Source organism: Oryzias latipes, chromosome 16 (assembly GCF_002234675.1).
Source record: "Oryzias latipes chromosome 16, ASM223467v1".
Taxonomy (NCBI): Eukaryota; Metazoa; Chordata; class Actinopteri; order Beloniformes; family Adrianichthyidae; genus Oryzias; species Oryzias latipes.
This window is the reverse complement of record NC_019874.2, coordinates 7,217,044-7,271,950: the sequence shown is the minus strand read 5'-3', so window position 1 is coordinate 7,271,950 and position 54,907 is coordinate 7,217,044. Positions and strand designations below refer to the sequence as shown.

Here is a 54,907-nt window from a genome sequence, read left to right as displayed (position 1 = left end):
TGTCTGAGCTCCGCTCTACAGAGAGGCTCCATTTCTTAGCAGTTTCTTGCTAAGTGGTGAGTTCAGACAGAGTTCACTCCACTTCAGGATGTTCTGACGTTGTTGCCGACGGCCTGCATCAATAATGCAGAAACCAGAGCGTGTTTGCATTGCAGCTTTTAGCCAACGGTTTGCTGTAGAACATGGGAGAAAAAACAAAGACACACTCACACTTGGGTTAACACAGAGACACAAACATATGCAGACACAAACACAGAGATTCATGTAACCACTTCATTGAATTGCCACACAAGAGTAGGAGAGGCCTGCTAAGGAAGCAGCTGCACTAGAAACGCATGCCGTGGTCATGATGGAAAAGTGTTTGTGAACTGAAGAATCCCAATCGCACACAAGCATCTTTCATTTGGATGAAGTGACAGGAGGGAGACGCTCACAGTGGCATCCTAAACGAGAGAATGCAGAGCTTCAGTGAATTATTGAACAGATGCTTAAGTGAATGAATCTGATGAAGGTACACCAAAACATTGACTAAACAGTTTGATAAAACCGTTTAAGTACACATAAATATAGCTCATTTCAGTTTAACTAAGGTTGAGTCCTGTTTTATTTCATAGGCAGTGTACAGTCAGCAAAAACTTTGAGAATGACACAAGTATTAGTTTTCACTAAGTTTGCTGCTAAACTGCTTTTAGATCTTTGTTTCAGTTGTTTCTGGGATGTACTGAAATATAATTACAAGCACTTCATACGTTTCAAAGGCTTTTATCGAAAATTACATGACATTTTTGCAAAGAGTCTGTCTTTGCAGTGTCGGCCCTTCTTTTTCAGGACCTCTGCAATTTGACTGGGGTATTCTGTCAATCAACTTCTGGACCAGTCCTGACTGATAGCAAACTATTCTTTCAGAATCACTTCTTGGAGTTTGTCAGAATTAGTGGGTTTTTGTTTGTCCACCCGCCTCTTGAAGATTGACCACAAGTTCTCAATGGGATGAAGATCTGGGGAGTTTCAAGGCCATGGACCCAAAATGTCAACGTTTTGGTCTCAGAGCCATTTAGTTATCACTTTTGCCTGATGGCACGGTGCTCCCTCCTGCTGGAAACTGCATTGTAGGGAAAGGAAACTGACCTTCTCTCCCCTTCTCTGAGGTCTGCCAGAACCATCAGTGATTTTAAGTCACTTTTAAAAAATCCTCTTTTTAGCCAGGCTTTTAACTCAAGTGAGCAGATTTAGTGAGTCAGCTTGTTAATTTTATTCTTTTACTGTTTAATTGCTCTTATTGGTTTATTACTTTTATTGTTTCTTTATTGTATCATATTCTTTCTCATTTTATGTTAAGCACTTTGTTTGCTTCTGCTTAAAAAGTGCTATACAAATAGATTGATTGTCACAAAAGTGTTGTTCGCTTGTTGGAAGAAGTTGTTGTTGGAGGGTGTTTTGGTACCATTCTTTGTTCATGACTGTGTTTTGGGGCAAACTTGTGAGTGACCCCACTCCCTTAGATGAGAAGCATCCCCACACACTGAGGAGGCTTTACTGTTGGCATGACACAGGACTGACGGTAGCGCTCACCTGTCCTTCTCAGGACAAGCCTTCTTCCAGACGCCCCAAACGAAGGCTTCATCAGAGGACATGACCGTGCCCCAGTCCACAGCGGTCCATTCACCAAACGTCTTGCAGAGGATGAATCTGTCCATGATGTGTTTTTTTCAACAGAAGTGGTTTCTTTGCTGCTCTTCATGACATCAGGCCATCTTCCAAAAGTCTTGGCCTCACTGCGTTTGCAGATGCGCTCACACCTGCCTGCTGCCACTCCTGAGCAAGCCCTGCATTGGTGCCACTCCGATTCCACAGCTGAATCTTGTTTAGCAGACGCTCCTGGCGCTTGCTGGACTTTCTTGGAAGTCCTGAATTAAGAAGTGAACCTCTTTCCTTGAAGTTCTTGATCCTATAAACAGTTGATTTGGGTGCAACCTTAGTAGCCCCAATATCCTTGCCTGTGAAGCCATTTTTATGCAACGCAATGATGGCTGCACGTGTTTCTTGGTAAACAATGGAAGAGCATGTGCAGGCGCTAGCATCAAGACCAAAGAGCTTTATGGAAGGTAGCCGGTGTTAAAGAGGATGCAGAAGACAGATGACAGATGGAGGAAGCTGATTCGCTGTGGCAGAGGTCAAAGCCCAAAGGAAGAGAAGATTTTGACAACATGGATGTTAATGTACAAAAAAAAAAATACTGGGATTTTCTACAAGTTTAGACTTTTCATGGTCTTGTAGAAAATTGACAAGATCCATCAGTCAAATGTACTTAAATGATCTTTGAACAAATCTTTGAGTGTTAAATCCACTGAAAACAAAAACGATTTCTAACAAACAACTGGAACTTTATTGGTTTAAGTCAAAATTTGAACACATCTCCCTTTAAATTAAATCTCCAGTAAATGTGGGTTAAAAACATTATTTATAAAGTGTACATAAACAGTTTATATAGTAGTGTGAATTATAATTCCACAGCAGCAGAGCTTCCATATTTACAACCAGACCTACACAGTGTTCAGGCTGAGCTGGGATGGATCCTGCTTCCTCCTCTCAGTGCAGCTTTACAAAACGCTGCAGGAGGGTTTCAAACTCCTGCACATCGTCGACTGCTTGTCCTCAAAGTGGGAAACTGCTACATGAAGCTCCGCTCCTGGAGCAGTGACCAGTCCATTTTACCATGGCAACCAAAGCGGAAAGCTGCGTAACAGTCATTCAGGATCCTGATGCTGCTGCCAGATGCTGGATGACTGCATGAAACCCAACGGGCGGTTAAGCAGAGCATCGGAGGTCGGGGGGGGGTTAACAGATGGTGCCAGCAAAAGCTTCTGTGCAGGAGGACTCGTCTTGATGGGGAGTCATCTCCATGGAAACGGGGACACCACAGAGGATTAAAGAACCTTGCAGACCAGGAACCAGTTTAGGTAACTTTTTTTTTTTTTTTTAAAAACAAGCAGATTTTTCTAAATCAAGAAAAACAACGGCATTCCAGTGTGATTCCACAGCTGAAGCTGAACTAATGCTGCTGTGTGACCTGAAGTCCATTAGCACTGAGACTGAAGCAAACTAGGAACAAGTCAGACTGAACTCCTCCGGCTTCCATAGGACGTCTGAAGGCACCTTGCCTCTCCAGAGGCGCGTGAGGAAAAACCTCGGTCCAGGTCCGGGTTCTGCAGCAGAAGCATCAACAGCAGCACCTGAACCAGCTGGGCGTGGCGACAGAGGATGACAGATGCAGGCTGGAGAAGTCAAGGGAGCGCCTGACCAGCCAGCTGAATAACCAGACTTCCACTGGTTTGAGACTGGATGAGAAGCACCGCTGTGTGGCGGCCGCTGGCGCGGGGCTTGAACTGGACGGGAAGTTTCAGGTAATGCTGATCTCTGGTTATGGAGGAAGAAGAACCACATCGTTCCATGAAAACACAAACACTAAATGACCTAAATGTCAGAACCATGTAGTCTAAAGCTGCGTTCACACTGAATCCCATTCACGCTATGGGGCGTCCAGTTTCAAAGTTAAGTTAATGTACAGATGCCATCAGAGGTCCTGTGGCGAGATTAGAGAGCGAGACGCTGTGCGGCGATCTAGCAGCAGAGCGTTTTTGGAGTTTCCAGAATTTGTGTCACATCAACCAATCAGAGACTCTGCTTTGTCCAGTGACATGTTCAATGATGCAATCAGTTGGTGGAGTCCAAAACCAACATGGAGAGAATCTGATCGTTCTCATTATGAACTTCATGATATTTTTCTTATTTGCATCGAGACAATAATAAAACTTTGTCATGTTATTCTTATTTTCATTTTTCCTCCTCAGACTAATGCAGGACAGGAAGTCATCAAACTGGGTCACAGCGCTGACAGCGGCCGCCATGCAGACGCAGTTCCCACAGGTCATGGTGAAGCTCACCGTCCTGGGACAGTCTCTGAATGATGTCATGAACCCAGACATGGTGACGGGTTTACCAATGATTTGGAAGAACTCTTTCAAATAAAATCAACCTGATCTCTCAACATCATCTGTGTCTACCGTGATATAGTGATGAGCCTAAAGAAAACGTACACACCAGCTCCTCTCACACGGAGCTTCAAGTTTTTCAACACGTTTTTTGGGAGAGAGTCCAGCAGCAAATTTAAAGTGCCTCAAAAAATCCGTTAGACACAAAGTTGTGCAAATCAGTGTTTGGTGTGAACACAGTGCAAGATGAATGTACATGCACATCAACACGACTGAAACAAACACTATTGCAGATATTTCTGCAGGATCCATGAAGAACTAAACCCTGCTGAAATAACTTTTTAAATCTATTTTTTCAAGTGCCAATGGTAAATTATGACCATGTATATGGATGTAGTTTACTCTGAAAAGCTAATGAAAAGCATGATATAGGCCATTTAAAATGATGCTGGGCCCCGCTGCATTCATGAAGCTGACCCACAGAGAGCATTCACAGAGAAATGCCTGCTTTACACCACCAATGAAAACAAAGTGGGCGGGGTAAAGATGATCAAAGCTCTCACTGATGCAGCATCACCTAATCCCAGTGGAAATGTTTCTCTAGGAACCCTGACGATGGGACTCACCTTAGAGAGTATCTGGAATGCTTGATGTGAAAGGGCTCCCTCGGTTTGACGAAATTCAGCTGCAAGTCAATTAGAAAAGTCAAACATGAAAATTCGGAAGTACACAAAACTCGCACACGACTGTGGAGCGGAACGTAAGGCCAGCCAGCTGTCATCTGCACAACCAGCCAACATTTATTTACAGTCCATACAGCTTCACAGGGAAGTTAGGGAAGTACTTCTTACTCTAGGGAGAACGGGAAAGGCCCTACCTCGTGTGTTTCAGGTGAGTTGTTGCGTACGTTGACCTTCAGTGTGCTGGACCCGCCCACCCGCGTGTCTGGAAAAGTGTACAGCTCCTGTGGGGAATACACTCCTCTCCGCAGCGCGTCCTCCGGGCTGAAATTCACACCAAGCTTTACTTTTTCCTTCAAAAGACATCTACTTTCTTCAATAGGAATAAAAAAATCCATAAAAAAGCGTAAGGGATGACTGAGGGAATGCTGCAAAAGAAAAGAGCATCTTTCAGAGCGTCTGCCTTTGATGGTCTGCCTCCTGGACTCACCTGCTCCTGCAGGCTTCAGGTCTTTTCCTGCTCTTCACTGCGGCGTCCGTCTTCACCAGAGAACAGTCTCCTTCCTGTGGGCCTTCCCCGCCACCAAGCTTCACTCCCTGAAGAGACATGCGTCAGAAACATGCAGCTGTCAGGACAAGCATTGTTGACATTTCACACAGCAGGTGAGCTTTGACTTCATTCTGGTGAGAAGACCTGAGCTGCATTCACACAGAACGCCATTGGCACGTCAATGGTCCTATCGGAGCGCAATTAGAGCGTCAGGCGCAGCTCGTCAGTCTGGAAGCAGTGCGTTTCAGGCAGCATGGGAGAAATTTTGACGCAACAACTTTAGCTCAGCGTTGGCCTGTGCCGTGTTGATGATGTCATCAACGGGAGGAGTCCCAAACCAACATGGAGGAGAATCTGACCGTTTTCCTCCTGAACGTTTTTGTATTTTTCTTATTTGCATGGAGGCAATAATAAGATCCTCTAATTTTATTTTTTCCCCCTCAGACAGCTGGTCATCATACTGGGTCAGAGAGAGACTGAAGTACCGCTGAAAGTGCCGTCATTCAAATTCAGCTCCTGCAGTAGATGGTGAAGCTCACCGTCCTGGGACAGTCTCTGCATGATGTCATGAACCCAGACATGGAGACGGGTTTACCAACGCTTTGGTAGAACTCTTCAAAACAAATCAACCTGATCTCCACATTTCATCCGGGTCTGCCATGCATCGACTAATGAAATGTATAGTTAATCCTTCCGTGTATTGATGAGGCTAAAACGTTTGACAGTAGCTCCTCCCACACATGACAGGAGCGTCGGGTTTATAAGTTCAGGCGCAAATTTTAAAACACATTAAAACAGAGGCTGCGGACACAAATTTGACGTGTGAATAGTGTTTAGTGTGAATGCAGACCGACAGGATCATTGTCCAATCCTGAAAAGGTGCTCGGCTTCAAGTCCTATTCAGTTGTCTGCCCCTGAAGGCAACACCAGACTCCTTCAGAAGTTCTGACTTTAATGGAGCTCGTCTTCCAGAGCCAACGTGGTGTTAGACTGGACCTGTCAGCATCCGCTGGAGTTTAGACAAACTGAATGGTTGAGGAAATACCTGACGGTTTGCAAAATGTCCCAAACAGTTTCAGCACAGGCTCCTGACTACAGTACCCATAATGCCTCAATAATCCATCAAGCCGTGTGGCTTAGTACTTTACCAAAGTCCAAGATTTTGATCGATTTTTAAGCAAAGTATGCCACAAAAAATTATTTAAAGGGCAACAAGTAAAATGTAAAAAATTCGTCCGTAAAATAAACCTCGTCGTTTTTTTAAATCACTGGTGACTTCTGTCAATAATTAAAAACGTTCATATTCAAGAAAAAAAATTATATTTTTATCCAAGCAAACAGACAAATAATATTTTATTTAGAGTTATATCAAGAATAACATAAATGTAAAGCAGAGTCTTATTTTTCTAAAGGGGCAGTCAGACGTTGTGGCTCCTACTGGGTCGTTGTCGGTGAGAAGCTGCCCAGAATGGCTCTTTATGGGTTGAAGGATGGAGACCCCTGTTCTAGCTTTGGTCTTCCCGTTCTCCCAGATTTTAACAAGGTTCCTCACCGTGCCAGAGAGCTGGAAGCGAATGGTGGTCTTCTGTTGAGGTTGGCACACAGGGTGGCACTCAAGGTCCCAGAACTGGACATAGTCCCCTTTGTCTCTGGGCAAGAAGGTCACAGGAATCTGGACAGGAACCGGTTGTCAAAAACGTTAGTCAGGTGTTTGTGAAAGCGGAATTATTCTAAAAATGTTAACCGTAGTATGGACCATCCTTACACAGTCACCTCTTCACTAAAGGGCTTTGCTGCCGCTGACGGCCTCTGAGCTCCATAAAGACATTCAACACAATGGGAACAGGACCCCACCAGTCATGTTTGTGTGTACCTGTGTTTTCTCGCGGGCTCCCAGCGTTCCTGACACTCGAGAACATCTAAACGCTGTGTAGGTGGCTCTGTACACATCTTCAGAGTCATCCACTCCCTGAGGAGACAAACAGGCTAGATGTCGTGACCCCAGCCTCATTGAAACTCTACAGGAAAACTGAACACAGTATTGTTCTTTTTAAAGGAGGATTCAAATTTTCTCTATCCGCTTTTCCAATCTGATCCATTCAGTAACATCGGATTCGACTCTGCAGAAGTAACAGGATTTATTTATGGATAATGTTTTACATTTAAACAGGATTTATTTATGGATAATGTTTTACATTTAACCAAGGTTCCAAAAAATTTTTTCTCATCTAAAAAGACAAAAAGATGATCTTTTTTAACAAACTGGGACTGAAGTCAGAACATTGAGGGCAGACCCTCAAAATGGGCGGTGTGGCTATGTGGGAAGACAGGTGCATTTGTTTAGACACACTGCCACCTTTGGTTAGTGCAGAAGGATCCTCCTTTTCCAGACTGGTCATAGAACCCGTATGTCCAGATACTGAGAGACGTGTGAACAGTCAGGGATGACCTGAGCCCTGCAGAAACTCAGGAAGTCGATTGATTCTGGTGACCATCAGGTTTACCGGAGCTTCATCAAAGAAACTCTTCAGATCACTCTGGGCTTCATTTCTGACCATAACCAGCAGACAGCTTCCAGTTCGACAGATAAACTGGTCATGGAGAATCAGCCAAGTGCAACATCTCATTCTAGAGGATAAGATGCAGCTTGCTGGAGTCTGTGTCATGAGAACTGGTAAGACTGGAGGAGTGAAGAATGTCTGCTATGGAGAGCAGATCCGGACACACACATCACACAACCAGAGATTGTGGGGATAGGAGCTATGAACTCTGGGAGCTGAGATGAACCTAGTCGTCAAAGTTCAGGAAGGTCAGGAGTCAAGTTGAAAATGCTAACATTTCTCAAGTTTAGGTGTCAAACTTAATTGCAAAGGGGGCTAAAATCCTAAACCTACTTTAAGTCACGGGTCAAACAGGTTAAATATTAATTAAACACACTAAAAGTAAAATTTTAAACCTTAACTTTTTGAACATAAATATGAATAAAAGCAGACAAGAAAATATTGCAGAATGACTAAACTTAAACCTTAAACCACTCAACACTGGTTGATGGTGCATTATGGGATCTGTAGTCTGGAAGTCGATCTGTACACACCAGGCCGGATGTGGCCCGCGGGCCTTGACTTTAACACGGGGGCTCGAGAAAGACAAAAGAGATGAAGGAAAAAAAACTGCACCTTAACATAGGGGGGGGCAAACGATGACAGGTACCACCTCACTTCCACATCTCTGTTCTGCACCTCCAGCTGGGTCTCTGAGGAAGAGGAAGGTTCAACCTTAAAACACTCAAATCTGGAACAGAAAACTGACTACTGGATCTGCTCCCCACCCCCACAATGTCACAAATGGAAGGAGGGTCTGTTTTTATGTCAGAGCAGACTTTTAAATCAGGTCTGAGGGCAGCAGCAGCTTCAGCAGGTGGACTTTGTCCAGAACCTCACGGATGGAGCTTTGCTGAACCCAAAAGCAGCAGCTTTCAGGTCGTCATTCCCACCTGTAGTTTCTCCAGTAAGAGTAGCAGGAAAGACCACCGTCTTGTTTGGGATTTCCACCAGAGCGGTGTGCGTCTGAGATGAGTGTGAGGTCAGCGTGGACTGCGTGCTAGGCGGGGCCACCGGGGTGGCGGACTGTGCGAGCAAAGCTGACAGAGTCTTATCTGCTGGAGTCACAGAAGCATCCAGAGCCAGGTCCTTCCGGATTTGCACCTTGATGAACTGTAGGAGAAGCAAAGAGAAACAGCCTCCAGGTTAACACCTGGAGGAAGAAGGATGTCTGCGCTCACACATGCAGCTGCAATGCAGATAGAGACTCGATGTTGTCTCCAAGCACCAAATATGGAGATCCTGCTGTTTGCAACCCACCACTGTTATCTAAACTGCAGTGTGATTGGTCAAAGATTAAAGGGGTGTCGTTGAGACATCCACTCTGGATCAGGCAGATTACTGGGGGGAAAGAAATCTGCAAAAAAGAGACAACGAAAGGTGGACCTTGATACAGCGTGGGGTCAAACTTGTGATTCTCTTTAGTTATTTTGCTGCAAGAGTGGTGGTGGTGGTGGGGGGGGGGGTGTTCCCCCATGAGAACATCAAAGCAGCACTCCAACAGAGCACTGAGAAGGTAAACAATCAGATCTATTTTCTGATGCTTGGGTCATTCAGTCCAGACTAAAACAGTCTCCTCTCAGCTCGTTTTCCTTCTTCAAGCTTGTATATTTCTGTTTGGCTCACACTAGGCATGTTCAAAGTGTGGCCCAGGAGTCAAATTGTTGTTCAAATTTGTCATAAAATCAATAATATGTGGCCCCCAGCACTTCAAAGTGGCCTTCAAAGATAATATGGAATTTACAGTAATTTTGATAAAAGTGGGTTTAGATATGGTTCCGTTTTATGCGAAGAAATGAAAAGTATCCCCTTGTAAAAAAGTGTTCATTAAATAGTTTATTTACTTTCACTAAAAAGGTTCAAAGGAAACAGGCCGATTGGTTGGCCCCAACACATTTTCACCTAACCAAATCCGGCCCTCTTTGCAAAAAGCCTGGACACCCCAGGCTCAAACTGTCACCCACCTTCTGCTGACCACCACTCCCCACATAGATCTGCCCGCTCCACGGCAGCAGGGCAGCTCTGGAGGCCAGCGAGGGGTTGGGGCTGATCAAAATCTGCAAGTGGCCCCTGCAAAAAGTCATACAGGTCTGTCAACACTGGGGGGGGGCACTCTGATGGGTCCAGTGTTCGCCTTTTATGCTGCTGCATGCATTTCATGTGCCTCTCTGCAAAGCAGACCCTTACTGCGGCTGGATGAGGCCGTGCTGAGGAGTGACGGTGAGGCAGTGAGCCGGCCAGGACAGGTCAAAGTTCAGCTCTCTGGAGGACTTGTTCTGGATCTGAACCTGCCGGGTTGATGGTGGTCCATCTGAAAACAAACCAAAAAACAGTAAACACAATAACTTTCCTTCAAGACGACATTCCAGAGCCTGGTTTCTGCTCACTGATAGTGGGGGCTGGCAGGATGAGATGTTGTGGGTGGATGGTCCAGGCGTCAGGCACCGGGGGCTCGGAAACCTGAAGGGGGAATAAATCCAAGCATGAGTCTCTTGCTATGCTGGACTGCCACCGCCAAAGTTTCTGGTACCTCAGGAGTAGAAACGGTCAGAGCCGGACCCTGGGGGCCCTTCACCGGCAGCACATCCAGAGACACATTTGACACGCCGCTGGAATTACAAGCACAGGACTCAAAGAGCTGCAGTTCAATATCACGGCTGGACCAGATCACACATTCATCCCTGTTAATGCTGGTGTGCACCGCACGATGAGGAGGCATCGGCAGAATCTTCAAGATTAGCTCCCGCCGCGAGATTTTCTGATGTCATTAAAAAATCGGGCAGCCATGGGGCTGAATCTGGACAATGTGTAAATGCCGGACGGCTGCCGTGCATATCAGGTGCCACCGGCTGCCCGGGGTATATAAATAGCGGCACACGTTATAATTTCTGAGACAACATGCCTCCCAAGACATCCGGTAAGGGCAGAACCTCCACTGATCGATGTCCAGAAAGTGTCTGATCACCGTTTAATTTAAACTTTTTCTCAAAACCCCTACGGGATGTGAAAACCAACCAACCAAATTTGCTAAAAAACTAGCATTCAAGTCGTTGCGTGGTGGCATTTTGGTTTATGACACCTAGGTTTAAGGTAGACAGGCTCCTCTCTGCCAGCTTTCACAGGAGTCCAGCTCTCTGCGAGTGGAAGACTTTACAACTGTGTCACATCCAAGAGGTTTTCCAGTTAGACTGCAGGCTCGCACAGGAATAGGCCTCCGTTTTGAGCACAGAACATTCTGGAGGTCTGTCCGGGACGTTACCTCTCCGCCCCGGAGCACAGTGTGGTGGGCGGCTGGTTGTCCTCTGCACAGCGTGGTCTTCCCAGCAGCGACACCGGCACCCTGCTCATGCTGCTGTAGAAGAGGTGGGCCTCGTTGGGCCGCTGAGGAAGGTCATACGCTGCACACAGGGGAGGAGTCAAACATACTAAAAAGGCACTTACCAAAGAGGAAACCACAACAAGACATGGATAAATAATTCTAATTAGTAAAAGATGAGAAGTTGATTCATTTGAAGAGACTGCAGCGAAATAAAGGAGACTTACTTTCTGAGACCGTCTCTTCTCCCAGGAAGGTTTCATTGAAGTTGATGTTTCTCAGCAGACTGTTGTCAGACAGGACTTTCCCTGCAGCTTCCAGCTGACTCTGAAGGGATCTAAACACAAACACATCTTTCGCTCATCAAACGTTTCATCTGGCAGGCTCAGAAGAGAGGAGCCAGATCATCTCAAGGGATGCATTCACTGCAGCACACATCACATCCATTCGAACCCAATGTGAACGTTGCATCTCACCGCCTGTACTGCTGCCTGGACACTTCATCTCCACAAAACAGACAGATTGTGGCCAGTGGGGTGTTGTCAGAGTGGGACAGCCTCTGCTCCCTCTGGGTGGACTTCATCAGAGCTGTGATTACCTGAAAACACCTGCACTTCAGCATCATAACACCTGGATCAGTGCTGGTGGGTTCCAGGCTCTCACCTCCTGCGTCCTCTCTTTCAGAATAAACTGTGAGGGCGCCAGGCTCAGGACAGTGGGCTCCATGGGCGTTCTGGTTGTTAGATCAGAGAAGGCCACAGCTTTGATGAAGGCCGCTCTGGAGCCGGTGTTCCTCACACTCAGACACACTTTGCTGACATGACCCGCCGCAACGTCTGTCAGCGTGGCCACGTAGCCGTCCGCCTGCTTCCTCTGCTCCTCCAGGATGATGTTGCTGGTGCCGCCGTAACCAGACAGTGGAATCTGACGAGCAAACAGGCTGATGACAAAAAGTAGCAAAAAGACCAAAGGACCATCATGGAGAAGCAGCTCACAGTGAATTTGACCCCGGGCTGAGAGGCCCGGACCCCCGACTGCTTGATCTCCAGCTTGGCCAGCATGCACGCCACTCTGGTGGGAGCAAAGAGCAGGTGGATGGTCACGTCTTCTCTGGGGTGGATGGACAGCTCTCCGTGTCGCGTGAGGCGCTCTTCAGGGCTGAACAGACTCTGGAGCTGAGAGACAAACGAGATGAACTTCACAGAAAATCTAAACTATACTACAAAAAGATTATAATATTTTCAAGAAAATTAACATCTGCGTCGTCTTCTTTTTCCTTTTGGCTTTTCCCTTCAGGGGTCGCCACAGTGTATCTGCATTTTATTCATTTCATTTTCTCTGACACTAAATCCATCTGAAGACAAAGAGAAACTTTCTAATCTGTGTTCAGCTGCAGCGTCTGGTCACCAGGACACGGACAGGACCGCCTTCGTGTCCCGGTTAGCACATCTAAAGGCAGCAGCCACACCGCCCTGCAGCGGCTTGTCTGCAGCACTTCAGTCCTCAAAGCAGACCTGGCAGGATCCTGCAGCAAGTGGGTCCTTGCGGGTCCTGCTTGCTCAATGATATTTTTTACTAAAAAATTCTTTGTTGACATAAATCTCAAGGGGGGGGGGGGGGGTCTTACAGTTAAATTAAATGCAGTTTTATGTAACAAGTAACCATACAAGAAATGCACTTAACTGAAAACATTCCTCACTAAAACAGTATATTGTTTGTGCTCATGCAGCAGCAGAGGTTTGATCAGTGTTACTTTTGTTTAAATCAATTTCGGTATGTCTCAAAAACCACCTCCACCAAGTGTAAAAACTTTTTTTCCAATAAATTTTTCTGAAATCGTGTTTCCATTTGGTGAATTCATCATCGCAAATCCAATTTGAGCAATTTTATAGTCAATGGAAACGCAGCTACAGTGGCTTTAGAAAACTTTGCCTTTCTTTTTGATAACATTGAATGAATATTTTACCTGAAGAATGTTCCAGTAGCACACTAAGAGACACTGTGGCATTAACTCAATGACCCATGGGAGATGTAGTGATTGATAATAAACAGGTGGCGCTGATGCTAAACAGACTAATGTCTCAGAGCTCTGGTGTTTTTACGCTATGGGATTCATGGAAAGCAAACTGCTGAGCTGAATGTTTTGGATGTGGAAATGCTCTACTTTGGTCGCTGGACCCAGCACCCAAACAACTGCTCCTCTGCTCCATTCTGTCGGCAGCATCTTCAGCTCATGTTGACACAGTCTTATCACACATTTCCACAGGAAGTGACTAGTTTAGTTAACTTAAAAAGCGCGAGCAGCGTGGATCTTTCCACTGACATTGATGAATCCAAACTCGGCATGCTCACCTGGAAGCAGTCCTGGTCCTGACCACGGATGAGCAGGCGCAGCTGCTGCGTGGCTTTTGGCGAGTTGTTCCTGAGCACCAGCTTCTGTTGGCTGAAAGCAAAGCCGTGAGGAACCAGGAGTGGAACATCACTTTGGAGAGCAGGTCCCACAGATCTGGATCAGGCCAAACAGGTTTTATTCTATGGATCCCATCTGAGGTGGGGTGCTGTGGCCCCTCCCATCATCCAGGCCCAACACAGAGAGAGACTTTGGCCAAATTACTTCCCTACCCCTTCAGCTTCTCTCTACCCCTACACTGATCCCTCCAAGCGATGTCTTCAAACCCTGACGTTACTACCACTCGGTGATGTCATCAATAGCTGTCAGTTTTACACTTTAAAAGTTTCTTCTCCACGCCACAGCACAATACAACACTAATCACGCTACCAACAGAGGGATACCCAGTCACTACGGCTCCTCCTTAAAAAAAACCACTATCGGACACCACTACACCTTCAAATGCCTCTACAGCTGGAGCAACAGGGGTAGGGGAAGAATTCAATTCACCCTGGATTTCTGTTAATACCCAACACAAACGTAAAGCCTGGAAACTGCTTTTTCTGGAACCAAGAGTCAGAGAAATCAAGGAAAAATAGAAGATGCATACACGGCTCGGCCCAGGGTGACCCCTCCCCAAGCCACAAACTGCTTATTGGAGAGGATTGGCGGGACGTTGGTGGTCAGCACAGCGGCGTGGGCGGGAGCAGAGGGGGTGACCTCTCCTTTCAGAGTTACCTCGTACTGGGGGCCTGACGGCAGGATCAGGACAGTGAGGAGCCTGTAAGAGACACGGTACATATGGGGGGAGGGGGTGTTAACATGTCCTTGATCTTTAACATCAAAAGCTCTTTCTCGTGCAGCTCACCCATCTCTATATTTCCAGCCGTGTTGTGCTTTGAAAGTCACAACAACGCTCTTCTCCTCCCCCACCCTCAGAGAGAGCTCGTCGGGCGTCACGGTAAAGCCATCCTCACCGGTCTGCTTCAGGAAAAACACAGGAGGGGGAGGAGGGGCAAACATATGACAGGAATCATGGGAAACGCAGCGGGCAGCAGAACGGCCTCAGAACAGAAAGGGACATAAAACCCGACATACCTTCAGTTTCAGCTGCACATCAATATTCCCAGCGTTCTTTAAAGGCAGCATCTGCTGCCTGCAGTCGCCCGCCGGAGCACACAGCCGCACAGTCTGACAGAAAGATGCAGAAAACGTCTGACAAAAACACACAACCCCAATAGCGAACAACTCAAAAGGTCAAGTTCCAGTTCTCATGAGGAACCTGGATTCTAGAGCCGTGTTTTTCCACCAAGAGACACTAGTGTAATATTGGAAGTCATTCCATTTCACTCAACAGCTGTAAAAAACATTTTCCATCACCAGGACATCTGCTCTGTGTTCATTCACACAGGTAGAAACGTGAACGATCGGAAGAGACTTTTTTCTTTGACTTTATTTGTTTTTTATTTAAAAACACTTTGATTATAATGTTTTCAGTTTATACAGACTCTACTATTTTATTGCTTTTACATTTTCGGCTGTGATGTTGATAAAAAAGTTGACCTGAGCTCAAAAGGACGATATGTGACTGAACGTCTGCTGACAGCATGGGAATGACTAAAAGTGGAGACTTCAATTTTCCCCAACCTATTAGATCAATAAATTGGGCTTGGACGATTTAGGTTTTGAGCTGATTAATCCCAAATGTCTTTTCACAGGAGAAAAAAACAACTCTAGTCTGAGAGAAATCGTCAGAGCTCAGCTACCTGTAAACCTTTTGGAGCGTGTACCCTTGCAGTTCCAGATCTGGCCTGAAGGGGGATGCTTCTGATCACTTGACTGGGTCCAGGAGAGTCAACCTCGATGTCCACACGGGCACAGTACTCCTGGGCCGGCCCAAGATCCCCTCAAAAGTGAAAGAAAAAACAAGTTCTGCGTTTAATGAGTGAGTTTTGATGAGATTCAGGAGGGTTTCTGTTGAGGACCATTACCTGAAGACGACGTATATTTCTGAGGCGAGTTGAAATGAACCCAAACCATGAAACTGTCGAGATTCTGAAACAAATTATAAATCAAACGTTTTACAGCTGAAGAAATGAACTACAACCAATGTTGGAGCATGTCTGTCCTGGAATGATCCTCAGATCAGGAACTTTCCCCCTTTTCCACCCCAGAGTGGATGGCTAAACTTTTCCAGTGGGTTTAGAGCCCTAACCTCTCTGTAGCTGGCGTGCATCACATGGTTCATCACTGAGGGAGCGGGCAGCGAGGTGGTGGGGCCGGGGGCCGGCTCGGACGACGTGGTCAATGGGTGTTTGGAGAAGCTGAAGCATCGCCACGCTGTGGCATTCTGGTAATTGCAGAATGAAAGAGCATACTGATGGTAAACCAGAATCCGTTGGAGATCTGACAAACCAAAACCAAAACTGAACCAAAGACTCGAACCTCCTGACTGAAAGGGGGTCAAAGGAGATGGCATTTATGCAGAACATCAGCCCAATGTTTGGCTGCAGGTTATTCCGCTGTGACCCAAACTGATGTCAGAGGAAAAAACTGAACTCACCGCGCTTATGACCAGACGGATGGGTACCGTGGCCCGAGTTCTGTTGAGCAACCGCAGAGGCAGAGACTTGGCGCTGCCTCCTGGCAGGTCTCCAAAGTCCAAACTGCCAGTGTTACTCGTTTCAACCTGAGGATTTAGAAAATATTGAAAACGCCCACCTTAAAGACCCACTCACTTTCTCCATTATGGAACCATAAGAAGTGTCATCTTCTGACACTTCTCTAACGTCTAACCTGTTCTTTCATCAGCCCATCATTACCATAGAAACCTACCTCAATCACGGGGTTCTCTGCTTCGGCCACAAGCAACACACTCTGGGCAAAGATGTTTGCTCGCGCGGCCAGCTCCACGTCAGCAGAAACAGGCCAGGAGCAAACCCGGAGCACACTCTGGTAGACACCAGCTCGAGGTGGGATGAACAGCACCTTCTGCTCCTCTGTGGTCTTTGGGGCAATAATAGTCTTGTTCTTCACCATCAACCACTGGTACGGCAGGCTGTCCACCTGCAGATGTTTGAGAGAATGAAGAACTTCTTCCTAACTGATGTTTCCAGGTGTGACAGCTGAGCAACATCTGCACACAGATTAATGAGCTGAATTTCAACCCTCATCTTGAGCTCCCAGGTTCCAATTTAACAAGGAAGACTGAAACCATGCAGTTCCTCAACTGAGCCACAGAGGCTGGTTTCAGCAATTTATCTGCCTATTACGTGACCGTAGACACAAATTTGGTTTTGTAGCCCCCCCTCCCCTCATCAAAATGCCTTTTGTGACATTTCTCACTGATCCCCTTTAGAATTAGAGATGTTGTGGCAACACCTAGAAAAAAATAGGGTTGTAATGATTTATCTTAACAACAATTTCATTCATAGAATTTGTAGTTGACGATCTGATTCATAGTGGATATTTGTTCACTTTGAATTATCCAAATTCACTGAATGGATCCATGTCATCTTTATCCAAAACTTCAACCAGTGTGACTCAGAGAGAAATTCCTGCTACTGAACAGTGCAGGTGAACTTTTCCAGATTCTTGGAATTTCTTCAAGATAATAAAGAGTAAATAAAAAAGTGTCCAAACAAGTAAACAAGAATGAATGTCAAATCCATTCACATTTGAGTTTCCTAAAGTTCAGTCCACCGTTGTTTTTCCACATCCAAAGAATCCAAAGAGAACATTCTTAGAACATTCTAGCACACTGGATGGTCACATGACTTTGGTAAATTCAAAATGTTTCCACACATTGGACTGGAATGATGGTTGATCAGTTTTTGCTGATGTCATCATGTGCGTTCTCCTCTGTGATCCACTTTATATTTTTGATAATCTTTTTTTTTCTTTTTTTTTTTACAGTTTTTACAGTATAGTAAAAAAAAACAAACTACTGTACGTTAATCCAAATGGTATTTTCCAATATTGATTATAGATTGATTTCGTTTTGAAAGGATTTTTTATTATATAGGTCGATTCAAAACTATACCTGTCCAGAGTGGACTCCGTCTTTGCTCACGAGGGGCCAGCATGGGCTCAGGTAGCCCGTGACCCCAAAAAGGGACAAAACGGGTTTAGATAATGGACGGATAAGTTGATTCGATTATCAGCGTGCCTCAAACAGTTTGATCTGGTTGGATTCATAGGAATAAAAATCGATTCTTTGATCAAGTCGATTTTATCATTACACCCCTCATAAATAACAGTATTTCTTTGAGATGCTGCAAATCTTTGTTTACAGAATGATGAATCAGCAGATTCATGCCGATTGTGTAATCAGCTGAGAAAAGCTGCTTTACACCAATGTGCAACACATCACTAACGTAAAGTGTTGCACATCGATGCAAAGCCGCTTTTCTCTGACAGGATCTGTAATCAGAGCTACAAACGTCTGAGAATCAGAACTAAAGCTCCAGTGTTAAAGGCTTAAGGAGCTAAACCATCATATTGATGCCGAGGTCTTTCGGCACCACGTGATGCCTCTTCCTGACCTTCTGTCCATCGATGGCCAGGCTCGACACAGTGATGGACACCTGCTGCCATCTCTCTGAGGGGTTGAAGAGGCTGAGGGAGGTTTGTGCGGCGATGCCCACACAGCAGGCGTAAGGGAAGCGAAGCTCCTCTGGAACCACCACTTGACCTGAGGACGGCGGTAGGACGAGTGGAAAACTTTAGCCAACAAACAGGTCTCAGCCGTGACTGAGTCAGACTTTGGCTGCAATGGTGAAGAACACAAAGATCTACCTCTCAACTCCTCAAGGCTACTTTCTGCGGGAAGCTCTCTCCTGAACTGACTGCACGGTTTTCCCATCATTCCCAGTTCCTGCTGCCCCCCAGTGCCGGCAGGACCAGCAGTAGCATGAATGGTAGATAGGTGAGGAGCACCTCTGAGGCCATCACTGTTCTGAATGCCTAAAAAAGGAGGAGAAAGACTCATTTACAGAATGTCCAACAGCTAATGTAACAGTAGAATCCAGGGATGCAGGTTCTCCCATAACTGCTGATTCTAACTCAACAGATTCCGTTTCTGGCTCAACAGAAACTGTAAAGCACTTCACACTGTTTAAAATCCTCGAGTTTCTTTTTTGTTGCTACATTAACAAAAGCAGGTGAGTTTTTTTTAGGGACGTTAAAAACGGAAAAAATTGCACCTGTAGAAGGAATGCTGTAGAGAGGGTTTCCTGCCGGGCCCACAGGAAAAGCACCAGGTCCAGCTCTTAAAAAGTGCTGAGACAGCTGGGAGCTTAAGAGGGAGCGTCCAGAGAGAAGAGACTGAAGATCTGCTTTGTGGGAATGCTCAACCATCCCAGGAAACTGGGGCTTGAAGCTGGGAATGGGCACATAATGCAGGCCTTCTGCAGTATAGGAAGGAGGTAAACCCAGTGCATCAGCGCACGCCAACGCCGGCACGGACGCTGGCCACTGCTGGAAGCTCAGAGGAGCTCCAGAGCTGCTGCTCTGCTGAACGTTCAGATTGCTGCAGTAGCCTGAGTCCACCTTAGTGAGCTGCCCGGCGTTGGAGTCTGGGGGGTGCTTGTGGCTCCTGCAGCCCGTGGAGCTGTCGGCAGCACGGCGGCAGCTGCACTCGCTCTGGCTGCGGGTGCAGCTCAGAACGGAGGCAGAACGGGGGGGCTCTGCACCTCTGTGCTGCTGTGCAGGTAGGGGGTCCAGACTTTTGGAATGCTGCGGCTGGATGTTGTCGACGCCAGGGGGGTTCAGGTCGGGGTGCGTTTCAGGCTCCAAAGGAGGAGTGGGGCTGGACCTGACGATGGTGGTACTCAGCGCCATGGTGGAGTTATTCTGTGGAACAAACCAGACATTTTCAAAGGACTTTTATCAGGAAGTGAACTTAAATCTAATTTTGTTCTTTAAAACAAGCCTGCATCTGCACTTCTCAACTAGAAAATAATTTTAAAAACAGGCAGGAGGTCAAGCTTTGATCAGCTCCATGTGAAAGAGTCGGATGCTCCTGCCCTCATACCTTCTTCTCTGGAGTTGGTTCAGCTGTGCTGTCATTCACTGAGATGTATGTGAGCCTGCTGAGGCTGGGACTGGAGCAGACAGACTGGGGAGACAGGTCAGGCTGTCTCTCTGCAGGACCTCTTTTGGCTGGAGGAGAAGTCATGCTGGGAAGAGGAAGTGTTAAATCATGAGCTAAAAAACATCTACTTCTGGCGATGCATTCCAGCCCAATCCTGGTTTAGAAATGTGACTGCCTGAGATGAGCAGAAAAGATGCAGGACTTCACCTGTCAGCATTGGGAATGGAGGTCTGACTGGGGGAGGAGTGGGTGAGAGGAGAGGTGGATGGTCTGAAGTTACACTGAGATTCCTCCACTCTCTGCTCAGAAAAGCCTTTGGCCAGTTCTTAAAGAGAAAAGTCAGATGTTAACAAAAAGTTCCACGCCACATATTCAGTCAGGCTTCTGCGCGTTACTCACCAGCTGGAGGCTTTTGTGCAGAGCAGCTTCCATGTTCCTCCGCAGAGGTTTGTGGGACCGCCGCAGCAGCAAGACTGGCTGCATGTTTCTCCTCTGGTGAATCCCTGGATCTACCTGGAATCTGCTGGGTCGAGCAAGGAGAACCTTGAGGAAGAGAATGGCCCGGCTCTCCTTTCTTCCAGTTTGGGTGAGATTCAGGCAAACTTGTTTCCCTCTGATGTGGGCTTTCTGAAAATGTCCTTTTAGGGCTTTTGTTTTCAGATTCTAAGGTTCCCGCTGGCGTTAGGTCAGCGGAGCCACAAGTCCATAGGTCTGCAGGATAACCCAGTTTGGATGGAGAGTGTCTGAGAGAAGCCAGAGGTCCAACGCTTCTTTTGGGGTCCCCCCTGTTTGCTGATGGCAGTTCATCAGACAGTAGCACTGAAGAGGGTCTGGAGCTGGCATCTGCCCTCTTCTTCCTGTCTGCAGGTTTAGCATTTGAAAGTGTCTGTTGGCTCCCGCTGTGCTGTTTGGTGGGACGTCCTACCAGAAGGTTCTTCTGGGAGCTGCTCAGACACTGGGACCACACACTCGGGTCCAAAGTGGTCTGTGCATCAGAGGAATCGCTGCTGGCAGAAACATTCGTGTTCTTCAGATATTTCTCTATGTCAAATTCAGTCAAGTCTCCAACACAGATGCTCCCCTGCAGAGTCTCCATGAAGGCTCTCTGATCTGCCTCAGACAGGATCTGTGAGGAAGGCAGAGAATACCATCAAGTTTTAGGACTTTTCCAACATCCTACTAGAGAATCCATGATTGCAGTCTTTCCTTTGAAGGACATCACTTCATTGTGGTGAGAATACAGAATGAAACTAACCAAAATTAAATCAGAGTTAACAAAGTTACCCTTGCCATATTTGTTGAAACTTTGATTGTTTTTTTTAAATGGACAGACCACCTTATAATCCAGCTTGTGAATGAATTCTGGGTTTTCTGTAGTACACGGTGCTTAAAAATCTATTAAATTCTTTTGGTACAACTTTGAACTATGAAGCCCCACTTTTTGCAGTGTTGGAGCATTAGCTCCTGTCTTTGAACCAACAACATGGCAAACAACGCTAAGAGTCTCACATGCTGAGCTGCAGAGCAGTCCTCTGAGCTGCTGCCAGCAGACACCGGTAGACGTTTCGTCCTGCTCCTCTTGGACAGATCCAGGATCATAGCGGCCAGCTGGGATGGGTCAGTGCTTATGGATGCATTGGTGATTGCTGAGGCGATGGTGCTGATGCTAAGCATTTGCAGACTGCCCTCATTTCCAGGGGAGGCACAGCTTTGGTTGCCCGGACTTGGTACAGCACCTGATCCCCGCCCGTCTTCAGCTAATGCAGGTGTGACCTCATGCTGCATGAAAAAAAACAGGTAGACTGAAGATCTCTGTCACAAATTTTTGATTAGCTTAAGGACAGGGACCGTACCTCAGCAGGTTCTGCTGCTTCCTGCAGTGAGATCCTTTCTTTGTGGGCATTGAGGGTGTTGTCCAGCTCATCTTTATCAAATGAATCACACGCTTAATCTTTTGAACTGAATATCAGGAGGCATTTTGACTGGTTTCTGTCCAAACAGACCTGGGTTGAGGGTTCTATCTTCGTCGTCACTGTGAGGCGAGCCGCCTGCGGACCGCAGCTCAGAGGGCGAAATCAGCGCAAACGGTTCCCTCTTCTCTGGAGATGTAATGATGTAGCCAAACGACGGCTGGAAGAACAGATGACACTTAGCAAACAAACACTCCTTTCTCCTTGTGCAGGCTAGGCCAGCAGGATCAGGTTTTATTACAAACATTCACCGACCCGTTTCACATTATCCACATCATCACTGCCCAGACAGCCCATAGCTTCAGAGCGCTGGCCAAAAAACTGTCCCAAAGACAGCCGAAGGTAGCTTTCATCCGTCTGCTGGAAGTCTGAGGAGACCTGAGACGCCCTCATGTGGATGTGGCTGGTGGGGGGAATCCTCCAGGAGGAGTCGCCATGAAAGGTGCTGTTGCTGCCGGCAGCTCCAATCTGCTCCTCCTGAGAAACAAGACACCTTCAAACCGAGAAGCAGCCAAACCGTCTCGGTACGGAATGTCTTTTTTACAGTCGTCATGCAGGAAGCTCACTTTTATTGATCAAAAAAGAACCTTTGATCCTGTGACTTGAATAAAGTTCGTCACGATGGGCTAAATAAAGCATCAGTTCAGAGAGAAAGTTCACCTCTTACCGCTTGCTTTGTCCAGATGATGAAGCAAAAGTTTGTTTTAAAGAAGCCAGCGCAGTGATATGAACATTTAAGCTATGTGACCGGAACTTCTTTTTTAGGTGTGCATTATTGCTGTGGATTATCACTTTTTAATCCACATCCAGCAGCCAATCAGTATTCAACTGCACCATGGTATGACTGATGGCTGAAGCCGTCAACTTAAAGCTTTTGTCCATACCTGCATAAACTGATGCTCCTTCTCAAACTCTTCTTCATCCTTCCCTATCTTCTCCAGAGCGGCGCCTACACCACAACAAAGAAAAGTGTCACCGTTTTTTCACAGTACATGTGACACATGGATTCAGCCATTCAGTCCTTACTGGCAGGTAGGAAGTCTTCAGACTGAAACAGATCCGAGTTCTCCAACATCTCCCCATCAGCTTCCTTCTTCAAACAGGAGTAATATGCCAGATCTGTGACCCACTGGCCCTCTTCATTCTGGTAAACGATGTCATGAGTGGCATTGGCTCCTAAAGAGAGTCAAGTTTAGTGGTCAGTTCCAAATTGTAGAGCTGCTCATGCAAACTGAAGCAGGTATGTGACAGACCCTGCTGAAACTCCAGCTCCAGGTCGTCTGGGCAATGACTCCAACATTCATCGGACTCCTCCTGATCCTCTATGAAACTCTGGGAGAAATATTTAGGCTCCAGGGAAGTGGAAGGCGGGGCACCATCGTCCTCACTCGTACCATCAGAGGCTGTAGCAGAGGTTTCCACAGTGACACCACGTGCCCCCCCCCTCGAGCCTAAGGAGGGCCTGGCACCATCAGGCTCATCAACCCCCTCATCTTCAAAGTCACCGTGATCAGGGGTCAGAACCTAAGTTCAACAGCAAAAGCCTCATCAGCACAGATGTTAAAATAATTGTCCTTCAGAAAAGAAATACTTTATGTTAGTCAGCCAAACACCCCCCCTGAGTGACCCCTTTCTTGGTGTATTCCGAACATGAAATACCTGCTGTCCCAAAAAGCCAGAGTCCCATAGACTTTTATAGAGAAATAAACAGCTGTCAGTCATTCTATTGGTCAGAATAACTATTCTTGGACTACTACTTTTTTAAAATGTTCTAGATAATCCTCATTATTTGAATATTTGTCGTGTAATGCAAGATCTTCAATTTATAAAATGTCCAATCAGATGCCTTAATTAAAATAGGTGGCCTCACATCCAGTTTTCGAAGCGTGTGTCAGATAAGGACGTGGACGTCCAATTACCTCACTCCTGACTAGAGAGTGGCTGCCACAGAAACATTGACTCAGACCAACTTGGACCAATGACTGCTTACTGACGTCGTCTAGTTCCAACATGTCGACGTTTGGATTGCAAAAAATAGGGCAACTGAATTGTCTTCATTTGGTTGGAGCAGGAAGTAAACCCCTTTCTATGGATGACATCACACTCGGTCCAGTTCTCTGATACAGTCAATGGTATCATGTTTGCCCCACCTCCACTAAACTGTAAGGAGGGAAGGAGTAGGCCTGGGCGAAAAAAACCATTGAATGAATTATTTCAAATTTTTTGTTACGGGCTATTTAAAAAATAACTAAATCAAGTTTTTGTGTCATGGCCCTTTTTTAGCTCCCCAGAGCTTCCGTATCGTTAGTTACACATGGCGGTATGGCAACCGACAAACAACAACATCATAGCACACACGAAACAGCAAGCGACAGCATGGCTACCAGTGAGAGCGGGAGGTTTGTTCCCAAGAAAGGAATAAAATCATTCGTTGTTTGGAACTGGTGTGGGTTTACTGCCACAGACGTGGAGAAAGAGAGCCCACCCTGCAACATTTGCCTAAAGCCCATCACAGTCAAAGGCTCTCACTCGCTCTAGCGTGGCACGCGCTCAGTCCTCTTTACACACGCAGCGCCCCGACACACACACAGTCATTCTACAACGCCTAGTTAGTTCATTATTTAGATAGTTAGTTGTTACTGTTATTTGTTAATAAAAAATACTGCAATTTAATTTCTACTTGTACCGGTATTCATTTGCGGACACGGGGGGGGGGGGGGGGGGTTGGGGTTTACCGCGACTCCTGCTGCTTCAGCATCTTTTCAGTGGAGAAGACGGGGTTTCTTAATTTAATTAAAACCTTAGACCCCAGATATGAGCTGTATTGCTAATCCTTTAGAAAATGGTGCTACTTTCAAGGTGAATGTTTGTCTCCCTTTAGTCTAGACTACAAAGTGTGACTTAAAACACAGCTGGGACTTTAAGTGAGTAAGTGAGACAAGTGAAAACAAGTGTAGATTAACAAAATAGGACAAAAACAAGACAAAAATTATATAAAACAAGAAAAATTAAAACAAAATTATACAAACAACACAAGTCCAAAAGGGAGTGAGAAGAAGAAAAAATGTATACGCAACTTTGATTCCAAGAGTGTGTTCATTTATTTATTTTTCATCCCAGAAATGGGGGTTACATTTGTCTTGCATTTGATTAAATCAAAGCTATTTGCTTTAAGTGGTCTGCTGTTTGTACGGGGGGGGGGGGGGGGGGGGGGGGGGGGAATCGGGAAAAAAAAAAAGAATCTGAAATCGAATAAAAAAAATTAAATCTGAGATATAGCCCTAGGAAGGAGGTACTGAAGGCCCAAGCTACTGTGCAGCATGCCATCTGGTGGAAACAATTTCAAGTTAAGCCAGGTGGAGCCAGTGCAAATGGAAATGCACCAAATCAGGCCAGAAAACTCCCTACCATAATCCTCCCTCCACCAAACTTTAAATCTGGCACAATGCAGTCAGAATGGTACAGTTCTCCAGGAAACAAACCCAAACTTCACCATCAGCTCCTGTTGTTCCCAAATGTTCTAACGGGTTAGAACCCTAGTGACTGTGGAACAGTCTGTGTGGAACCTTCAGGAGTGGATTGTAGCACAGAAACAGGCTGGAGTTCAGTCAGATGCTGAGAAAGCTTTTTTCACAGATGTTTGGGAAGGTAGCCACTGCAGATGCAGGTGAACTCACCAGCGCCTCCTGTTGGTCTGCCCCGCTTACACTGACAGACCGTCTCTCTGAGCCCCCAGATGAGCTTGCCTCACCAGTTCCCACAGGGCCCACGCGGTCACCCATCTGCAAAACACACAAGCAGCCAGATCTGTAAATGACACAATTACCCCGTAGAACCAGAGTGGATGCATTTGAGCGGCAGTCTGACAAAAACCCGCTTCATCCTACTGCAGAGTGCAGACATCCTGACTGCTGAACCACTTCCAAACATAGTTTGTCCAGGAACACACAGGAACCTGGGCAGCATTGATGTTGTGTGTGTGGATGGGCTGTTGAGTTTCAAAACCAGATGAATTATTTTCCTTTTCTTGTTGTATTTCAGGGCACAGCTGGAGCCCAACACTGGAGTATAATTTACAATAGTCTGGGTTTTTTGTTAGTTCAGTTTAAAAAAGTAAAATCTGCATTGGATGTCTGCATGTGTCCAGCTGCTCGTCTTCTGCAGACAAAACCAGTCCTGCAGATCTGAGAACTGCTTTGAGGGCTTTAAAGTACCATCACCATTGTTGTCACATGTGCCTCCTAATTCTCATTGGTACAACTAGTATAAACATGAAGTTGCACCATGCAGTTGCACCATGCACCCAGCTGTATAAGGTATTTAAATAAATAAATAAAAACCCATTTCTGCAACTGCACCCTGTCAGAAGATCTCACGTTCATCACTAAAATAAGAACAAAGCACAGTACTAAGCCACTTCATAAAAATAATCATGACAACATTAAAACCCAGGAAGTGAACCACAGCCCTGTTTTCTGATACCCGTGTGTTCCACGGCTTAAAGACTCCCATGGAAACTTGACAGCGTTGAGACTCTCAGACATCCTTACGAAGAGAACCTGCAGTTTCCAGGCTGTGAGAACAATTAAGAAACTCCATTGTTGTCTTTAAATAACCTTTGACAAAAACACATGAAAACCACCAAAAATTTCAACAGAAATGTTCACAGAAAAAGTGAATCGTTTGCGTTTATTGGTTAAGCGTTTTGAACCTGAACAAGTCTCGGATCAAGAAAAGGTCCATCTTACCTGTGCATGTCGGTTCAGAACAGCATTCTCATCTCCACCAGCGGGACCGCCGCCCACAATACCCAAACCCCGAAAGGCATCGTAGGTGGTCTGCACACCACTGAGCGGGACGGTGGACACTCCACCATCATTTCCGCTTTCCTCACTACCACTGCTGCCGTCTCCACCTCCTCCATTCCCTTGTGAGGTAAGAAAAAAGTGCTTTTATTTTGAAATGGAAACATGGCAGAGTGGGTAATTATATTGTTGCCTTTAGGGCAATTTGTGCCTCGATGCCAATCCCCACAACATGTGGCAGCCGTGAAGCATGATGCAACTAAAAAGAAACCAAGTCATTCCTGAACCGAAAGCATTCAATGAAGATAACTTCAGCATATCCACAGCTGAATGGACAATTACACAACATTATTCCACTTCAGACCTGCTGTCTACATCAGTGGTCCTCACCTTTTTCAGACCACAGATCAGTTTAATGTCATAACATTTTCAGGCTGAAGTGATCCTCTGATTTTCTTTCCTTTCAGTTTTCATTAACTTTTGAGGGTAAAGTTTATCTTCATCCTCTAAAATATCTGCAGCTGCTTTAAACTTTATTTGTTCACTAGACCTCATGTAGAAACCATTAGAATGTATCTAGATTTTCCTTTAACCTATAAATGTCACAGTAGAAGATGAAAGGAAAAAAAATTATCAGACGCTGCGCAACATATATACAGAAAAACGGAGTTCACTAAAACTGATATTTTCTTAATATGATAATAAACATATTTTAAACAACTTAATAAGCAGCATCCTCATAACCTTAGACAGCTGGTCGCTGAATATTCCACATTATTTTTATGGTCTGTGGGAAAATTAAATCCATATTTGGAGTAAATGCTTTGGGTTTTTGTCTGTTAAGCTTTTATAACTGAGCGTGTCGCCTGCCACACATTTGTCAAGAGTTCTTTGAATTACCATCATTTCTCAACAGTTTGCTCTATTTTAAAAATTCCAACAGTTTCTCAAAGCTGAGATTAAATTCAGATTTCTTTCATTTCGACGTCGAATGCTCGTCTTCTGTATCATTTCTGCCAAATCCAACTTTCCAAATAGGTTTGTTTTTCTCTGAACTTTTCTAGTTTGGGGGTCTCAGTTTAGTGGCCGCTGCAGCCGCGGCAAAAGAGCGACTTCACACGCATCAACAATGAGTTGCATGTGGTGAAGAATTCAGTACTTTTCCAAAATAAAACTTCTTTCACAATCAGATTATAAATAAAACAGAAAAAATGTAGGTCGTGTTTTTTTTTCCCTCTGCGGCCCAGTACCAATTATCCCGAGGACCGGTACCGGCCTGCAGCCTGAGGATTGGGGACCACCGGTCTACAAGGCAAAAACGAAGGCGTGACCAGATGATGCACCTGTCATGGGGGGGTTGATGACCTGACCTTCAGCAGATCTTCTGTGCTCAATGGCAGACAGGGACGGAGCAGCGCGTCCAGAGGAAGCCTCCTCATCAGAGCTGCCTCCTTCCAGACCCGGCCTGAAACTCGGACGGTGACTTTCTCCGACCTGATGAGAAAACGCAGAAAGCTGTTGCTCAGCCCATCCAGCTGATCCAGCCACCTCCACTGACCATACGACAGGAAAAAAAAAACCTAACCAGCTGTCGGGATGTGCTGGGAAGCAGCCGGGCCCTGGAGGAACTACCGCTCCTTCTAGCAGATTCCAGCTCATCATCAGTGTCTTCATCGCTTGCTGGACAGGAGTCCATACCTGTAGCAGCCAGGCGCACGTTGGGCATCTGGAAGTCCTGCAGACGGAAACACAGAAGAAACATCAAAGCTGATTCATTTCAGTGACTTGAACCAAACAACGAAAAGGAAAATAAATACAACAGCAAAGATGGGTACCGGTAGAAACCCCAAACCTTCTGGTCACCAGACTGACCAGCATCCTCCTCCACAGAGGAGGAGACCCAGCAGGAATCAGAAAAGCACTAACTTGATCGTGACCGTCAACAAACGGATGTCTGTATTGTTCTCCCTCCACAGAGCTGGAATCAGATTCATCTGCGGCAGCACCAACGCCTCCCTGTGGACCACAGCAACACATCACTATGAACAACAACGATGATGATGATGACGGCTGCAAGAAATCAGCTTCTTCGTAAGAAAGTGTCGTCTGCTTTGATAATAGACAGAGGGAGGCTCACAGCAACAGGGATCTCCTGACCCTCCACTCTGCCTCTCTGCATGGAAAGAGGAATCAGTTGATTGAAGTAAACCTCCAGCTCGTCTTCAGGCAGGTTGTTCAGGTCGACATCATCATCTGGTGTCCAAAAACATAAAACTCCATTACAGACTGAGCTCTTTAGATCAGTGGTCCCAACCTTTATTAGGCATAGACCCGTTTAATGCCAGATATTTTCATAGAAGTTAGCGTCTGATTGCTTTCTAGCTTCTAGTTTCCTTTCATTTTGAGGGGACAAATTGAGACAAGAGCTATTTTCCAAATTGAAATGGTCCTTCTTGGACACCAGTGTAGGAATGTCAGCAGATAATTTACAGAGACCGGAGATTCAATTGGTTCTGTAAAAGGTGTTTTTGATTTGTGTAAATTCATTCAAGTTCAAATTACTGTGGGGATTTTTTTCAGAGAATGTCTTTTTACTTCATTTGTTTATTTGTTTATTTTACAGGGAAAGTGGACATTAAAAGCATTGCTGCAATGGGCCAGAATGAGCCCGAAGGCTATGGAGTTAAAAATGATCAACCTGAAAACCCCAAAACATCCTTTTCGTCATTTTAGCACCGAGTCAACTCAACTCCGGCTCAGATTAGTCTTCAGGACAAAAACATTCATCACAGAGAAGCATTTTTCTGTTTTTGAGTCGAGCTATGTTTTGTTATTTGTTCAATCTTCCTCTGTAAAATATCTGCACAGAGTTTAAACTTTTTTTGTTTACTAGATTTTATTTTTAAATGTAGATTTTCCCTCAACTTCCCCCTTAACCCTCAAAGTGGAAGCTAAACTTCACATGCCAACTTCAGCCTTGTCTGACCTTTAGGTGTGGTGGATAAAAACAACAAAATCAAATGACCAAACTGTCCTAAAAACCTGATTTTTTATATAACATGAATCCAGTGTGTTTGTAACTTATTTTGCAGCATTCTTATACCATTAGAGCTTGTTGCCAGATTTTGTTGCAATAAATCCAGATTTTGTGTAAAGACTCCTGGTTTTGTCTGTAAATGCAGTTTTTCAGATCTCGGTTTCTTCTCTGACTCTTTTCTATGCAAAGAAACTTTTCAAGGATGTTTGTTTTTGTTACCTTTGCTAGTTTGGAGGTTTCAATGTAGCGATCAGAGCTTTAAGAAGATAAGTGATTTAAGGCATGTGACCGAGGAGAACGACTTGACAAAAACACACTCGAGTGTCACCATCTGCAGTTATATGGACAAAAGTAATCGGAATAAACGCCTGATCAGAATAAAAATGCGTCATGGAAACACGCCGTTTGAGATAGGTGGGTTATGCCGATTGTTGATCCTATCATGATGGATGAAAACAATTTATTCCAATTGTGAGTCATTGCTGAGCTGGCTTTTATGTCATGCATAGACGGTGTGGCGCTCCAGAGGAGTCTGTGAAGCGCCAACAGGACCGGCCGTCTGCTTCACCCGAGCGAAGTATGTCTCTAAGCAGAGCAGCTGGACTCGTAGCTTCGCGTTTGCAGCAAGCGGGGGGTGCATTGTTACTGTGGACGCTTCGAACCACAGTCTGTCAGGAGAACTGTGTCTCAGAGCAGAGGAGCGGCTTTGGGACGGTGTGTGAGCTGGTGGTGATTGAGAAACCGTGAAAACAACCACGTCAGTTTGCGGCATTGCCCGATGGATTTTAAGTACATCCAAAGATAAATGTTGGCACGTATTAGCCTAATCCTAACTCCTCTTCTGGGTCCGTGCAGCCAAGAATAAAGCACTGACCGCACATATAAGAAAATTGGGAGCGAACGATTCTATAATAAAGAAAATGATAAAAGCCTGTTATGTATATCATCTGGACCTATGCTGCAGCTTTGTACGTTTACAACAGAACTCAACATTTCTTCTTCTATGGCTGTTTCCAGTATTTTAGACAGTTCTGCACTTGCCAAAATGATTTATGCCAATCGAAAGTGTGGCGTATGTAAACGTTTGTTATAATCGGATAAGGTTTTCTGGGACCACGTAGACCACATGTGTCAAACTCAAACGTGGGCCAAATGTGGCCCGCCATGTCTTTTTATGTGGCCCACGAGAGCATAAAGGTTTTTATTTCTTAGAATAAAAAATAAAAATTGGTGTGTATTTATTCATATCTACGGGTAATCGGACTTGAAATATCGGATTGGGCAACTGGTAGTTTTACAAAATAAATCTTCCTTTAGAATTGGATGAAAACTAAAAGAGAAATTATGTAATTTTCTCTTTCTTTGTGGCCCGTTACAGAGTGATCCACGAACTGGTACCGGTCCACAACTAAGGGGTTTGGGGACCGCTGCTCTAGAACATCAGGATTTAAAAGGTGCATAGAACAAAAAAACAAGAAAAATAGCAGAAAACTGGTAATTGAAGAGAGTTCTACCTGTTTCATTGCTGCTTAAGCTGTCCACAGACATGAGCTTTTCATTAGCAAGGAAGCTGGAGTTACTGCTGAAACAGTCACTGTCGACCCCTTCACTCTGCACAGGGTCAACCGCCATCGTGGCAGCCGGCCCACCAAAAGAGGGACGCTTGAAAAATATGTCAAAACAGAGAAACAACATGTGTGCAAAGCTATTTCAGGGAGTCATGCTACAAAAAGCACAAGCAGCTAATACAACAACAACAACAACAAAAAACAAGCTAAACAGACAGCTGTGCCAGTGCTGAGAGGAATGATGAGCGCTCTCACCTTTGTGTCTGCCCCATCCTTCTGTCCAAACTGGGTCATTGTCAGAAGCCCTGTGGACAAATCTGCTGGCCAAGGCCAGGAAACAGTTTTCTTACTTCCAACAGACAATAATACTTATGTGCACTTCTAAAAGTAGAGAGTCAGAAGGACAGCTGAGTCCCAGTGAATAAGACCTGCTGCTGGTCAGGACCAGCACTCTCTACTGTCTGCAGTAATGCAGCTCACCACATTACCAACAGAACTCCTACTTCTCCAGAAAAAAACAACCAAAGCAACACAACTGTTTGTCTGACGGAGGAAGAGCCGACACGACTAACGGAGCTCGGACCTGTTCGGAGTTCTGTAGGCCATCCACACTCGCCACCAGCCTGCACGGCTCCGAGGCCCAGCGTGGAGCGTTTGGTCTCATCCAGACTGACCTTCAGCAGCACATCTGAGAGGCGGTGAGCAGCAATGAAATCTGCAGCTGTGTCCCTGTGAAGCAGGCAGGAGGGAGAGCCTGAAGACAACACATTGTAGCATGAAGACGTCTGCTTTCAAGACTTGTGCATGTTTGATGCTTTTAGCAGAGCTGCAGTTTCTCTGCTGCCACAAGCCTCTGAGCAAACAGCGACCAGGACATGACTGACATCGGGTAATGGAGGTTATGGTGACGTCATTTTCACTCCATAACACCGTCAGCTGTTGGTGCCGCCTGTGCCATCCATCATCAGAGCATGGATGACACAAAGTCCTAATCATGACTGTACACCACATGTGAGGGGCTGCATGAATTTCTCCTTGTGACATTAATCAAATTCTATTCTATTCCATTTAAATTGACGACTGAAAGCAAAGAGCGAGAGAAACATACAAAACGGCCGCTGTTATAAATAAACATTTTTAATTTGGTAACAGTTTTAGCGTTGCAGAGGTAGGGCGGTCGACCTCTGATTGGAAGACTGCAGATCAGATTCCCTAATCACCCGGCCACGTGTTGAAGTGTCCTTGGGCAAGACACTGAACCCCACATTGGTCTTGGCGGTTAGTGCCGGTGTTGGGCAGCAGAGCTGCCAGCAGTGTGTGAATGGAACAGTGTCTGTAAGAATGGACGACTGCACTTTAATGGAGGTAGAAAAACACGAGATAAGTGTACACTTTGTTTATTTTTTTATTCTTACTTTAACTTTTTATACCACTGGAAAGAAAAATTGCACTGTAATTTCGTTGTACATGTACAATAGCAATAAAGATATTTCTATTTCTACACCATTTACCATTTTTGGTTAATCGTTTTTAATCAAGTTTTAAATTAAAAAATTTATTTTTCACATTTTAAGTTTAGAATAAGTACTTTTGATCTTAAAACCATTTTCAAATGTGCAATTTCTTTTCCTCAAATTCACAACATCTATTCCTTACATTTACAATATTACTTAACACATTTTCAATATTTCCTATAAGTTCAGAACGAGCACTTTCAAGTTTAAAACTGTAATTGAGTTTTATTTTCTTTTTTTATTAGTAATCTGGTTTTCATGAGGCTAAATCAGGATTGGCCTCATGAAATATCCGTGGTTTAACTTGATCAGGTGCACACAGGAGGTGATTAGCCGTCACTATAATGGACAGAACAGCTTCTTCCCAGTGGTGCAGCCTTCTTATGAAACATCAGAACTAGCTGGAAAATGCTTTTAGACAAACAAACGTGGCTCAGCCGATTCACAGCTGCCAACAGAGAGGAGGTCCAATACTGAACTCCAACGCAACCAACAACATGGAACCATCTCCCAGACCAGAAACACAGCAAGATAATGGAATAAGGCAGAGAAAGGCTAATCAAATTAAGCAAAGGGGGGACCTGATGCGGAGCGCCAGGGGGAGTCTACCACTACTTATTTCAACAAAAAGTTCTTTGACATGAAGTGACACTGGATTTGATTCATACTCATGATAAAACATGTTAGTTTGCAGAGATTAAAGACGCTTTTTAAAAAAAAACACTTTTTAATCTAACATCCAATCAGCGATGTCCCAAAATACACAGTTAATCTATATTCTTATTGTGTTTTTATTATCATTTTCTAACATTTCATTTTTATTACTGAAAATTAATTTTGTTTTCGGAAATATTTCAATTTTATTTTGCTTCAGTTTTTCGGAATTTTGTTTTTTCTTTCTGAAAATGTAATTGTTTTTTAATCATTTGTTTTGCTTGTAGTTGGGATCTTTTGATATGTTTTTAATGATTTGTTGACATGAAGGGGTGTAACGACTCATTTTAGCAATGATTCAGACCTTATCATAAATTGTGGTTGACGATGCGATTCCCTTTAGATTTTGGTTCATTTTGAATGATCCGATTGACCGACCTAACACAGAACCAGGACATCTTTATCCAAAACTTCAACCAGTGTGACTCAAGAGAGAAATACCTGCTACTGAACAGTTCAGGTGAAGTTTTCCACATTCCTGCTATTTCTTCAAGATAATCAAGTGTAAATTAAATATGTGTCCAAACAAGTAGACAAAAATGAATGGTAAATCCATTCACATTTTAGTTTCCTAAAGTTCAGTCCACTGTTGTTTTTCCACATCCAAAGAATCCAAAGGGAACATTATCAGAACATTCTAGCACACTGGATGGTCACATGGCTTTACTAAATTCAAAGTGTTTCCACACATTGGACTGAAATGATGGTTGATCAGTTTTTGCTGATGTCATCACATGTGTGTTGTCCTCTGTGATGCACTTGGTCACTTTTACGTTACAGTAAAATTAATCTACTGGGTCTCAGATTAAATAAAGTCTATTTCATTTTCAAACGATTTTTTAAATGGTTTTTAATCTTTTTTTTTTTTTAACAGACCAATCTGGTTAGGGAATACAGATCCGTTCATTATACCTCTATTGGTGGGATTTGCACTTCAGGCCAACATAGTTTCTTATCGTAAATAAAGAATCTTGACTGGACTTTTCTGTTGTGAAGAAGTGGGTGGGTGTTGTGAAAAAAGGCCTGATGGGAATGCAGCCCAACAGTCGATTCTCTGTTTAACAGTTTCCAGGAAGTGATGACTACAGACTCATGGGAAGTCAGGAAAGGTTTTGTCCTGAGGTGTTGGACGCTCTTCAGGTCAGTAACTCTTAGAATTACTACCTTACAATCAACATTGTTGATGATCCTGGGAGACGTGAAGTACTCACAGATCGTCTTTGAAGCTCAGGGCGAACCTGGGCTGATCCTCCATGGATGAATGTGAGCCAGCATCCTGCAGCTCTCTGCCCCCCAGGAACGACGGCTCCTCTTGTCCTCTGGGAGAGAGAGAGTGCAGCACTTTGAATCATGTGTTCAGAACTTCCGACATGTCTGCGTTTAACACCAACACACACACACACAGACAGACAGACGTGGAGGCCTCCACACCTGTCCTCCTCGCACCTGTTGCCGCAGCCCGCTCTAACTTTAGCCACCGTGGAGGCGGCCACGGGCAGACCCGGGCCCGAGCCCAGGCTCACGTTGCCCAGGGTGGGCCGGCCGCCGGAGCCGTCCAGAGACTGGGCGAGGAACCCGGGGAAGGCTTCGTCGTCCAGCCCGTGAGGACCTGGGTCAGCCATGTTCCAGCGGCTCAGCACATCTGCGGACACAAACACGCCGCGTTTACCTCCAGAGTTTCATCCAATCCCACCCGCCAGTGGCACGTCTGCAAGTACCGGGGTTCGGGTCACGTGACCACCTCTAGGATCTGACACACAAAGAGCGAACTTTGTTTGGCGAAAAAGCTCCCCGTTCGGATCCAGTAGCTATACCCGAGTAGGTTAACCGAACTTCTCCAAACCGGGCAGGCCGAAACTTGTAGGATATAAGCGCTGTGACGCCAAACAAACCCCGTATTTCTGAAAGCGGTTCGTACTTTCAGGGGACAATTCAACGGTTGTTGGTCCAAAACTCACGTTGGGGAATGCAGGAGAAACTAAGAGCAGCGTCCTCTCAGACTCGAGGCTTCTCCTCCTGAACCTTTCAGACAAGAGTCACACCTCCATCAACTTCTCCTCAATACGAACAACATTAAAACAGACAGAAGCGCCAATTACCACCGGAAGACCGCGTCACGTAAGAGGGCGGAGCTTCAACCGTTTAGACCCCATTGATTGGCTGTAGAGAGAGCTGTGGAAGGAAATCGTATGACGGGATAGGAGGAGAGGAATGTCACTCTGTCGCAGTTTGGACGCCGAGGAAAGTTTGGGAAAAGCGACATACGTGACAGGAGGCGCAGTGGGAGCAACTTTTAAACGGACCGATCTGTTATCTCAGGAAACATTCACTGCTGCAGTCATGCAGTCAGTCCTTTTGGTGTGTGTGTGTGTGTGTGTGTGTGTGTGTGCGCGCATCACACACCTGGGCCTTCAGTAGTGCTACGTCTGAATCACTCAACCCCTCATGAACCGTTTACGATGCAGAAACGAGCTTTGCATTGGAGATTGAATTCCTGTAGCCATAAATGCCTCTGAATAAACTGAATAAACAAATCTAGTTATGCTACTACAGCCAGAAAAAAACATTGAACATAACCACATGCATTTGGAACATTATTTATTGTGATATTTTAAATATCATTTATAAAATTATTTATCATTTCACTCATCAAAAAATGGGATTATTTGAGGACAAAATCCATCCTCCTCTCTTTCCTCAAAAACAGCTCCATCCCCCTGTCATGTAGATTATGGACCCTGTCATGGAGATTATGGTCTTCAGTTCCGTCTTCAGTCCTTTTCTATTCCATCAAGGCCAGTGCTGAGAGCCGAGTCTGTCCAGTTGTGTTTCTACGTAGGTTTGAATTCACTTTAGAGCCAAAAATGTCCGCTGGACAGACACAGTGGACACGGGGACGGTCAGAGCCAAACACACAAATCTGTACTTCACGTCTGGATGTCACATCTGCTTCACGATCTCACTCAGATTTTTCTGATTAAGCAAATTCATCGATGGTGCACATTACAGTGCCAATTACAGTCAGGTCTGCTTTTAATTGAGACAGATCAAAAAGTGCTCCGCGGCTGTGTTTGAAACTGGGCAAGGCTGCATGTGGGACATTGTTCCTGTGTTCCTGAAACTTCTGTCCAATCAGAAGGTCTGAATACTATGACGTTGCCTAAGCCTGCTAGAAGGCCCTGCTGACATCTACTCAAAATCTGATGGTTGAAGGAAATTAATGTCCAACATTGATTTTGCATTAGAAGGCCTGCAGATATTATAGTGAAGGCCACGTTACTATGGCAACCACTCCTTCCAATCAGGGTGAGTTTGTTGGATGTCCTAACCCCCTGTGGGGCGTTTCGAAAGTGGGCTCAGGAGAATCTGTCAATCAAACATTTTGAACGTTGGATGTGGGGGGCAGCAGGCTCCACCTTCTTTTATTGGGGCCTCTGATTGGTCAGTTTATAACTTGAATAACTTGACAACAGAAAAATATCATAAAAGACAATGAGGATTATCAAAACATGTTTAAAAAAGGTATAAGAGCAATAATTGTTATTCTGACCAATAGAATGACTGAGTAACTGCTGTTTATTTCTTTGTAGAAGTCCACGGGATTTTGGCTTCTTGGAACCAGCAGGTAAGTCCTGTTTGGAATGAAGACGGCGAAGGGTCACTTAGTCCAGTTCTCATATACAGTCACTGATTTGAACTATCATGAGGTTTCCTGCATAAGATGTGGCGCTTTAGAAGCAAATTTGTAATCCCTCAAAGTCTCATGAAAGAAGTTGTTTTTTTTGCAGTAGAGCTTCAGAGGTGGTACAGCACCCTCATGAGAATCTTAGTGTTTTGCTGAAGGAAACATCATTCAATGTGAAACTCAGGAAGAATTATTGTGTCCATGAAAATCCCTAAAGAAATATTGTGGGATGTAATGGGACCCAGGAAGAGACAAGACATCAGAAGACCAGAGAAGTGCGTCTTCTGCAGGAGTGAATGCTGGAGGCTTCAGCTGCTCTCCGATCATGCTGAGGTGTGAGTTAGGAGGCAGAAATGTTTGCTAAACTTTGAAAGTAAGTGAAGCTAAAGTTGAACAAAGATATTTTATGCAGAAGCTGCTACAATAACTTCTAAAAACGCTTTAATCACCTTTTGACCTCACAAAAAAAATGCGGTAGTTCACCGTACACTATCCTGTTAGGGTCGCCACAGCGAATCACCTTTCACTGATTTGCACAGGAGGTTTGGCAGAGTTTTTACGCCAGATGCCCTTCCTGACACAACCTGTATTTTCAAGGTACAGGGAGATCCAGATAGGCAGTACTGTGAAGGGTCTTGCCTTGAGAGTCGAACCCAGGAAGACCTTTCAATAAAAACAAATGAGTCAAATCAATCCATAAAAATGATCAAAATGTAACCATAATGGAAAAGTAATGACTGGCTAGTAACCAGAGTCAATAACTACACTGCAGTTAATGACTACTGCTCAACTAAAGTGTGTAGGTGAATATCTGCTGAAGCTCCAGCTCTTAACAGCAGAAAAGCTTTCAGCAGGAATGACAGATCAGTAAAACCTAGAGAGAATATCAATCTTCAGAATGTTTCACAGCAACAATGACGGATGACATACACTTGTAACAAGGTTGAAAGTAGATTTTTGTTTATGTCTGTACTATTACAAGTTTCATCAACATACCTTTTTTATTAGCAGTAAATGCAGATTAGAGATGTAATGATTAATCGATGAATTGATTTATCCAACCAAATTGATCTGTCTGATTTAAGTTGTTAATTGAATCAAATCGAACTATACAATTATATAAATTATTATATTTAAAATTAAATGAAGTGATCTATAATCAATCTAGGAAAAAAAAATTGGTTTAAGGTACAGTAGGTTTATTTTAGTATAACATAAAAACTACCAAGTGCATCACAGCGGACGACACAAGTGTGACGTCAACAGCAACAACTGATCAACCATCGATCCAGTCCAATGTGTGGAAACACTTGGAATTCAGCAAAGTCATGTGACCATCCAGTGTGCTAGAATGTTCTGATAATGTTCCCTTTGGATTCTTTGGATGTGGAAAAACAACAGTGGACTGAACTTTAGGAAACTAAAATGTGAATGGATTTACCATTCATTTTTGTTTACTTGTTTGGACACATATTTCATTTACACTGGATTATCTTGAAGAAATCCAAGAATCTGGAAAAGTTCACCTGCACTGTTTAGTAGCAGGTATTTCTCTGAGTCTCACTGGTTGAACTTTTGTCTAAAGATGACATGGATCCATTTTAGGTTAGAGAATTGGATTATATTTTTTTTGCTGCATGTTTCATTTCTACCATTGCATTAGGTTTTATCTTGAACTATCAATCACAATAGTGTTCAGAAATCTGTAGGAATCCTTTGTTTTCTTGTCACGTTACAACCTCCAACTTCTATGAAAATAGGCCCTCTTGACCTCAAATGAATTGAGTGTCCCCATGTGTTCCATGCCTATTTTGCGAAAGCAGGGAATGTCACATGGTTTTCCAGGCTTTAAGTTCACAAATCTCCCTCTGGCTGAAGTCACATTTTCTTTGGTCCCATCAATGTTAATCACCTACCAGATATGTTTAGTGCTGGTTTTCTCCTCTACAGTGGTGGACAAAATTGTTGACACCTCTCAGTTAAAGAAAGTAAGTCCACAATGCTCACTGAAATGAATTGAAATGTTCAAAAGTAACAATAAATTAAAATGTATTGAAAATTAAATAATCAAAATCAGCCATTTACTTCTGAATTGTTGATTAACAGAATTATTTAAAAAAAAAAACTAATGAAAAAGGGCTGAACAAAAATGATATTCCCCATAACTTAATATTTTGTTGCCCAACCTTTTGAGGCAATCATTGCAATGAAACGGTTTCTGTATTTGTCAATGAGCCTTCTGCACCTGTCCACAGGTATTTTGTTCCACTCCTCATGAGCAAACTGCTCCAGTTGTCTCAGGTTTGATGGGTGTTTTCTCCAAATGGCATGTTTCAGCTCCTTCCACAGATGTTTAATGGGATTCAGATCTGGGCTCATAGAAGGCCACTTCAGAATAGTCCAACGCTTTTCTCTGAGCCATTCTTGGGGTTTTTGGCTGTGTGTTTTGGATGGTTGTCCTGTTGGAAGACCCATGACCTACGACTGAGACCAAACTTTCTGACACTAGGCAGCACATTTCTATCCAGAATGCCTTGATAATCTTGAGATTTCATTTGACCTTGTACAACTTCAAGACACCCTGTGCCAGATGCAGCAAAGCAGCCCCAGAACAGAACTGAGCCTCCTCCATGTTTCACAGTAGGGACAGTGTTCTTTTGGTTGGATGCTTCATTTTTGAGTCTACCAACATAGAGCTGATGTGCCTCACCAAAAAGCTCCAGTTTTGTCTCATCTGTCCAAAGGACATTTTCCCAGAAGCTTTGTGGCTTGTCAAAATGCATTTTTACAAATTCCAGTCTGGCTCTTTCATGATTTCCTTTAAACAGTGGTGTCCTCCTTGGTCGTCTCCCATGAAGTCCACTCTGGCTCAAACAACCATGAATGGTGCGATCTGACAATGATGTACCTTGATCTAGGAGTTCAACTTTAATGTCTTTAATTTTCAATAAATTTTAATTTGTTACTTTTGAACGTTTCAAGTCATTTCAGTGAGCATTGTGGACTTTCTTTCTTTAACTGAGGGGTACCAACAATGTTGTCCACCACTGTATGTCATTGAGAAGCTGGTAGGGAAAATCCAAAAACCATTTGAGTTGACTGAAGCCTGAAGCAGTTTTCTGCCTGACAACAGCCCTTCATCAAAGGAGGAAATTCCCTATGAAGCATTGGTGACAAAGCCTCATGCAGGTGGAGTGGACCAGGAGGATCATCCAGAAAAAAAGCCGCTTTCTCACGTGGACAAACGCTTCCACAGTCAGAAACTGAAGCTCAGAGGTCAACACGTCTGCAAAGTTCTTTATTCCAAGTTCATGACAGCCATTCTTCCTATTCTAAGAACAATCACAGCTCTTCTGCCTCTGCTAAGGACAGCAGTGCTCTGGAGGAGTGTCTGTGAGGAAGACTCTGCTGCTGCTGAGGCTGAGGAACCAGCTCAGCATCGCAGTGCTCTATGAGGGAGGAAGGTGGCAGCAGGTGACCAAACCTGCTGCCCGCTCTGGGAGCATCCAAAGGTGGAAAGAAATACCTGAAGCAAGAACGGACGGACAGGCAGAGGAAGGGAAACAGAGTCGAAAAATACAGACAGGGAAGAACAAAATGAGGAGTGCACAAGGGAGGACATGAAACAGGAAGTAGAATAAAAAATTAAACTGAGAAATGAAGTATGTCTGCAACAGAAACTAAACAGGAAGTAATGTCAGGTGGGCCGGAACGAGACTTTTATTCTTTAAAAAACCACCCTAATAAAACCAGTGTGAAGCATCAGACAACCTGTCAATCAGGGAATCAAACCTAGCTACTGTTCATGCATGTGGTTGTTGTGCACTAAAAGTAATGTCAGTGAACCCCAGACATTCCTTCTGTGGGCAAACAGCTATTCACCAGATCATTAGTAATATGCAGGAGTCTGGTCTATCTTTGAGGAGGTCAGCGGCCGCAGGGGAGGAGCAAACGGAGCTCTCCTGCCAATCCTGCATGCAACAAGCAACACAACAGCAAATTACCTTCAAGACGCTCTGCTCACACACACACACACACACACCCACACACACCACACACACACACACACACACACACACACACCCACACACACCACACACACACACACACACACACACACATCACTGGACACAAGGTGAGTCTGTGACAGAGAGGGCGCAGCACCCACAGCTGTTATTCTGGTTAAAGGCCAGGCAGGACGTCCGGCCGTTAGCCCAGGATTATTTACCCGAGCACAAATACAGCCACGCATCCAATCTGAAAAACCCCAGACCCCCCATTAATCCTTTGTGCATCTGCCACGCTTTTATTTGTGAGCATTCTGCTGAGGAGCATGAGCAGCTGCTGCCAGCAGAGCTGTGGATGGCAGGACGAGCCCTCAATCCCAACTTCCCCGGGACTTTTCACAAGAGACGGAAATGAAGGTGGTTTGAGATTTGTTGATCAGGAACTCCCTTGGTGTTGGGCTCAACATGTTCCATAACGAGAGCTTAGTTTCCACGGTGGAGGTGGCTGTATTTATCCTCACATTTCAGTGTTACGGGTTATTAAGGTTCATTCAAGCTTCTCCCCTCAGCAAGGAGTTTGGCTACAGCTGCACCAGGATGCTGAGACTCAACGCCGCGTCTCACAGCCGCTACGTACATTTTGCATGTTTTCCATGTATGACCTTTCGGTCTTTCATGATACATGCGTGATAATCCGAACTCATGTTTCTTGCGTTTGTTGTTCATCAATGTGCGCAGATGTCCGTCGAGGGTGTCGGCTGACGGGCCTTTACGTGAATTTGGTTTTAAGCTGTTCAAAATTTTCAGACAGTTCAGAGTTATGCAGTTTCTGCAATCGTGCAAGATTTTTGCGAAATGCGTTCGCGAATTTGTGTCCACATAATGGACTTTTCAAGCATTAGCAGTGATGTATTTTTATATCACGTTTTTTAATTGACGCACAAATCATTAAAAAATTACATATGAAAAGCACAATCATCACACCCTTGCGCTATCTTGTGGGGTCCAGATGACCCCACTCTTGTGGGGTCATCTGGACCCCACAAGATAGCACAAGGGTTAAATTGATTTTTGTGGTGTTTGCTTGGTCTTCACAAGAAACAACATTCCCCTGAAAAAAGTGGAGCACATTGCAAACTGACAGGAGTTTTATTTCGATTTTTACAGCTGAACACCCGTTAGTCCTTTCATACAACAGAGGGAACATTGGCCCTCTTATGCCATACAGCAATAAACAAAAAACAAAAAAAAACCCTCCCAGCACAGAAAGATGTCGACAGCCAAGCTCTTTACAGGAGGCGCGGTCGGTGTGAGTCCAAATGGCAGGTTCAGTTGTTTCAGTGGCAGCTCCGGGTCAGTGTGAGCCCACACGAAGCAGTCAGGCTTTAACGAGGGGGTGTGGCCGCAGATGCACCACGCCACCTACCTTCCTGCTGATATCCCATTCAGAGCATTCTGGGAGAGGAGGGAAGAGCCCACCATGGTGCTGATGGGCTGACCTGAAGACGCGCTCAGCGGGCTGCCGTCTCCCCTTAGGATGCCGGTGCACTTCCAGTTGTCCATGTAGTTTGCTGCAGAGCATTCATGCAGAGGACAGCTTAGGGAAGAACTGCGGACACCTTCAATACACCAAAAGCTGCATTCACCTCAAACACGATTCACACATGAAGGGCATCCAGTTCAATGCCAATATACAGTCCTGATCTGAGGTCCTACAGTGCCACATGAGCATCTGGAATGTTACATCGATCTGGCGGCAGCATAAATTTGGGTGTGATGAGGCATCAAAAATCTAAAGCGAAGAATTCACGCCATGTCAACCAATCAGGGGCTCAGCTTTGGCACATGACGTGTTAATGTCAGCAAGTGGAGCCTAAAACCAACATGGAGGAGAATCTCATCGGTCTCCTCCTGAACTTTATATTTTTCTTTTTACTTTTAAGACAATAACAGAAATGTCCTCTAGTTTGATTAATGCTGGACAGCAAGTGGTCAAACTGGGTCACAGAGAGGTGGAAGAACCGCTGAAAGCAGCAGGCATTCAGACGCAGCTCCTGCAGTAGACGGTGAAGCTCTACGTACTGGAGGAGTCTCTGAATGATCCGATAAACCCAGACATGGAGATGTGATTACTAGGGGTTGACGGAAAATTTATTTAGCGATACGTCGCGATATTTCATTTGGCGATATTTGTATCGATTCAAAATGCTGTCCAGGACGACATTTTTTTTACCGTACTTTCACGACCATAAAGTGGACTTAAAAGTCTCACATTTTCTCCAAACTATAGGGGCGCACTATGAGGCGGTGCGCCTAATGCGTAGCTGTGAGGCGTAGAAGAAGACGGGGAGGGAAGTAGGGGTTTGAACAATATTGTGTAGTGACCTAACTGGAGCTTCACTCTGTATGCGGTGGTAACGACTGAGCTGCCAATCTACTGGCTGCGTTGAGAAGCTGTACATACACTTCCCAACCCCAAACAATTCAAGTCGAGTCGAGGAGCGGTGAAATCCATGTTTACTTCAGCGTGGGCAGTACTGATCCGTTACAGTGATCCCTCGCTATAACACGGTTTACTTTTCACGGTTTCGCTACTTCACAGATTTGCATGGTTCATTGTGTTCTGCATTCTGATTGGCTAAAAAGTCACTCTGCTTCTTCTCTAACTGTGCGTCAATGACGTTGCAGTTTAATATGTACACGTACATAAAACAGCTTGCCAAATTTACATTATGTACGTGCAAATTCTCTTGCAATTTCGAGTTTCTCTAAAACCCATAGAAAAAAGAGAAACAACATCTTCCTATCACTATGTTCTTTCCCCCAAACAAACACAGCTGCACCGCGGGCTTCAAAAGAAGAAAACACTGCAGAGCGGAGTCAGGATGCAGCGGCTCAGTCTGCAGAGCAGTGAAATACACCTGAGTCACTATTTGTCCGACTGTACTTTGTATTTTATTCATAATCATTTTAAAATTTTCTCCCGTTTAATCCAATTACTTGGGTCATGGGGGTGGGGCTAATCTCCGCAATTTGAAGCCTTCTGTTCACATCGATGATTAAAATTATTATTTGACAGTACAGTACAGAAGTTATTTGTTGAAAAAAAAACGTTTCTAAAGTACTTTTATTTGTGAAACAAATGCTTGAGCCTGTAAAATGGTTTGTTATTTCTTTTCAATGTATAATAGACTATTTAATTATATAATAATTGTAAAAAAATTAAAGGTTTCTACTTCACAGATTTTGCCTATCACGGGTTCTTTTTGGAACGTAACCCCCGCGAAAAACAAGGGTTTACTGTACATTTCTTTTTCCTACCATGTTTTACCCCCATTAACATTAAAATAAATGTTAACATGCAGTACATTTTGTGAAACATTTAAGAGCTTATCATCATTTAATATTTAAAGACATACTCTGACCGTAAAATGCTTTTATGTATTTTGCGCACATGCGTTGACACATCAGGTAGCGAGAGTAGAGCTCTTCAAAATAAACTGACTTGATCTCTCAACTTCTGTGTCGTCCATGTATTGTAAACGACAAATACAGTCAATGCTTTCATGTAGAAGACGCATGAGGCAAATAAACATTAGCTCCTCCCACATGCGTCACAATTATGAACCTATTTTTGGACAGGTAGCCAGCAGCGAATCCGACATTTGTTCCAGTTGAAGCGGCCAACGCAAATTTGTGAGCGCAGCATTAGAGGTCCAACACTGAACCTCCAGAGGAGGCCATGTTTCTATTAATCATGTACCCATCTCAGGAAAATAAGAAAACGGTCGCTGCACTGCAGACGATTGCCGACAGACGGCAGCCGTCTGTGTTCCTGCTGAAGGTGGACCAGCTTCTTACCCTTCCATAACCGCACGCAGCCATCGTCCCCAGAGGAAGCCAGCAGGGTGCTTGTGATGTTCCAGCTCACACGCCACACCTGGGAGTTGTGATTGTCGAACTGCGCAACAATCTGCACCTCAAACTTGCTGGGTCCGGTGGATGAGCTCTCCTTCCTGTTCCAGAGAACCAAGACACATTTTCTGTTCATTTTCTTCCTCCTTTTATTTCAAAAGCTGTGTGCTTCGAGAAATGCACCAGAACACATGATGATGACAATCACCTCATGGGGGCAAGCTTGAATATTCTGACATCTTTTGTTGCAATAGCGAGAACATGGAAAGATCTCCCCAGGTTGGGAGCGAACGCGATGTCGTGGACTGCGTCGGTGACAGTCATCAGAGTCTCCACTTTGCCGTATTTCCTTTAGAAGAAACAGGAAGTGTCAGGAGGCCGCTGCATCTCTGGCCGCTGTGTGCTGAACACGCTCACCGTGTGTTTTCGTTGTACTCATAGATCTGAACCTTCCCACCGCTCGCGATGTTGCTGTCATCACTGCCCACGGCAAACATGGAAGGGTGAGCCCGTGAGCTGGGAGAGAATGATGAGATGAGATGATTCAGCAGAAATCCGCCGCTCCTGCCTTCACTCCGACCTGTCATCAGGCAGTGGCGCAGACGTGCTCTTCGTTTGTGTGTAATGCCATGTGGAAACTTAGAATGACACTCTGTGCCCAGCTTCACAGACACATGGAGCAGAACTGAACCTCCATCAAACTTATGGTCTGGTCAGCTCATCCAGAATATGAAAAAGCTATATAACCTGGAGGGGTTCCATGAAATGCAGCTGCAGCTGAGCTTGCATGAGATCTCGTGTTGCAGCGACCACTGGCTCAGGTTCATCACATCCGGAGCTTCGTAGATCCTCACCACGCCGTCCGCAGAGCAGGTGGTCAGCATCAGACCCATGTGTTTAGGAGCAAACTTCACATCGGTCACTGATGTCCTACTGTCCACAAGTGTGGTCCTCTTAATCTGGAATGGAGAAGCAAGAAACACTCACATGACCTCCACCTGCTGCAGGTTGTCGCTGCAACTGCCCGCTCCCAACCCAGCACTGACCCAGTGGCTCAAGCCTCTCTGCTTGTCGTTGGATTCTCCTACAATCTCCTCCCAAACCGCAGCGGTTCGGTCAAAGGAGCAGGAGGCCAAAACCTGCCCGAACTCTGGATGAGCCCAGGTCACTCTCCACACTGAGCCGCTGTGTGTCTGCAGAGAGAAACCAGGAGGAGGAGGCTCACATCTGTTCAGCACAGAAGGTGGAGTTCGGCGTGAGGATGGAGGCGTTTTACCTTCCAGCTGGCTGTGCAGAGCCACTCTCCACTCTCGCTTTTGTCCCAAACCTCAGAAAAACAAACAGAGCTCTGAATGTGACACATGGCCGCGCGGCAGCCCGGGAACGGTTCATCACAGTCGAGGACCGCGGGCGCGAGCTCAGAGGCTAACGTTAGCTTACCTTCACACTCTGGTCACTGGAGCAAGTCGCCATTCTCCGGCCGTGAAAGTCGTACGACACATCGTGAATTAGATCTTTGTGATCCGCCGCGATACTACGAGCCACAAACATGATCCCGGTAGCAGCGCGCCGCCAGCGATAGCTTCACCAGCGCGTTAGCAGGCCTACCGCAGAAATCATCCAGCTTTGAGACCTGCTTTTTTTGTTTAACTTTATTGTACAAAACGGAAGTACAATACAAAACACAATTTTACAAAATAAACTTCAGGTATGCCAGGGGAGCATTCATATTACATGCATTTTACATAAAAACATTCAGGTTTCTACAACTTTCATATAAACATACAGCTTTCTGATTAAGACTTTTGGAGATGTTACTGATATACATTTCAATTTGTTTGATTAACAAGGGGAAAAAATAGAAGATGAAGGAAATTTACGTTTATGAATATAAAATTTGCCAAAAATAATAATAAGATTAATTATGAGTTTTTTATTAGAGGCCAAGTTTTTATTATGAAAACCAAATATGATATATTCATACTTCAGAGTAAAGTTGGGGTGGATTTGTTTTTCAATAAATTGTAAACTTCTAATCTCAGTAAAATTCCAAAAAAGCGGTTAATTGTTTCTTTGCAATAAGGACAATTAGGATCAATTGTTTTAATGTATCTTATCATGAATTGATTGGTGGGGTAAATTCTGTGAATTATTTTAAGAGAAACTTCTTTCATTTTATTACTTATCATAAGTTTGTGGGTCACACTCCAGGCTTTCCTCCAAATACTTTCAGGAACAAAACGTCTTAAAGGAATTTAGGAACTTGTGAGGAATTTAGGCAGAAGTTGAGGCAGGTCCTGGGTGGTCAGGATGAGCTTCCAGAGGACTGGGAAACTACAGCAGAGATTATCAGGGAAACAGGTAGGAAGGTGCTAGGTGTGTCATCTGGAAAGAGGAAAGACGGTAAAGAGACTTGGTGGTGGAATGAGGAAGTACAGGAATGCGTCCAGAGGAAGAGGTTGGCTAAAAGGAAGTGGGATGTAGAAAGGACTGAGGAAGGTAGACAGGAGTACAAGGAAGCGCAGCGTAGAGTGAAGAGAGAGGTGGCAAAGGCCAAACAGAAATCTTACGATGAGCTATATGACAGGTTAGACACAAAGGAAGGAGAGAAGGACTTGTACAGGCTAGCCAGACAGAGAGACAGAGATGGGAAGGACGTGCAACAGATAAGGGTGATTAAGGACAGAGATGGAAAGGTGCTAACAACCCAAGAGAGTGTACAGAAAAGATGGAAGGAGTATTTTGAGGAGCTGATGAACGAGGAAAATGACAGGGAAAGAAGGGAGGAAGATGTGGTTGTTGTGGAGCAGGAAGTAGCAGAGATTGGAAAGGATGAGGTTAGGAAGGCTCTGAAAAGGATGAAGAGCGGAAAGGCCGTTGGTCCTGATGACGTACCTGTGGAGGTATGGAAGTGCCTAGGAGAGACAGCAGTGGAATTTCTAACAAGGTTGTTCAATAGGATTCTAGAGAGTGAGAAGATGCCTGAGGAATGGAGGAGAAGCGTTCTGGTCCCGATCTTTAAGAACAAGGGTGACATGCAGAACTGCAGCAACTATAGAGGAATAAAGTTGATGAGCCACACAATGAAGCTGTGGGAAAGAGTAGTGGAAGCCAGGCTTAGGAAGAAGGTGGAGATCTGTGAGCAGCAGTATGGTTTCATGCCCCGTAAGAGCACCACTGATGCCATTTTTGCTTTGAGAATGTTGATGGAAAAGTACAGAGAAGGTCAGAAGGAGCTGCATTGTGTGTTCGTAGATTTAGAGAAGGCGTATGACAGGGTGCCGAGGGAGGAGCTGTGGTACTGTATGAGGTCGTCTGGAGTGGCAGAGAAGTATGTCAGAGTAGTTCAGGACATGTATGAGAGAAGTATGACGGTGGTGAGATGTGCTGTAGGTCAGACAGAGGAGTTCAAGGTGGAGGTGGGACTACACCAAGGATCAGCTTTGAGTCCTTTTTTGTTTGCTATGCTGATGGACAGGCTGACAGACGAGGTAAGACAGGAATCTCCCTGGACAATGATGTTTGCGGATGACATTGTAATTTGCAGTGAGAGTAGAGAGCAGGTGGAGGAACAGCTAGAGAGGTGGAGGTTTGCTCTGGAAAGAAGAGGTATGAAGGTCAGTCGTAGTAAGACAGAATACATGTGTCTGAACGAGAGGGATCAAGGTAGAAGCGTTAGGTTACAGGGGACTGAGGTGAAGAAGGTGCAGGAGTTTAAGTACTTGGGGTCAACAGTTCAGTGTGATGGGGAGTGTGGAAAAGAGGTGAGGAGGCGAGTGCAGGCAGGTTGGAGCGGTTGGAGGAAAGTGTCAGGAGTGTTGTGTGACAGAAAAGTGCCAGCAAGACTCAAAGGAAAGGTGTACAAGACAGTGGTGAGACCAGCTCTGCTCTATGGGTTAGAGACGGTAGCAGTGAGACAGAGACAAGAGGCTGAGATGGAGGTAGCAGAGATGAAGATGTTGAGGTTCTCCTTAGGAGTGACCAGGTTAGACAGGATAAGGAACGAGTACATCAGAGGGACGGCTCATGTTGCCTGTGTTAGCGACAAAGTCAGAGAAGCCAGACTGAGATGGTTTGGACATGTTCAGAGGAGGGATAGTGGATATATTGGTAGAAGGATGTTGGAGATGGAGCTGCCTGGCCGGAGGGCAAGAGGACGACCAAAGAGGAGATATTTGGATGTCTTAACAGAGGACATGAAGTTGGCTAATGTTAGGGTAGAAGATGTCCATGATAGAGTGAGGTGGAAAAGGATGATTCGCTGTGGCGACCCCTGATGGGAAAAGCCGAAAGAGAAAGAAGAAGACTTTCAGGAACAAAACGTCTCCAGTAGGTTTTAGAACATAGTACAGAAATGACATCCCTTTGAAACAGCGCCGCTCGAGTGACGCCAGCGAAGCTGAGGGGAATCACCACTGGGGAGCGCTCCAAGCATGGAAGCATCAGTTGCATAATTAAAAATAAGTCAAAAGCCTACGTGCACGATAGAACTTCCGGTTAACTACCGCGTTTTGAGTGTAAGGCCGACAACTTCCTGTTGGTCGTGTTATTGTTGTGGGGAGTTTTGTTGAGTTGCTAGTTTTCAGTAAATATGAGCGGATTTCGGGTGAAAGAGAGGCATTTGGTGTTTCAACGCGTGACAAAGACATCACAACATTGTTGTGTACCCCTGTGTGCGAATTCGTCAAAGTACAACAGTACTATAAGCTTTCATAACTTTCCAGTAGATGTGTCAGTGAGAGCCGAATGGATGGTAAGAGTACGGCGGGAGGACTTCACCCCAAGCAAGACGAGTCGTGTTTGCAGCAGGCATTTCCAAAAGGGCGATTTTGTTAACAACCCCGGGAAATTGAGAAAGTTGAAGAAAGGCAGAAATGCTTTTTTCATTTTCAAAACGTTTTCTTGTTCTTCTTCAACACTACTCATTCTGTCACTTAATTAAAATTATAAAGAAAATGGTCCGCTCAGCAGGTGCACCAATCAGTGGGACAGAGTGGGTGAAGGGGGAGCTGGGAATACCAGGTGCTGTAATGTTTCCCGCTTTTACTCACAGCCACCAAAAAGAAAGAAAATCACACACACAGCTTTGGGTTGCATAATTGTTTTTTTTTATTTTTGTCATTTATTTTTTCTGTGTGTCTGTCTTTTTTTGTCCAAAACCTCGGTTAACACCCAATGCTGCAACTCCAACCTCTGCAACACTCAATCTGTTCGGGGTTACAAACATTCTGTACATTGGAACCAAGTAGATTTTCATAAATTCAATTACTGTCAGTTTAATATATTTTTACATTAATACAAAATATAAGTGAAGTTGATAAACTCTTGACCAAGATATATATGTATACATGTATTTATATATATATATAAACTTAAAGCATATATTTTCTTCTTCCAAAGTAAAAAAAAGAAATACTTGTGAAAAAATGCTATTTTCTCTTTAGTTTTCAACATTTATTCATGACAATGAAACAATTCAGATACAAATCTTAATCGTAACAAAATGGAATTTTCTGAGCTCTAAGAGTTTTTTTCTGCTGCTGACATTTTAAACACGCAGGTTGCTACACCAAAAGAAATTCCGGTTCCGGGTTACGGGCAGGGCGCGTGGCGTGCCTCTCTGCGAATACAACTATCTTCAAATTACTTAAAAGGTTGATTTTCCCCCAAAAAAGAGAGCTGACCATCCCTCCGAAGAAACCCCAGGAATACGAAGACCTCAAAAAGACTCTTGACATTATTCAAGAAACGCTGAAAAGTTTTATGGAACAAGTGTCGGCTAAGCTAACGCCACTTTGGGAGATGATGGAAGAGTTCCGAAGATTCCGGGCTCAAAACGAGCAGCGAGAAAACCGGGTCGAGATTCTGGAGAAAAGACTGGACGATGTGGAACAGCAAGTAAGGATGAATAATGTCATTCTCACTGGAGTACCATTCAAGCCTCGAGCGAAGCTGAATGCAGCAGGAGCTAGCACTGCTAATGCTAGCGCTAGCGTAGCTAGCAGTGCTAATACGGTGATCGGGGCAGAGTCTTTGGAGCAGCAAATACATTCATTTCTCACATCTAAAGGGATTACCCTGAATCTCAATACCATCGAGACCTGCCACCTGCTCCCCAGGAGAAAGGAGATGGATAAACCAGCGATCCTCATCAGGTTTGTGAATCACAAACACAAGCTAGCTTTGATGAACCAAAGGAAGAAGCTGAAGGGATCTGCTGCTTATCTGAACGACCATCTGACCAGAAGGAATGCTGAAATCGCCAAACATGCCAGGCTCCTCAGGAAGCTTAAGCAGATTGAGAACACTTGGGTTAAAGGCTGCAGGATTTACGTCAAACCGCTCGGTCCAGAGGACCGATCCAAGGTTCTGGTTGTGAACACCATGAAGGACTTTGAGAAGTGTTTAATCACGGTCGTCTGAAACAACGTGGAGTGATAAACCAAAGAGCCAAATAATTTCAAGAAATATGACGCCTGGATTCCTCACTTTCTCTGTATGTCTGACGTAACCTGAATAACAGCAGAGTTCTGACCTGCAGACAACTTGACCTCAACTTTCACCGTCGCTGATATCAGCTGAAGAAGGATATGGACCTTAATCTAATGTCTGCAGTCATTACATCGAAGAGAACTATTAACTCTGTTTAAACCCAGAAGTACGGCTGTTATCAGTAAAAGAAGAAATGCCAACCTTGGACAATCAACAGTTATGGACCCTTTTTACTTTTCCCCTACAGCATTACTTTATTATAAAAAAAAAAAGTAAAACAAATGATTAATCACTTATTGAAAATTGTTAATTTGATTGACTTTTAATGATATTACTTCACTTTCTCCAAAAATTGATAAATTGATTCAAAAATCTTTCTTAATGTAGCATGATTTTGCACGTTTTTAACTTTTGATACTTGATGAAATTTTGCTATGAAAATTCCTGAAACAGTGTTGTGTCTACTTTACTGATATAGTATTTTGTTTTATTCATATGAATGGCTTCTATAAGTAACATAATCTGCATATATTTCAGATGAATGATCTGCATTTGCCATGTTGATTTCTAAAATAGTTATTTTTGACGTAATACTTAAGTAATTCATCTTTGTCATGTGCTTTATCGATATCTTATGATTTTTAATTCTGTCTGATAAAAACTGGGAACCGGATATTGATAAATCATGTAATAAAATGGTTACAGTATAACGGGGTGGGATTATATAAGTTCGCTTCCTTCCACTCCCTTTCAAGCAATGTATAACTGATGATTATATTGCTGTTGTGTATTATTTGTACTTAATTGCTTGAAATAAACCATTTCAAATCAAATAAACACAAGACCCTGTTTTATTTTATTTTTGTGGCTTTGCTGCTCCTTCTGGGTTTTATTCTGAGAGAAACGGGCCAGAATGGATAAGAGTGCAGAATCCCGTTCGAACAGAACCCGTACAAAGTCCAAAGTCTGTCTGACAAGACAGACACCTGATTGGTTAGAATCTAGACCAATCAGCAGGCTGTTTGATGGCAGATATGTCACGCTAAAATTAAACTTGAGCAAAGTCAAAGATATGGAGAAAGTGAGATGAGACTTGCTTTTTCAAAAATATTTTTGAAATAAAAACATTTTTGAAAGCAAAAAAAAAAAGTTTTTGAAAGAAAAACAAAGTATTTTAAAAGCAAAAAATATTGAAAGCAAAGAACAAAACAAAACAATTTAAAGAAAACAAACGTTTTGAAAGCAAATATTTTATGTTTTCATTTGCTTCTTAGAAAGTTTTGTTTGCAATGTCTTGGCATATATATCACTTCATCGTCATGGTAGGAATGACGTAGCAGACCCAGATGCTGGAACCCAGAAGAAAACTCAAACATAGATTGATTAAATAAGTCTTATTTTTTCCGGCTTGAAAAATCAAAAGTCTTAGAACATGAGGTTCTGTAGGCTGGAACTCCGAACTGGTAGCAGTCTTGCTGTAGATGGAAGACCTCTCTGTGGTTGTGGCGAGGGATGTGGCGTGACTGGAGCGGAGCGAGGCAGGAGGCGAGGAAAGAAGAAGTAGATCTTGAAGATTGTAATTCCAGGTGGACACTCGTAGTGGAGGAACCTGAGAGCGGATCATAAGACAAGGTAAGTAGCGAGTCAATCGGTGCGAGCATGAATCAACTAGTTGACCAGACAAGCACCGAGGTTGGCAACGAACTGGCGATGAATGCTGGCCTGTAGGGATGGCCCGTTTGACACGGCGCTTTGGCGCGCGGTTCACCTTCATAAAACAGAGTGTTTCGGCACAATGTTTCGGGGCGTGTGTCAACTAGCGCAGATCACTTGGTGGATGACGTATGACGCGCCAAATGCTTCGTTTGATCGAACCACGCTTCAGATGTCACTTGTGTTTTGAACAGTTGGGCGCGCTATACTCTAGAAATGCTAAATGAATCCTGAACGTTTCCCAACCAGTTCCATTGTTTCCCCTGTATTGGAATCAGCATCAGTTCATTGCACTTTAACATTGGCTCCTATTAAAAATGTTCTGTGGCTCAGGTTCATTTCAACTCGGTTTTTCCTAATAAAACACTACGTCATGAACGTTGTGTATCAACCAAAACAAACAAACACTGCAATGAATTTATGATGGCATGCTGTTTTCTTGTGGTAAGAGATAGCTCAGTGGAATAGTCATTGGCCTAAACATCCAGAGGTTCTAGGTCCCAAAAGCTTCTTTAAACAAAGGTGTTCACTCTCTTTCAATCATACCCTACTTTCCAGTTGTCGTCTTTCCTCTCTATACAGGTCACAGTGACATAAAACGTGCTCCACTGACTCTTCCCCTTTCCCGCACTCACACAAACCAGTTGGGTGTTTCCCTATGAGATGCAATGTGTTATTTAAACCAGTATGACCCATCCTCAACCGTGATATTATGCCATGGTCTCTGGTGTTTACTCTGATATTCATACCTCTCCCTACTTTGTCCTGAATACTAAATAAATGTCGACCTTTCCTCTCCCTTTCCCATTACGTCTGCCATTCGTCCATAATATGCCTCCTAATAATCGCCCTTATTTCTGTTCTAGCTAATGGAATTTCCATCTCTATACCCCGTTTCAACGACCTTTTAGCCAGAAAATCAGCCATTTCATTTCCCTCCACCCCCTATGTGCTGGTACCCACATAAATCTAATGTTTATTTTCAATTTTTCCTACCTGAACAAACTCTCATAAATTTCATATAATACATCTGATCTGCTATCAGAATAGTAAGACTTCAGAGACATCAAAGCTGACAATGAGTCTGAACAAATTATACCATCTCCAACTCTATTCTGTTCTAACCATCTTAAACTACATGATATTCAAGTGCTCAAGTGCTGGGCCAAACCATTTTTAAACTGCTCCCAGGTAGTCAGGAGGATTGCCTGCAGCTGTGCAGCATCATCCTGCTACCTTAAGATTGGACATAACTACTCTAACTGGGAGAGTGTTGGGCTAAATAATGCTTTTGTGCCAGTGCGCTGTGCGTTTGAGTGTGTGAATGTTTCTTGGCTGTGTGAGATGCATGTTGCGTGCGTCCTATGTGAGCATAATTAGAAATAAAAGTCAATACCAGAAATGCTTTTTTAATTTTCCAAATGAAGCTGCATTTGTTGACTCAAAATTAGAAAGAAAAAGCAATCCGCCAAACTGCTTTTTCTTTTTCTTCTTCAACACTGCTTATTCTGTCACTTACTTAAAATGACAATGAAAATGGTATTTGACATTTCATTTTTAAAAAGTTCTCTGGTAAATGTGTAGCAAAATTCATTAAGAAACGTCTAATTTGACCATTAAAATGGATTAACAAAAGTGCTTTTTCAGTTTCACAATTTAACTGCATCAAATGACTCAAAAATAAAATAAATTTTCAGTCCTTTAAAATGCTTTTTCCTTTTCTTCTTTAACATCGCTCATTCTCTGACATCATTAAAGCAAAAATGCAAAGAGGGGATTGCATTTTCGTTTTCACATTCACCCCGCAAAAAGTGTAGCAAAACTCAATACCAGTCAGCATTTCCAGGGGGGAGGCGGGGTGGGAGA

General features: G+C 44.3%; 2 protein-coding genes across 7 annotated transcripts; both read right to left on the bottom strand.

Annotated features, from left to right (window-relative positions):
* Window positions 1-2,363: 2,363 nt before the first annotated feature.
* On the bottom strand, window positions 2,364-35,327 carry cep192 (centrosomal protein 192). 5 transcript variants are annotated; one of them, XM_023964029.1, is made up of 51 exons: window positions 35,188-35,327; window positions 34,661-34,871; window positions 34,441-34,548; window positions 31,585-31,730; window positions 31,257-31,321; window positions 30,948-31,095; window positions 28,534-28,649; window positions 28,323-28,412; window positions 27,982-28,131; window positions 27,740-27,890; window positions 26,340-26,518; window positions 25,269-25,373; window positions 22,845-23,115; window positions 22,618-22,767; window positions 22,476-22,540; window positions 21,847-22,068; window positions 21,625-21,751; window positions 21,475-21,545; window positions 21,131-21,400; window positions 20,021-20,747; window positions 19,829-19,946; window positions 19,562-19,706; window positions 18,732-19,380; window positions 18,325-18,492; window positions 18,072-18,220; window positions 16,363-16,593; window positions 16,091-16,216; window positions 15,743-15,877; window positions 15,519-15,582; window positions 15,294-15,433; window positions 14,626-14,718; window positions 14,396-14,511; window positions 14,138-14,308; window positions 13,491-13,581; window positions 12,134-12,313; window positions 11,802-12,062; window positions 11,615-11,736; window positions 11,366-11,475; window positions 11,082-11,220; window positions 10,353-10,431; window positions 10,210-10,282; window positions 10,010-10,133; window positions 9,787-9,892; window positions 8,716-8,935; window positions 8,399-8,475; window positions 7,096-7,191; window positions 6,775-6,894; window positions 5,163-5,269; window positions 4,870-4,996; window positions 4,619-4,677; window positions 2,364-3,417 (listed from the first exon to the last, which is right to left on the bottom strand). In XM_023964029.1, the coding sequence occupies exons 2-51, from the start codon at window positions 34,849-34,851 to the stop codon at window positions 3,285-3,287; spliced, it is 7,881 nt and encodes a 2,626-aa protein (XP_023819797.1). In that variant the 5' UTR covers window positions 34,852-34,871; window positions 35,188-35,327; the 3' UTR covers window positions 2,364-3,284. The 5 variants fall into 5 exon arrangements, with proteins under 5 accessions (XP_023819797.1, XP_023819798.1, XP_023819800.1 ...); XM_023964030.1 differs by having other exon boundaries at window positions 14,396-14,508; XM_023964032.1 differs by having other exon boundaries at window positions 27,767-27,890.
* A 4,864-nt stretch (window positions 35,328-40,191) lies between these two features.
* seh1l (SEH1 like nucleoporin) lies at window positions 40,192-46,501 on the bottom strand. Of its 2 annotated transcripts, none has more exons than XM_004077633.2 (9): window positions 46,277-46,501; window positions 46,113-46,163; window positions 45,883-46,029; window positions 45,584-45,795; window positions 45,254-45,352; window positions 45,045-45,185; window positions 44,783-44,937; window positions 42,348-42,492; window positions 40,192-40,440 (listed from the first exon to the last, which is right to left on the bottom strand). In XM_004077633.2, the coding sequence occupies exons 1-9, from the start codon at window positions 46,385-46,387 to the stop codon at window positions 40,257-40,259; spliced, it is 1,245 nt and encodes a 414-aa protein (XP_004077681.1). In that variant the 5' UTR covers window positions 46,388-46,501; the 3' UTR covers window positions 40,192-40,256. The 2 variants fall into 2 exon arrangements, with proteins under 2 accessions (XP_004077681.1, XP_011483217.1); XM_011484915.2 differs by lacking the exon at window positions 40,192-40,440 and adding an exon at window positions 40,447-40,885.
* Between the last annotated feature and the right edge of the window lie 8,406 nt (window positions 46,502-54,907).

Excerpts from the sequence above, each read along its gene's own strand:
- seh1l (XM_004077633.2), bottom strand. The coding sequence starts at position 46,387 with ATGTTTGTGGCTCGTAGTATCGCGGCGGATCACAAAGATCTAATTCAC. Across the intron at positions 45,353-45,583 it reads ATTTCATGGAACCCCTCCAG|CTCACGGGCTCACCCTTCCA; the intron begins GTTATATAGCTT and ends ATTCTCTCCCAG. Across the intron at positions 45,186-45,253 it reads GAGTACAACGAAAACACACG|GAAATACGGCAAAGTGGAGA; the intron begins GTGAGCGTGTTC and ends TTTCTTCTAAAG.
- cep192 (XM_023964029.1), bottom strand. The coding sequence starts at position 34,851 with ATGGCTGACCCAGGTCCTCACGGGCTGGACGACGAAGCCTTCCCCGGG. Across the intron at positions 31,731-34,440 it reads CTGAGCTTCAAAGACGATCT|GGACACAGCTGCAGATTTCA; the intron begins GTGAGTACTTCA and ends CCTGCTTCACAG. Across the intron at positions 8,476-8,715 it reads TCTTACTGGAGAAACTACAG|AGACCCAGCTGGAGGTGCAG; the intron begins GTGGGAATGACG and ends CCTCTTCCTCAG.